The sequence below is a fragment of the Dicentrarchus labrax genome, unplaced genomic scaffold (assembly GCF_905237075.1).
Source record: "Dicentrarchus labrax unplaced genomic scaffold, dlabrax2021, whole genome shotgun sequence".
Lineage (NCBI taxonomy): Eukaryota > Metazoa > Chordata > Actinopteri > Moronidae > Dicentrarchus > Dicentrarchus labrax.
In genome coordinates, this window is record NW_026136701.1 from 18,165,121 (window position 1) to 18,217,956 (window position 52,836).

General features: G+C 38.8%; 3 protein-coding genes across 6 annotated transcripts; 2 read left to right on the forward strand and 1 right to left on the reverse strand.

Annotated features, from left to right (window-relative positions):
- The first annotated feature begins 682 nt into the window (after positions 1-682).
- On the forward strand, positions 683-6,566 carry tcea1 (transcription elongation factor A (SII), 1). 2 transcript variants are annotated; one of them, XM_051401550.1, is made up of 10 exons: positions 683-901; positions 2,054-2,116; positions 2,205-2,310; positions 3,867-3,969; positions 4,092-4,237; positions 4,362-4,418; positions 4,626-4,780; positions 4,945-5,091; positions 5,467-5,538; positions 6,146-6,566. In XM_051401550.1, the coding sequence occupies exons 1-10, from the start codon at positions 827-829 to the stop codon at positions 6,152-6,154; spliced, it is 933 nt and encodes a 310-aa protein (XP_051257510.1). In that variant the 5' UTR covers positions 683-826; the 3' UTR covers positions 6,155-6,566. The 2 variants fall into 2 exon arrangements, with proteins under 2 accessions (XP_051257510.1, XP_051257500.1); XM_051401540.1 differs by having other exon boundaries at positions 684-901; positions 4,089-4,237.
- Positions 6,567-8,484: 1,918 nt separating this feature from the next.
- Positions 8,485-20,983, reverse strand: rgs20 (regulator of G protein signaling 20). 2 transcript variants are annotated; one of them, XM_051399095.1, is made up of 6 exons: positions 20,607-20,983; positions 13,469-13,635; positions 12,380-12,454; positions 12,051-12,285; positions 11,322-11,511; positions 8,485-11,231 (listed from the first exon to the last, which is right to left on the reverse strand). In XM_051399095.1, the coding sequence occupies exons 1-5, from the start codon at positions 20,793-20,795 to the stop codon at positions 11,323-11,325; spliced, it is 855 nt and encodes a 284-aa protein (XP_051255055.1). In that variant the 5' UTR covers positions 20,796-20,983; the 3' UTR covers positions 8,485-11,231; position 11,322. The 2 variants fall into 2 exon arrangements, with proteins under 2 accessions (XP_051255055.1, XP_051255059.1); XM_051399099.1 differs by lacking the exon at positions 20,607-20,983 and adding an exon at positions 15,292-15,465 and having other exon boundaries at positions 8,485-11,511.
- Positions 20,984-22,617: 1,634 nt separating this feature from the next.
- On the forward strand, positions 22,618-48,986 carry atp6v1h (ATPase H+ transporting V1 subunit H). 2 transcript variants are annotated; one of them, XM_051399078.1, is made up of 14 exons: positions 22,618-22,728; positions 23,460-23,613; positions 24,329-24,428; positions 25,085-25,174; positions 25,548-25,661; positions 27,257-27,361; positions 28,570-28,629; positions 29,589-29,686; positions 30,888-31,080; positions 35,128-35,306; positions 35,638-35,763; positions 37,159-37,260; positions 42,776-42,889; positions 48,598-48,986. In XM_051399078.1, exons 2-14 carry the CDS (start codon positions 23,510-23,512, stop codon positions 48,665-48,667), a joined length of 1,455 nt encoding a protein of 484 aa, XP_051255038.1. In that variant the 5' UTR covers positions 22,618-22,728; positions 23,460-23,509; the 3' UTR covers positions 48,668-48,986. The 2 variants fall into 2 exon arrangements, with proteins under 2 accessions (XP_051255038.1, XP_051255045.1); XM_051399085.1 differs by lacking the exon at positions 28,570-28,629.
- The last annotated feature ends 3,850 nt before the right edge of the window (positions 48,987-52,836 follow it).

The window sequence follows — 52,836 nt, forward strand, 5'->3', positions numbered from 1 at the left end:
ATGTCTTATTATTATATTATTTTTGATTGATCTGGCCATAATTTTTGTGATTAAGTGGTTGGTATGCAATCAGAAAGTACTTAAAAATATCTCATCACAATTTCCAAGGGCCCAAGTTAACATCTTCAAATTGCTTGTTTTGTCCAATCAATAGGCCCACTTGGTATCCTATAGGACTTTTTGACTTGACTCAGACAAAACTACTAGACTAAACCCAAAGAAATCCTATTTAATACCATAAAAGCCTTTTAAAAAGAGCACATATTAACACTTTATTAATTAGAATACGTGAAAATACACTGAATGGTGAATCTATTACTAAAATCCATTAATAAACTATTTAAAGCTCTCCATCAGATTTAGGATTAATGTGAAACCCAAACATATTTAGTGAACTTGAATGGTTTCCAGCAAGAGATGCAACTGGCACTTTGGCGCTATCTAACGACGGGTAGCAACATTGCCAAAATACAGGCTTTGTTTTTGGGTAACAGCAAGACATATATTCGTGCAGAACTCTAGAAAAACTACAGGCATATCTAAGAATTCATAAAAATAGGTTGTCAGATTAATGCACTGAGTGATGATGAACACCCACTGCTCTGACAGCTCCCAGAGCAATCCTGGGTTCCGTCTCGATTAACTCCCCCTGAACTCATCACGCGTCGACTAGTCATGTCTGCTACACAGCGTCGGGTCAGTGTGCGGTCCCGTCAAGTAGACGCCGCCGCCGCTTTCACTCCAGTGGCGTGGTCTTTTGTCTTCTTCCCCATTTACTCCTAATTTGTTTTTTTTAGGGGGGGGGGATTTCATCAGATCAGTCAACATGGGTAAAAAGGAGGAAGATGAGATTATCAGAATTGCCAAGAAGATGGATAAAATGGCGCAGAAGAAGAACGGGGTGAGTTGTGTGAGAAGAATGAGCGCTTACCTGCGCGCTGCTTAGCCGACCGGGCTGATGTTGATGTTGAGCTAGCGTTGGCGCTAATGGACTTTAAGGGGGTTAGCCGCCGACTGGTTTGCTAATTGAGTCTCTAGCCGGTTCAGTTTTTGTCTGGGTATTTTATTTATGTATTTATTTATTTGTCCAACCGGTAACTACACCCCTTTTACCTTCAACGATTAGCTCCACGGCTAATACTCGCTACCTGTTGTTGTGACTAACGTTAGCTTTAAATAGCTAGCCTGCCAGTCTGTTTATGTTAGCGGCTGTTCTGTTGGGGGCTAGCAGTTAGCCACATAGCAGCCTACTAGTTCTTACTCGCGGTAACGTGTTGGATGTGGTCACTTTGAGATTACAGAAATGAAAGAGGCAGCTATCAAAGTGTGAAGTATAATGACAGTGTTGTTGTGCGTTGTTTTTCAGCGATGTTTTTGCGGCTAAGTAGCTAGTGCCTGTACCGACCCCACTGTGCCGCCGAGCTATTGCTCTACGAGTAATGTAACGTAATAACGTTACTGAGGGTTACTACTAACGATTAGCTTCAGTATCTAATAACGTGCCAGTTATTATCGAGTTATAATTTCTTATTTTAAAAAGTTAGAAATTAGTGACACATGCTTATCACGTTTCCATAGAGCTCAAAGTTATTTATTACAATATTTTATAATGACCGACCAGCAGTCCTAAACCTAGATTCAATTGAGTATATAAACGTATATATGTGTAATTTTTGCTTGATATTTTACTTAAACGATTAATCAGTGATCAAAAAAGTTGTAGATTAATAATCAATCAATGAATCAGTCATTAATTAATGAATAATAACTAGTTAACAAAAGGTTAAGTAATTGATTTTGTCCGACCTACTTGTCCAACCTCTGTCCAACATTAATGATAATAATAATAATAAATAATAATAAACAGAAGTTAACCCAGCAGAATTCAAGATTCATAATAAACCGAGACTTGTGTGAAGTGTAACCATGCTGATGCAGTAGTTAATGTCCACCTGTGACAGAGCACACAAATCCATATACAGCCATGAAGGTTCAGTATGAGATGTGTTCAGATGTATGTAAACACACCAACATCCTCTTCCCCTCTCTGCAGGCTGGGGCTTTGGACCTATTGAAGGAGCTGCGCTGTGTCCCCATGACTCTCGAGCTGCTTCAGGTACCTTTGCTTATATCTTATTGAAGCTCATCGGCAACACAGGTGGTGCTGAAATCCGGCAGCACACTCACACAATGTCTCTCCACAGTCTACCAGAATTGGGATGTCCGTTAATGCCATCCGCAAGCAGAGCACAGACGATGAGGTGACATCCCTAGCCAAGTCCTTGATCAAGTCATGGAAGAAGCTTTTGGGTAACTATTGCTTTTTTAATTGTACTTATACTTTATCATGTGTGAGTTTGTTTTGTTACATTTGATTGTTCTATTGTGCACGGCTATATTAAAGCCAATCATAGCATTATGATTTTGTAGCTGATTGTGAACAGCTTTCCAAAGCTTATAGTAAGACATCATGCTCTGGGTACACCAGCTGTCAAATGTCCTGTTCTTGGAGTTTATTAAATTGACGCCTTGGGTACGTCATAGACTACGTATTGTGGCGGCGCAGGTGATTGTTTCTACTGAAGGCTCATTCATAGTTGTACGTTGTTGCTCTGCAAACAACACTGCCAAAACGCTGGTTGGTGGTGGGGTTTCTATGCCACTGTGTTGTGTTTCGACTGAAGCTGGAACTCTCCCTCGTCTTCCCTCAGCCTGTCTTGTGTGCATGTTAGGTAGGGTTACACAATATGGTAATATAACATCATATTGCAATTTTTTTGACAGATATTGTTATCTTTTAGGGGTCTGTAGCAAATAAACATGTTTTCTTAAATCTGGAGAACAAGATTTGTACACCAGGGCACCTGTGCAGCACTACAGTACTTCATTAAAATGCTGTTTTGTCACACATGTTACTTCACCTACTTCTGTAATTTGCATATTACACTTGGCCATATTGAAATTTCAGTAATATTTCGATTAATTGTGCAGCCTATAATGTTCAATGTGAATGGGAAGGGACTCGTGAAAACCTCAGAAGAGTTAGATAGTTGATGAATTCTTCTTCAAACATACACTCACACATTCTCAGACAAGTGTGTCCTTACACACTGAGACAAACAGGCACACATGGGATGCTGCCTCACTGCATGACATGCTCTTGTATGACCCGTCGTTTTTTCTCCTCCTTTGGTTTCATGGGCGACAAGACAGATTGAGGAGAAACAAGGGAGAGTTTCAGTTTCAGTTGAAACTCAACACAGTGGTTATAGTAACCCCACCACAAACTAGCGTTTTGGCAGCAATATTTGCAGAGCCACGCAGACACATCATGACAAGTGTACATTTTTATATCGGCTTATGTCACTTGCTTGGAAGACTTTTTTTATAGGTATATATTGTGTAATATGTATATGTGTAATTACTAAAACAGATGAATATTAGTGGAGATGATATTTTAATCAGTATCGCAAAATGACTACCGCACATGGCAGTATATTCTCTAGCCAATAATGTCACTTTGGTTGAGGGCAGAACTATTGCTGGCCAAAAAGATAAGAAGCATGCCATATTATCACAATGTACCTGGTTCGATTCCTACCGCGGGTTATTGTTGCATGTCTTCCCCCTCTCTCTTCCAATGTTTCCAAAATGCAAAAAGAATCTGACAGCTTCTCCACGCAGATATTATAAATAAACACTATTCAACACTACGAAAAAATGATTAGAAACCATTAAAGGAAAGCTGTGTGGCTGACTGCTATTCATGTTGTCAAGCATACAAAAGTATTGACCTTTTTAATGTTGGCCATCTCTTGTGTTATATTATTTTCTTACTTGTTTATTTTGTGTTACTTGTACTCTAGATGAGCCTGGTAATGGAGATAAATCTTCAGATGAAAAGAGGAAAGAACAAACTACACCAGTTGTGTCTCCATCGCAGGGAAGCCCAGAGGCAAAAGAAGAGAGGTAACAAGAAATATAATAATATTCTTTTGATACTTGTTTTTCTGATGGTCAAGACAAATCTTCAGAATCGGCTTTGCTCAGTAGCTGATTCAAGATCTCCTGTGTTATTGCTCCCGCAGCAGCTCCAGCAGTAACTCCAGCAGCAAGAGCGAGCCCTCTGAAGTTTCTACCAGCACATTAATCAACACCTTTCCTCGTGCCCCTAGCACCTCTGACTCTATAAGACTCAAGTGCAGAGAGCTGATATCCAACGCTCTGCAGACTGGAGGTAATCCTGTTATTCTAATGTTATTAACACATTTTCACCATGGTATTGTGACTGATTTCTGTTGGTTTCATTTACAAAATTTTACAAAACATTTAGTCCACTCTGACTTTCCCCCCCTCCTCAGATGATCATATTGCTATTGGTGCTGATTGTGATGAACTTGGAGCACAGGTCGAGGAATATATCCTTTACACTGAATGGAAAATGTGTCTCTGGATTTTACTATGTTTTAACCCAATTAGGTCTTTACCCAAATGAATTTGTTGAGGCTTTATGTTTAGCCCAATCAACTGACAGGTTAATCACTAACACGCCTAAAAGGCTCTAGTATTTATAATGAAGCATAAAAAATACATATCCAAAGTTGAATTCCTTGACTTGCTATCACGTATCTTCCAAGAGTTTAAGAACACAGACATGAAATACAAGAACCGCGTGCGGAGCCGAATCTCGAATTTGAAAGATGTGAAGAACCCTAACTTAAGGAAGACTGTGCTATGCGGGAGTGTAACCCCTGAGCGGATGGCGAAGATGACTGCAGAGGTGTGTTGGCAGTCTGTAGTTATTCCAACAGTGCAGTGACAAATCTTAAACTTTTAATTCCATGTTGGTGTAACTAGATTATGTAATGTATATCTGTTGTTACAGCAGTGGCAGAGTTAGATTAGTTTATTTGAAGGCATCATGACATTGTTCTTTTTCTGTAGGAAATGGCCAGTGACGAGCTGAAGGAAATGAGAAAGAATTTGACCAAAGAGGCTGTCAGGGACCACCAGATGGCCACCACTGGAGGCACTCAGACTGATCTATTTACCTGTGGCAAATGCAAGGGGAAGTGCTGCACATACACACAGGTACAGATTGTCATTAATGCTTCATTTTAACTGTGGCAGTAGCAGACAGATGGTATGGTCTGAAAAGTTACAGGTGTGGTTCTAATCAATTTCACTACTGTTGAAACTCCGGGATTTCTTTCAGTCATTCCAACATTGACATCACATTGTTGGTCCTTTGCTGGAAAGGTTGATTTAAATCCATATTCTCCGTTTACATGGTTTGGCTAAAATAACATGGTGCATTGTAGTTTTGTTATGACTGTATGCTTATCAAGTAACTAATGTGAGAAATTGGTTACTTGAGTTTTTCATGATTTAAGTCAACCTGTAAGCTGCTGCTTTTTCCGTACGATATTGTATTAAATGGTTGGTGCGTGTTTGTGTTATTCCCAGGTTCAAACTCGCAGTGCTGATGAGCCAATGACCACGTTTGTCTTCTGCAATGAATGCGGGAATAGATGGAAGGTACGTTGGTCCCCGTGGGCTTTGTTGACTGTTTTATTGTTCGCTCTCCATGCAGAGTTCCACCTGTGCTGAACTCATCAATGCTATTCGGCCTTTAAACAGAAACCTGCGTTCTGTTGTTGCCTGAATGTTGTCGCGTAGATATTAGAGCTGAAATAATTAGTCAATTCATTTATTAATGAATCAACAGAAAAGGAATCTGCAACATAACTGCTATTTAGTTTACCTTTCTTATGTCATTTATCAAGCAAAATTCTAAATATTCTGATTCCACTGTTCAAATATGGGAAATTATAGAGGTTGACAGAATGCATATGTAAAGGAGTAATACGTTTTGTGTTGCATTTATCTGTGAAAATAAGTGTCTTTCAAACTATTTGAGAGTGGAATGATTAGAAAAACAAATAAATTCAATTACACATAGGATGACACTACGCTGACTGGGTATGGATAAAAATATTACAATTGTCAGTCTTAATTAATTGATTGAAAAAAGGGGGGGGTTGGGCTATTTATGACTACTTGATCATCAGTGTTACATATATATATTACAGCGTCCAGGTATTAATTTGTGTTCTTTGTGTTCTTTGTGTTCTTTGTGTCCTAGTTCTGCTGAGTCTGCAGGCATTTCCACGGCACTCGGACAAGTAGCAAAATTCCTGGACCAGGTTCTGTCTCTCTGCAACAGATCGGAGCTTTGAATTCTGTGGTACATGGTACACAACATGCCATACAAAGATGCCACTGCGGTTACCGTTTGAATTAATATCCCGTCATAGATTGAGCTCGTTGTCAGTTCCCCAACAACTCCCCTCCCCCCCAAGATCTTTTACTATTGTTATTAGTTGTTTCTCACTGTCAGATATATGCGATCAGTCTTGTGTCATTCTCTTTTATCTGCATTTTTTATATGTAGTTTTAACACTTTGGACAATGTTGTTTTGCTTTCCCCTCACAACATTGCATTGTTTTATTTAATTTCCCAATAAAGTGTAATCCATTTGATTAAAAAGAAGTGCTTTTCATTAGTCTTGAATCTCTTCTGGCTATGTGAAAATTGAAATTTACACTAATGCAATCAAGGATCTGAGAGGACAAACTGTGTGTGTGTGTGTGTGTGTGTGTGTGTGTGTGTGTGTGTGTGTGTGTGTGTGTGTGTGTGTGTGTGTGTGTGTGTGTGTGTGTGTGTGTGTGTGTGTGTGTGTATACATTTGTTATTGGTGGAATATTCATCACATCAAAGTGAATGCTGATGGATGCATATTAATCTGCCGAGGGACGGGATAATTTCATTGGCTGAACCAGAGAGGGAACACCATTGTTTCCCTTTCCTCTGGGTTTTTTTAATTGCCAGGTGCAACCACTCTATGTTGACAAGCAGTCGTGCTGCTTCACTCACACAAACTGAACCCAGACCAGTCAGACAGTTGGTTTAATCATTGAAACTTGAAGAAGGCTGCATGGCTAAAATGTCATCTAATAACTGCTATGAGCACATATATGTGTTTTTCTCTAATTCTACTATCTGATAAGTGCCTTACTACACTTTTTAGTATGTATTATCTTATGAAGGTCAGCGTCTCATTCATTATTAAGCTGTACCTTAGAAGAAAACATAATCCCATTAACCATCTCATGAGCAATACAAACTCTAGATTCGCCTGATATGTTTGTTTGATGGAGAAAGTAACTTATATTTTGGACCAACATCATTGTTTACTGTACACACTTCAATGGTAGAGAATCATGTTTCTCATATTTACCTTCATACCAGTATTTATCTGCCAAAACATTAAAACCCTTTGATGCCTAGAGGTAAAGTCACAGAACAGTATTTAGATTTGGGTTTATACTTGATGGTTGTGTCATGTGGTGTCAAAAACAAGTCATTATTTTCTTTGAGAGTAGCAGAAAAAGATACTAAACCATTAGAGATGGTATTTGGTCTGTTACAGGAAAGGCTAATATTTTGTGTAAACGTCATCCTGTAATGCAGTGCTTCTCAACCTGGGGGTCGGGAATAAGAGAGAAAACAAACACCCACATCCACACATATTTTATTACATACAGTATTTGTTTTTCCTCACTTTTCCCTAATCTTACATACACAACTGTGCTTAGGTTGACTGCGAGTAATTAGACTAAATATCTTGAACCATGTGTTTTGTTGACACTGGCTCTCCTTCCTCAAAAATAATTGTAAATTCAAACCAATTGTTCCTTTTAATACAGTATTTTGTTTCTTTTTGACATATTATTGAAGTGGTCACACATTTTAAAACAAATTGTTCTTGCACATTTTATGATCAAATGACCAAAAAAATAGGTATGTCATACTTTATATTTGTTATTGGCTATCATTAAGAAATGTATTCACCAAGACAGAAAAAGTCTACAGTGGGGACGTGACTACTGTTTGTGGTTAATTAGACCTCAGAGAGGTGTGACTTCCTCTTAAACGTCTTGTGAGTTGTTATAAAATGCCAAAAGCAAACAGACATATTTGTTGGGAGGGGTGGTGCTGCAGTACTGTCACAGATATGGAAAATATGAAAATTCATTGTATTTAATTATGATTAAGCTTTGAGACCCCAAATAGAAGAAATGCATAATTTTCTGAAACACGTCATCAGTTCTAAATCATGGTTATGAATGATCAAAGTGATAAAACAATGTTCTGTATGTTTCTGATAAACTAAATCTGGTCTCCAGGACATTGGAGTGACAAGCCAAAAGAGTTGGGAACATTTCAGATGCCATATATACACATTGAATTGGAGATTTTCTTTATCTAATTTTACCTGATCAGTTTGTGTGATGGAGGAGTATTTAATGCTTAATATCAGGTAAATTGACTTAGACTTAGATTTATTTATTTTTTCCAGTTAAGTTTTAGTACTTGATGCTTATGTCGTGCTTTTTGTGACCAAATCATTCCAGAGTCGGTAAAATTATTGTGCTTTATTTTATCTCAATCAAAATGCCCACAAGTCATTATTTTCTTGGAGAGTAGCAGAAAAAAAAAACTAAACCATATACTGTAAACATTCACATTATTTGTTTTTTAAAAATGTATTCTTCAGTAAACTCAGCGCAAAATAACACATTTCATATAGTAAACAGAAGAAGAAACAACATGTATAGGCATCACTCCAAACCATTGGCTTAGATTGTGTTTTGAGGTTGATCTGCGCGGTGTATCCATCTGCTCAAATTGCACATAGTAAGTTAAAGTTAACTCTAAGACAAGTAAAAGTGCCACTGTGAAGCACACAGGTTGGCAAGAAGTTCAGATCAACCAGCCCTATCCATTGATCTTTTTGTCCTCAGCAAATAAAGACATGTGTTGTCATCACCCTCCGCCATATTGTTTGGTAGCGCTACCAAAATGGACTGATGTAGTCACGACTAAGGAATCAAGACAAAACACATGCGATAGTTTGGCCAAAGAAAGGGACAATTTCCAGTAAACTGGTCTCGTGCTCCAGTAACCACCCTTATGGCAAGAGTCTGAAAACAACTGTTGCCCATGAGAAAGATGTCATAAAATTTAATGTCAAGGCACTTCCCCATGTGAGGATCTTGTCTTTGAGTGACATGTTTGTGAGGCAACAAAGTAATTCAACTAAAACTATCAGAATACATAAACGTATTTAACACTTGGCAACTCCAATTTTAGTCAATGGAAACGCTTTTCGACAAGCGTATGAACACAGTTTACGTGGTAGCTTTGGTGTTGCTGCTAACCTGGCCTGACCCCCAGAGTCAGTTTTAATCAGAAGTCAATTTTATATTGCAGGTGGGATTTTAAAACCGATTTTTAAGTCAAAATCTTGCAGGATGATACACAAACGACTCCACGAGCTATCAAACATTTTCTCACAAATCTCAGTGATGCTGTCTGTAATTTCCTACTAATTTCCAATAAGTTTCCTGAGAAGAACTACAATTTAAGAATTAATTATTAGTAAAGGTAGAGGCAGTAACGTCCAGTTAATTAATTTTAAATAATTGTCAGCTAAACATGAAAAAAACTCAAATTTGTCTCCAGGCAAAATTACTTAAATGGAGAATTAAATCAATTTATTTGCTTTTATTAGATGAGAAAAATCAATATCACTCTCATATCTGACCAATAGACTAGCTTAGCTTAGCATAATGAATGGAAATAGGTATAAACAGCTAGCTTGGCTCTGTCCAACAGTTACAAAACCCTCCTACCAGCACCTCTAAAGCTTTTTAACACACAATATCTTGTTTGTTTAATCCATTCAAAGTATAAAATCTGAAAATAGCTGTTTTAATGGGTGGTTTTGTGGCAGACTATTTGTTGGCTGGGAGCAGGAACTTCCTTTAGTTCGCCACTGGTTGTCTGTTTTAGACGTTTTGTATGGATTAAACATACAAGATATCTTCGATATATCTTTAAAACTGCTGATAGGCAGATTTTTCTTTTAACCTTTGAACAGTGTCAGGATAGCTGTTTTCCTGTTTCCAGGCTTTGTGCTAAGCTAAGCTAACTGGCCTCTCACTGTAGCTTTACATTTAGCAGCAAGTCCAATAGCAAGTGAATAACCAAATTTTCCAAACTGTCTTCTATTCCTGTAAGTTTCCAATCATATATGAATAATACATTTATATTTACATGGGTTTAAATGGCACAATTCTTATTTTCTCCAAAACTACTACCAAATTTCTTAGTTCTTCTTTAGGAAACAGCCAAGAAGTTAATAGGGAATTACAGGAAATTACTCATAAAATAAAGTGTTCCGGGGATTTACCTACCTAACCTAATGGTATAGTTTACTCCACCATAGAACTTAAATATAATTTGTACTTGTTGGTATTTCTGTATTGGCAATAGATATCAATAAATAAAAAATACTTTATCTGGTAAATAGATTTACATAGGTTCTTATGTCACACTGGTAAAACTATATTAAACCTATGAGGTGTGCATTGAGTAACACTTGAATAAAAAAAAAAAACAACATTAAATCTTAAATAGGCAATCTTCTGTGGTTAAGAGACTGAGTAAAGAAAGTTAAAATACCCTTCCATCATTGATTTGAGTTTCTTATGGAAACAAATTGCAATAGCTAGTGTCACTTTCTGTTATTTCTCTGATAACCACACTTACAGTTGTTTCAATCACGCACAGTTTCTACATGGACTGGAGTTGCCAAGTCGCTGTCACAGGTACCAAAGTGTGAGGTTAGGAAACAAAACAGGGTGAAACCAAGTTAAAATCATACAGTACCCCACAAAGCTGCCTGCAAGTAGAGCTAACATGTAGCCTTTGACTTGAGCTTTGATTTTCATACGCAGTAAATAGAACCAGGCGTTTCTACATAAAATACCCACAATTCCATTTTTACTATTTACAAACTCATAAATATATAGTCTACAGTAGGAATCATTTTCCCCCCAAACAATTATACAAAAAAACAACAGACCATAAAAAACTCTGAACACAAATAAAATAGATTATTTCTATCAAAAGAAAGAAAACAGAAACAAAATGTATTCATATTCCTTTGGAGTGTTTTGCTATGTTGATCCGTAGCAGTACTTGTGATGTCGAGCCCTCGGGAGATTTTGAGACCTGAGTGTCTTCGGTCAGGTGCAGATCACATTAGCGCTGAGATCCCTGGGAGGGGCCAGGCCCGAGGCCCGGTTCATGTAATCCTACACTGAACATACAAAGAAAATTTTAAAAAAGGTGGTAAGGATTTTGGGGGGAGGGGGTTAAAGACAGTTAAAAGATCACAGGTCATCACCACCCTAAGATTCGGGGGACTGCTCTGACAGAGTGTTGAGCAGGTTTTTGTAGGCTGCGGAGTTCATGTAGCGGGGATACGAGTCTCTTTGCATTAGTGTGTAGATCTGCAGCTTGGCATCGTCGAATGTGTGCAAGTTGGGTTCCTGCATGTTCCTGTTGATCGCCTCACGCACACGGGAGTCAAGGCTCACCTGGGAGTCGAGAACAGGGAAAATGAGGAAAACAGCAAGGGCACGTTCTCAATGAAACTGTTTCTTAAAGGAATAGTTTGACATTTTTTATAAATAAGCTTATTTCTTTGTTACAGAACAGTCAATGACATAATTGATCTGAAAAATAAATATGAAGCTACAACCAACTTAGCTTAGCACAAAGGCCGGAAACAGGAAAACTGCTAGCCTGGTCGGGATATCTCAACAATTTGGAGTTCTATGGGAGTTATGGGCTGGACCATTTCATGGCTGGGACTTGAAACTTCCAGTAGTTGCCTGGCTAGCTGTTTCCACCCGTTTCTAGTCTTTATGCTAAGCTAAGCTAATCAGCTGCCGGCTGAAGCGCCATATTCATAGTGGTATCAATCTGCTTATCTGATTCTGTGTACGAAAGCTAAAAATTTCCCCAAATGTCGAACCGTTCCTTTAATGTCAGGGAGAATGAGAAGAATATCATAAAGTTTCACCCTTGAAATTTAACACATTTCTAATAACCGTGAAAAAAAGAGCTGTCTGACCTCTTTAGGTGAGAGAATGGAGATGTAGTCCTCGTAGATGACCCGAGCCTTCTCCTCTATCGTGCTCTTATTGGTCTCTTGGCTGAACTCATCACAGGCTAACCAGAAGAGCATGTTCTCCTCGCTGAACTCAGTGCGAAGAAACTGTCGAAAGGAGTTCCTCCCCGCTGGGCAACACATCAGCTTGTCAAACGACTGCCCCCATAAGCGTACCTCCTCCAGCGTGGGCTTAGGACTGCAGAGAGCATGGGCAACGCAGGAGTGAGAAATTCATTTTCCACAAATATGATTAGAAGATTTACTATTTTTGTGCATTGAAATCAACTGACCAGTCTTCACAGTCTGCGGTCCCTTCCTTGACGTCATAAGAAGCCTTTCGGTTCCTTTCATCCCGGTCTTCATTCCTAATGGTGACATGGAAACATAGCATGCAACAGAAAGGTGGATTATGAACCGCACATCATCACTTATCTACAGAAGTTATTTATTAATGGCTCTGTGTTATTTATTAATCATCTCACTGTACATATCTATCATTTATCTTTTATTTTTAACATGTGCTAAATGTCTTTCTATTGTGATACACAAGTCTAAGCAGACTGTATTTGCTGTGCATATGGGCCACCTCTGTGAACAGAGTAACCATTAATACTATATTCATTTATTATATTATATACTATATAATATTTATCCCAGCATTCTTTGCCATTCTTTGGCACGCAATCTCATTTGTAGAGCTGGAATTATCAGTCAATTTATCAATTAGCTGATGGAAAACTATTTTGATAATCAATTTATGTTCATTTTTTTAACCAAAAATACCAAACTTTCAGACTCTTAAATGTAAATATTTTCTAGCTTTCTTATTCTTCTATGATAGTAAAGTGAATATCTTTCGGTTTAAGACTATTGGTCGAGCAATTTGAGGCCATCAACTTGAGTCTGGGTTATTGTGATGGATATTTTTCACAATTTTCTAACATTTTATAGACCAAACGATTAGTTAGTCGATTATTTTATAATGAAAATGTTCACTATATGTACAGATATTGTCCAGATATTATAGATACTGTTTTCTAACTCTTGCCTGTCTATAATAGCTATGTGATTAAGATGACTTATATCTGTTTAGCTGTATGCCTGTTTCTGTATCGTCTTGTAAATGTGTTCTCTCTACTGTGTCGAAGTATAATGAGAGCTAAAATTCAAATTCTGCAGTAAAGAGCTCACATCTCTCACATTCGCAGCAGATAAGGCATGTCCGCAGATCACATGCGCATGCAAAAATATCAAGAACATAAGACACAAGCTGAAGCCTGCTGCTGAGACACAGTAGCTCAGGCTGTGCTGTCCTGTGTGCAATAATGTCGGACATGCTGGGCAACAATGAGTGAGTTCTCGGGTGGGGGAAGACCTACCAGGAACAGCTACAGCAGCAGCACCAGCAGAAGCAACATGCGTTTGAGCCCCGTGGGTTGGCCTGGCCCGGCTGGCCCTGCTGGGCCGGTGCAGTTCCCCCTGCTGCCGACTCCTGCTGCACCGACATCTGCCTCTTTCGCATCTCCATCCGCTCTGATCCCATGGGCTACAGACAGAGGAGAGGCACTGAGTTTAGTGTTTAGATGTCAGGAATTGTATTTAACTGAGATTTTATTTTGTTGTAAAAAAATATCCTATCCTGCAATGCATGTGTGTCATACAAATTAGTGCCAGTGGCATACAGATAGTAAGGACGGCACTGGGTGTACTGTAATGAGACCAGTGTGAAATCCTGGCAGTGCATCCATTTTTTACCAGCACTCTGATCACTTTCACCATGGTAACGATAAATTAGATTTATTCAATTTACCACTCACCAGTTGACACCTATGTTTTTGCTATGTGTGCTGATGCTCTCTGGCTTCAGCGTGTGTTGGCATGCCCAGAGGTCACACTGTAAAGGAATGCTGTTTTCTCTATTCAGGGCAAAAGTATGGAAGAATAATTTGCTGATTTTGTTTTTCCTGCTGCCAAATATGCACCCGCCAAGCACATTTCAGTCCCTATAATCTCACACTGGCTGCGTGTTTTACACTCTTAACTGCATGTGTAAAAGCGATGGATTCTTGAACATAGGCTCAATGTCCATAATCCAAAATTTTAAATATCCCATTTGTGGAAGCCTGAGTGTAAAAGCAGTGCATTGAGGGATTTGTAATGCTCACTGGGCCCAAGTGGAGCAATAAATTAAATACACATAGAAATTAATGTAAATATCTTTTTGGGATTTTTTTTACTCATCCAATGTCACTTTGTCACGCACCTTTAGGCTGCATCCCATGTTCATGAGATATTACTGTGTTATAATTGTGACCATAGCTCTCTAGCGTATTCAACAGAATCCCCATTAAGGTCTGCAGGCCTATAGAGTACAGGCAGGCTATGCTCACAGAATGACTTCTTGTCTGTCTTTTAACAAACGTGTCATCACCAGGTCAGACACTGCCAAATCCTGTCAGATCATTTATGTAACAAAGCTGTCGCTTCCAAACACACGGCATCATCCGGCTACTACCTGACACAAGAAACGATGCTTTAAAAAAAATGTCAGGAGATTTGGTACATGGGAGGGGGGCCCCGAAGGCGCAGCTTGCAAATCTATAACCGCAGCATCGCTCTATCACAGCCTTTCAGTGAATACAATACCATTTGGTCATTTTCTAAAATGGATCCGAGCGCGGTTTCCCTGAGATTCGGAGCTTGCTTCGGATGCAGGTTTCGTGCGTCTTGCCAAATGGCATATTTTACGCGTTAGGTGTCGGGCACTTCAAAGCTGACACAATTTGCAGTGCGCTATGGCTTGACTCAACAGCTATAGACGATGAAATGGGGGGGTGGGGGTGGTCGTATCCATTCAAAGGATAAATCATGATAACACCAAACAAAGCACAATTCTTCTTCAATCTTACTGTAGCAGAAATGTGAACGACAGTTTGGATTGAATGGTTCCTGCGCGATTTAACAGCAGAAACCATTGCATTAGCAACTCGCAACACATCACATCAATGGAAAGTGCCACCATGAAGAACCGTAGAGCTTCATCGCCCTGGACAACCACCGAAAAGACACTGCCTAGATCTGTTAAAAGCCCCACTGTACAGCAAGATAGTGACATGCCATTTAAAACGCCGGGAAACGGTCTCAAACGCTACGCTCACGAAATGTCCGTGCAATGATACATCGGTTTGCTGCCAGTACTTACAATTTCACCATGTATGCACAGCGAGAAGAGGTAATTCTTTGCCTTGATTACATCCGATGGCACATAAGGCTTTTTCCCCCCCGACCGGCTGCTTCAAGTCAGTACGCATGCGTCTTCTCTCCAACTCGTAGTAGCCCAGTGAGGAGAGTAAACCCTGACAGTATGGCACAGGTTTACAGTGCAGTGCAGGTCCTTCACCTTGCGTGCGAGAAACGGACTATTAAAGCAACTGCGTGATGACAGTTTATAATAAAGAAGACTAAGATGAATTGAAGATTAAGCCTAAACACGCACAAAACAAACAAAACAAAACAAAAAACATCCATAAAATATAACTTGAGCTCTCGTCGCATTACAGCTATGTACAAATTAAAATCCTATTCAAAAATATCAGCGCAAATGTCTCAATTTGTTTGGCACATGCGCCACTAAGCCTCTTCCTGAAGTCGCTGTCTATAGTGCTGAAACAGCCAGCAGCTGATAAGAGTGCAGCAGTTGTTTCAATATGATTTTGACAGCCATTGTTATATCATTTGTGGAGTTAAGTCTTACATTTCTCCTGTGAGTTAAGCGTTTTCAAATTCTTGATTAATCCATCCATCACCGTTTTCCATTTCGTTAACGGTGAATGAGTTTTAATCCCCTTGTCACATACATACGCTCAGACACATAAATGTACAACTGAATCTGCTGCATCCATTTGTTTGTTTAGTTGTTTAACCTGAATTTAAAAGATTAATCAGTGATGGCAGCTACTATTTAGTTAGTAGTTAAAAGACATTACGTCTGATGCATTGCTTCCCCCTATGCAACAATTTGTATGATCCCTGTTAGATAAACTTCAAATTAACTCATAGATTGACATTTCTCCTTGATACATTATATACAGTATGCCCAGGCCTGTTGCATTTAAGCATTTAGTTTTTTTTTATCTCTTTTACGGATTACGTGTGCCTTGTAATCTCCAGTACAGGCCTGCAACCAGTAATGATGTACGACGACACTGCCATCTGAAGGTTGCTCAAACTACAGCACTAACATGTTCTCCATGCACATCATGGTAAAGCACTAACTGACTTATAGGGCTACACTGTTCATGTGAATGTGTGAAATGTTTGGCAGATATGACTTTTTTAATATGATGAATAATATTTCACGTGCTTGTATGAGTATCACACTGTGCCAGTGTAAATGCTATCTGACACACAATCCACCCAGAGATAGTGGGATGTACATTTTCACACATATCTTTCAATGCATATGCCTTTATTAATACTGTGCTTTTAGGTGCATGCCATGTCTTGCTATGTACAAACACCAGATGGCACTCTGCCTATTCTTCAAAAGTCTAGTACAACATACTGTATTTTATGTAATTATCTTCTTAATTTACACCAACACATTTGTGCTGATGCCTGCCTGTGTCACGTTGTCAGTAAAGATGTTTTTTGACAACATGGTAATGAATGTCACCGGTCCCACATTGTAATAATAAGTGCTGCAACATGTAATACAAAACTGATTGGAGAACTGTTCTTACAGTGTCTGCAAAGACCCGGTGCGGTTCTATGATACTGCCTGTTGAACCACTTTGGGATCAGGCATTCATCTGTTCTGTTATCTCACCAACATAGAGAAAAGACATAGATTTCTTTCCTGTCCAGATTAATTATTTTTACTGACTGTGGTGAACTGGGGCGTGCCCTAAGCATCCACACATCTTTATTCCTCTCCAGAGTCATGAACATGTGACTTTCTCCACAACACTTCATTTAACACCTTCCCCTGTGTTCACGTTATGCAACACAGACCCACAAATAGCAATGTGAGATTGATACATACACACGCAAGAAACGAATAATACTTTATGCTGCTGTGATTCGATGAACACACAGACTTCTCCCTCTGAGGGCACAATGCCAAGTGGAGGAGGGAGTCTAAAAACACAAGGTCACACGGAGGAGTAGGACGTCAGAGCTGGGTGACAGGATGAATGTAGTCTTTTCAATATGTGATTAAGGGGATTCAAAGAATTGTGAAGCTTTGAGGAAGATAGAATTAACTGTAGATTAAATCACTGGAGCTCAACCAGAGAGGAAGTGTGCTACCAACACCTCAAGAGATCATGTGTGGCATCTGTGAGCATCTCGAAAGTGAAGATGAATTGTCCAATCACAGCCACAAAGCTGGCAACAGAATAGGAAACATAATTTATTTTACCTGCATTTGATTATTATTGGCATCTCTTTGTACTGTAAATGTCAGGCTCAATTTAATAAAATGAAATCAGTGGGTTACTTCTTGTAACCAAGTTACACAGTCATCTTTTCATTTGTTTTTCTTACTTTAACATCACATTATCATCATAAATCCAGGCAATAGGTCTCCACACAAACTGATTGTCCAAATTACCCCCATCAGTTAGAGTAAACACAATTCTATTGGGCTCATTTAAAAAGCCCAATCTTGCTGTGCTTTCTATCTGACCTTTTTCTTGATTGTCACTTGATTCTGATATACAGAGGTCAGATGTCAGGAGTTCCTCCTGATGACTGGAGGGAAGAAGCTTTTTCTAAGTGTCTCTGTGAGTGCTGTGTTTGCTGCAGAGGTACTGAACCTGGACTCAGGGTCAGAAATATGATCATTTATAATATCTCCATGCATAATTTCAAATTACCCATACACACTGACAATACAGGTCAATTCTTAAAATGTGCAGGAGCTCTTGAGACCATTAATAGTTAAGTTACTAAGTGGAAGGAGACCTTTGCTCTCTTTGCTCTACTGACAAGAACCCTGGGGAGCGCTGGTAGCTCACCTGGTAGAGCTGGCGCACCATGTACCAAGGCTGAGTCCTTGCTGGAGCAGCCATGGGTTTGAGTCTAATTTCTGGCCTTTTGCTATATTCATCCCCCCTCTATCTCCCCCTTTCCTGTCTATCTTGAGCTATCCTGTCCAATAAATGCAAAAAATATAAATAGAGAGAGAGACAAGGACCCTGAAATAACGGTTAGAGGGCATTGTCTTTCTCAGGATTTGCCAGTTATTATTGCTGTAATTCGGGACTCTATAACAAATCGGATTCAAACCAAGTCATGAAGGTCAAATTACAATTGGAAAATAATCCAAAGAAATGACTTGTGAATTGATACCATTTACTGTCCAGTTGCCTATCATTACTGCTGATCTAAATATCATAAACTGGTACACAGATAAAGCATGGATACATGTATATCTGTGGTATAACACAATACATGCTAGGTATCAGTCACAGGGCTCACATTTGTGAACATATGAACTGACTGCATGGCCAATCACATTAATAACTAACTCTAATAATAACTGGGTGTGAATGATCATCGGTGTGAAAGTATATGTATGTATGTATGTATGTATGTACATATGTATGTATGTATGGTAAATTATGTAATTTAGTGTAAACTCAGTCACAGCTGTTCGTTAAATAAAGGTAGGTTAGGACATCCTGTACTGACCATGTAATAGAGCTTTTTCACATCAGACATTTTGACTGTTCATAGCAGGAAAAGCACAGGTGTCAATAATAACATTAACGGTGGACACTGAAATCAGCTGAGATAAATGTAATGTAGCTAAAAAAGTCTCTAGTTAAAGTCAAGTTTGAGTTTGTTGCATGACGTCCCCCTTTCTCTGTCTCTCCTTCTGTCAGCTCTTCATTGTGTGCTATCTAATGAGAGTTAAAATACTCAAGACACTTAATCATACTGACCCTGGTTAGTGTTGTTAATTACAACTGTGCTTTTTCCTACTATGTCAAAATGTCTGTTGTGGAAAATGTCTATATGAGTGCGAACCTCAAATTGATTAATAAACTTATTCAGAAAAGATACAAGAGTCTTAATGTGTGTTTTCTCCAGTTGATGGGAGACTCCACGTCAAAGTTTACAGGTTTGGTTGAGTAATTCTACTGTACTGCGTATGTTGAAATAGTTGTATAAATCATGTTGTGGCTGATACATCACTTAAACTGCCTCAAGTGTGTCAGTTTGGGCTGAAGACTACAAGTTTGAGAATTACCTCACCTCTGTAGCTCGCTCCTCATCTCTGCTTCAGGCTACACTAGCATAACACATCTGAATCTGAGACTGAAGATTTTGTGTGCATTGTGGGTAATGTAGGCACTAGGTTAGCAAGAAGAATGCATGGAATTATTTTTATATTGAAATACAGTGAGTACTATTTCAATGTCTTAATGTCTATTTCTCACTCAATAATGGCTGTGTTCCATATACTTTTATTTCTATTTAGTTATAAATATTTTGACTGGATTTCATCAGGCTCCAGTTCTGCTTGCAGACACTTGGCCATTTCACAAATGTGTTTGTGATATATGTTAATGACCTGAACTGACTCCTCTGTCCTTCCTCTCAGGGACTTTTGGGAGCAGCGCCTATGTCCTCATGGCTCCTTTACAATCCCTTCCCCTCTGTGAATAGTAACATAGTTCTCCTTACTACAGCAGGCATTTGGAAATCTTTAATTATCCATTTACGCATAATGATGCTGCTGCCAAACTCTGAGCAAAGTCACATTTTCAGACTATTTTTAGAAATGACTGAACATACTCACAACTCATTTAGTTGTTTCTCATTAAATATTGCACTAGGATGTTCTGTCATGTATTTTGACTGTCTGGGTGACTGACTGCATAACTTTGTTTGGATTGTTACTGACTAATATCACACTATTTCAGGACACACCATTTTCTTCTTTTAATCTGCTTAAGCCTTGTTTAGACAGGAAGTGCTTCCTTAAATAGAAGTTTGGCAAGAAGCAAAAAGAGCTTCAGACGCTAAGACAGGAGCAGTCCATTTACAATAAACAACAACAACAACAACAACAACAACAAAGGATGAGTATGAAGTTTCATTAACTAAAGGTGATTAATAATATGAAAACATAATTTGTAATACGTTTGAAGATAAACTGCTACTGCAAACTTCCAATGTTAAATTCTCTTTTTAAGGACTCTTTTTTGACACTTTCAACAACAGACTTATGTTATTTCATTATTTGTGTCTGCTTATTAGTGCAACAACAAACAAGCAAAACAGTGATTAGTGTCCTGTGCTTCAAGGGTTTCTGAAATATGTACTCTAAGGAAAATAAAGCAATGTACAGTTGTAGTTTTACTTCATGGTTGGTGACTCTTGACTGTATTTGCTCCATTAAAATGAGCTCTACAGTATTAATCAGAGCTACGTTTATAATAATGAAAGTATTATCAAAAACAGTAGCGCTTATTGGAGGCAAAAAAAACTATAACATGGCCATACCTCAAGGCACACCATCTCCTGTTCCTCTTGGATCGGGTCATTGTAGTTCATTGGGTATCCCACACCATGCCGGCAGGCCCGGACGAGTCCCCGTATCCACTGCCACATCAGGGCCCTGGTGCGTCTGATCACCCACAGAGCAGACGTGGGCCTGATCTCCCACTGCCTCACCGCTCTAGCACATGGCATGCTCCGTCCATGAGGCCTCACTCGCCACGTGAGGCTCAGGTTTCTTCGAGATCATAAGAAATTCACACTCGTTGCTCCTTTCCTCTATGTTTTCCCGGCATCTCTTCTGAAGCACATTGTGACAGAAAGACAAGAGGAGGGGGAAAAAAAGCATCAGTGACCCTGACGAAGAGAAGAGTGTTTACAAAGGAGAGGGCAGAAGGGGATTAGGACAATGTTCCCACTGGATGCAATCCTGATTCCTCTGTGCTTTACTGCGTCTCACCAGCTTAGGCCAGATTAAACTAGGAGGTCTTAGTGTCAGAGTAAGATGGACGGAGAGGAAGACTAGTGACAGACGTGGATTCATTTGTGATTGTATATGCTCCTTGATGAATTCCCATGTAATACAATAGATTAAAACACAGTCTGTTTTACTGAGGAGCTTCTAACATGGTCGTGTTGCTCATTGCAGACTCAAACGGATAAACACTGATCAAAGCTCTTCAGTGTGAGCAATCAACTCACTTCATCTCTCTGTCATCCTCACAAAGCCACAAAGTTAAAGTACACTGGCAAATGATAACACAGCTGATTGTAATTGATTGGCTGCGCTGTAGCCGCTCAGGATGTTGCAAATATCTCTGACAGACAGAAATTCACAGTATTATTATTTTGTCTGCTACCCTGCGTCTCTTTCCAAGGTTTGTTTTCATTCTAGGGGATATTTGCAGTCCTGCCGTGCTTTGGCAGCAGAGACACAGACATTCCCCTTTGACTGACCCCTTCACATCATATTTTACAGCAGCAGCACTCACTTTTTGGGGTTTTTGGGCAAGGCTAGTAAATTATTAAGGGAGTAGAATTTCTGAGTCATTCACACAGACAGATTTACAACTTCCATATGGTGATTTAAACCTAACACATTAATAATTGTATTAAATCACAGAGGTTTTTGAAATTCTAGGAACATATTGATATTATTGATATATCCTAATTATACTCATGCTCAGTTACATGTACATTAACTAGAGTCACAGACAACTGTAGAGTGACAGGGTTTTCAGTCCCTGCTTAAGCTTCTCAAATCAAGGCAAATCAAATCAATAAAAACCTTTAACTAACTTCTTTACACACATTTTTACCAGAAGGCTCTTTTCCAGTCCCTTTTTTTATCCTGTCCAGCACTGTTGTACACTGTGTTTGTATGTATTTATTAATCATTTCATATTATTTATTTATTTCTCATAATTTCAGTGTTCTTGTTTCTCTCTGAAAGGCGCCACATAAATAAAGTTTATTACTATTAAGTGTTACCTGGACGATGTTATTGCTGTAAAAGGTTCAGTAGCTGTTATTATCTTGCAGGAATCAGCTGCATTTTAAGCTTAGGAAATTAATCGGACTGACTTTGTAACCTCAAACACTAGGATTGTATTTCCACCATGTTTACATAAATGGCTTCTAGGAGAGAAAAAAAGGAATAACATAACATTCCTAAATGTAATTCCTTCTTATAGCCAATGCATGTGATAAATAAATAATATGTTATATATGTTAGATGTTATAATCATCTTTAAACACAAAATATTTCTATAATTTTCATACACTCATATACTTACAGGTGACATGCACTTTACGACTGATATCTGCTACTTGTTCATAGACATATGACATTTACAGCCATTTCCGGTTTTGTTTAACATTTTTTTTAATATCAGCTTATATAAATTGTCTAAATATAAAAAGGATCTAAAGCGCCACAATGACGATGCTGAAGATTTAGGTTTCAGTTTCATTCATTGGAACCTATTTCTCATCTTAAAGGTAAACTCGTATCCGTGTTTTCTAACCTGTGCTGGGGCCAGACCGCGGCTCATGTGACCGACTGTCACATGATAGAGCGTGACGCCGTGTTGTAGTCAGTCAGCTGTTCGCACAAGACGCTAGCTGGGTGAGTTTTTACTCCGTTTTTTCAATATCAGATACATTAAAAATTCCCAGTTGTATGATTTGGCTACTTCTGCCATTGAACATGTTATTCCCGTTGGGTTGTGTTATTCGTGTTGTCATTGTGAACGGATGCTTGGCACGGCTAGCTTAGGTTAGCATCCTCAGCTTACATTGCTACGTTAGGTGCTGCGAGCTAACGCGGAGCTAACGGTGCCGTGTCACACATTGGACGTTATAATTGTTGTTTTACATGTATGCGTCATATTTGGCGACAGTCTGAACACAGTTTAATGTCACAGAATATGCAGGGCGTTGCTTTATCTCTAAAACGCATCATGACACGTCGTGACATTGGGTTGAAGCTAGTTCTCTGGTATGACCTGATGCTAGCGGTGTCAGCTTCAGATGCTGTGCTGTTTGTCACACTCAAACTCCTGAGGTGAAATTTTAAGGTTGATAATTCTGCCACACGTTGTAGCATTAATGGCATGAATGGTAAATTATTATATATACTATATAACTAATCTTCCTGGTTAACAGCTAACCAACCTAGTTAACTGCCATTTGTAACTATTTGTCAGCATCATTGGGGGTTGAATTGTTTGCTGTAACTGGTTAAAGTGCTCTACCTACAATTTGCAGCTTGTAGTAAACACAATAAAATTGTGCAAAAACACCTGCAACATTGGCTGAGTCACTGTGTTGATGTTAACTGTTGGTGTTTCCATCCAGGTGGAGTTGGATCTTGGTGTATACATATACTGTAGCAGATATATTACAGGATGGATATCCGCGGGGCTGTGGACGCTGCAGTCCCCACCAACATCATTGCTGCCAAGGCAGCTGAGGTGCGGGCCAATCTGGTCAACTGGCAGTCCTACCTGCAGTAAGTACACGTTGAAACAGCACGTCGTATTAACATACAATCGCTGTACACCTGTACAGTGTAATGCAACTCATTACAACATCTCTGCCATGAATTCTACTTTTACAAAGCTTACATATGTTTAGTTTTTTGTTGACAGTGACTGGAGAGGGAGTTCTGCTTAATGTTATCTATCAGAGCCAGAGTGTCAAGCAGTTAAGCTCTCATTACATCCATCTTTTGGAATATTTAGTGTAATAATTGCAGATCAAGTGCAGTTTTGTCATTCTTAAATCAGCTCTGCTCTAGTTCCTGTATTGTGATTCACTGTCTTGAGTGATACTTCCTCTTTGAGCCTATGAGTCAAATTATAAATCCTAAAAAAATCATTTAAAGACTTTATTCCTTGTTTCAGTTAGTATGGATATACTATTTTTTTTACTATAACTGCCTTCCTCCATGTATCATCCATGGTTTCTTTTGCCCTAACTAGAACATGTGGTATTTCCAGGTTAATTGGTATTATTGTGCAAGCTGCAGTTAGAAGCAGCATGCTAGTGAAAAGGCAAAGGTCGTTCCTCCAGTAACAGGGTCAGTGGCATATGTTGTATGTCTTGCTCCAGTGGTAAAAGGAATGTTTTGAATGCCTCATTATTAACCAGTCATGTCATCACTGTTATACAAATTCAAAAATGTATACAATTAAATGGCAATATCTCGATGAATTCTCTTTTAGGAGTCAGATGATATCTGCAGAGGACTGTGAATTTATCAAGAAATTTGAGGTGGCCAACTCTGAGGAGAAGCAGGTCATTCTGACCAATGAAGGACATCAGGTATCAAGTCCGTTATGTTATCAGTGCTTTTTTGTGTTTGGCTAATATTCTCATCTAACACATGCTTTAGTCGTTCTCCTTTAGATTTCTTTACAGTTGTTTTCAACTTGATCTTTGGTTCACAGCCTTTCAAGCTAAGCAGCCAGCTGGTTGCATAAAGAAGTCTTAAGGCCCTTTCAGATAAATAATATCAACACAGCATGAACAAATACACATACTAAGTGGAATACCTGGGAGACTGTACCTTGGGGCATTGTGGTAATGTAGAATTTACCATGTAAATGTTGAAACAGGAGACGGGGAGAGAGAGAGAGAGAGAGAGAGGAAGGAGTAATCTGTTGCTCTCGTCAAAGTTTAAGAGTTGTACAATTGAACTTTACTTTAAATCACCTGCAGTATCTTGGCTTTTGAAACATCTTTAAACTGGACTATTCTGGTTCATATTTTGCTGAATACTGTCATCCCCACCCCAGTGCAGCTGCTTCCATTGTTCTGCTGTGCTATTGCTGTTCCTGTAAACCTCACTTCAGATGCACCATCTTGCATTTTGCTGAGTTAGTCGTTGGACTGTTTTTAGAGGTGCCAGGCAGAATAAAATAGTCAATAGGAACATGAGAACCGTGTCTGAGTTTTTATCTGTCTTGTTTTTTGCTCAGTGTGCGAAGACCTTTCTGAACCTGATGGCCCACATCTCCAAGGAGCAGACAGTCCAGTACATCCTGACTTTGATTGATGACACTCTTCAGGTACACAGAGAGACCCACTGACTGTGGACAAATAGGACATGCATGACATAAATATATAAATATATATATATATATATGACCAAGAGATTTGATTGAAGTTTTGTGTGCACACAAAGTCTTGGACAGTGTCATGATTTAAAAAGAAAAGTTAAATGACAAAATAGATATTGAAGTTCTTACTTGTATTAGGCACAGCTGAGGGTGGGTTTAGTAATGATTGGTATTACAAAGAGGACATTTTAATTTTCCATGCATGAATAAAAATTGGTATTAAGTTGGATCGTGTGCCATGCAGTCTATTAAATTCTCCAGCTGTGAATAAATAGTAGGTCTGAGTCTGCTCATCTGAAATCTTAATTCAACTGTGATTCAGGAGAACCATCAGCGGGTAAACATCTTCTTTGACTACGCCAAAAAGACGAAGAACACCGCCTGGTCCTACTTCCTTCCAATGCTGAATCGTCAGGACCTTTTTACTGTCCACATGGTGAGTTAAGAGATATTGATACTCAGTGGGGTTGTACAATATGGTAAAAATTTAATGTTTTGAGAGATATTATGATTGTGATATGATTCATGATGAGTGGGAATGATCATTTTTGGATCACATTTTTCATTTTCACTGAAAAAACTATTAAAACTATCACTATATGATACACTACAGTACTTAGTTATAATGCTGTTACATTTTACCTTTATTACTTGGCCATATTTTTGAATTAATTGTGCAGCACCAAGTGTTTTTCAGAGTATGGAAAAATTCAAATGAGGAAATATCACAGTTCAAGCTGTCCCTGCAACACAAGACTAGTTGGTGCATGTCAGATCCAGTGCAATCCTACATTTCAGGAAACCTTTAACTGTTGATAAATGTTATTGAACCTCATGAGGAACATTGCCAGTCTGTAGACTAAACGAGGTATGTGCACAGTGGGCTGTGACGCTGGTAGGGAAACATATTGTCCATGCTCAAAACTGAAGCACAGTGTGATATTTTCAGCAGCTGACATGAGCTAATTAAGTATAATCTGTCAAACACCATAGATTACTGAATGTGGTATCAGAGATATTATTTTCACACATGGTATTCCATTACATTTTTCCCAGCCATGAATTTTTCACAGATGTGACGCTGCGTCTAATCATAGCAAGGCATCAATAATTCCTCTCAAAGCAACCTTCCTCTTTTCCCACCAAAACAGGCAATTAAAGTAATGATTCCTCCCTGCCACCCTTTTCAAATAAAAGATGACCATCTAACCTCAAACGGAATACTATGATAGGGCACAAACAGCTTGATTAAAAATACCAGCCAGATGGCTTCAAGCAGGTGGGCATGATGTGACCCCAAGACGGTGACACAGCACTAAAACTGAATCCAACTGTCACAGTGGTTCTTGCTTTTAAATTAGAGCCTCTATATCTCTACACATCTTCTCCTGGCGAGGAGGAAATTGAAGAACACTATTTTGTTCCTGTCTCATCAGTGGGCCGCAGGAAGCGTTTTACAAGCAGAAATTGTCTGAGATAGTTGATTTTCCCTTAGTAATTTTAGTACTGAGTTGGGGTTGTAGTTCTTGTTTTGTTCAGTACTTTGCTGGGGTTTCAGGACAAGGTATTTTATTGTAAGACTTGTTATCTCCATGTCCCCAGCCTTCAGCCTTGTTCTCTTTTATTTGCTATTTCCTCTCCCTGGAATTTAAGTTCAAGATGCTAAAATGCATCATAGAAGACATTATCATAAAGCCAGTATTAGAAATGGGGAAAAAGTTGTACCTATGTTTTTCAGGTTTCATCCTGACCTTAGTTGTTCTTATAAAACAGAGACATTTCATTATTGTTCCTCAAATTATCCATTTACTGTATGTATATTTTTCACATTTCACATTGAAAACAAAGATTTTTCAAAGATAATCCATGATTGCCATTTCTGCCACAACAATAATAATAATAATAATAATAATAATAGCAAAATCTAAACTGTGATCTTCCCTCACTGCAGTTTATTATGGCCTTGCTGTAAATGTCTACCAGTCATGCACAACAATAGGAATTTTTAAAATGTCCTCCTATCTTTATCAGGCAGCAAGAATCATTGCTAAGCTGGCTGCGTGGGGCCGTGATCTGATGGAGGGAAGTGATTTGAACTACTACTTCAACTGGATCAAAAGCCAACTCAGCTCACAGGTATGTAAATTAAATTTTGGTTACTAAAATATTCTGTGATATTTAATACATCTATTTATGTAAATGTCTAGAATACGGAGGTGATTTCAGTGACTTCTTTCATTGCTTTAATACAAAAACTGCGTATGAAACAGAGGCATCATTGTTATCATGTGACATGTTTAGTATTTTGTCATATATTTTTTAACTACAACTTTTTGTGGCTGTTTTATGTGACTAGCAACAGACTACATTACAGTGCAGTTAGTAGTAGTCGTATAAAGTGAGGGGAAACCTATTTCCAGATGAAGGCAGTTGAAGAAAAGCGATATGGGGTCAAAATAATGAATTTATTCATTAGCTGTCAAAATAGATATTGCATGGCCATTAAGAAGTCTGGAGTTTAAGCTCATTGGAAAACTTAAAGTTTATTATTATGGTTGAACTGTGGGAAAGTCAGCATGAATGTGCGAATCAAATTTGTGTATGTGTATAAACAATACACTCAATGTATAATTGAGTTTTGAAATAAATACATTTTTCTTTTTCTTTTATATTTGTCACGTCATGAGTTATTTATTTCTTAGATATTGGAACATCAGTTTCCAGAGACTTTGACTTCCTCTTTCTCATATGGAGTTTAATTTGTTCTAATCCTTTAAAATACTGAAAGTCATTTCTACTTTCTATCTCTACTAATTTTCCCTTGATTAAATTCTATTGTTTGCGCTCAAGGTGAAAACCTAATGTATATAATAATGTATTTATTCTTATTGAGGATTGTCAGGCCTTGAGACGGTCTGATGAAAGCTGCTCCGTAGGTGCTGGCTTTGCCTTGGAAGATGTTTGCACTAAAGAGTGGGCTGATAAAACAGCTGAATATTGATTTCCAGTTTTGTTTGTGCTTCTGCATTGCACACCAGTATTTCAAATATCCGGAGGTGCAAGTATAGCCAACTCTACGAACAAAGCATGATTTTGTCTGTCTCACTTAATTTTAAAACATTCTGTGTCGTTGCAAAATATGTTCTTAAACTATAACTGCTTCTTGAAATTGTGTTTTCATATAATTTCTCTCCTCAACAGCCAAGCAAGGAATCAGTGGGCATCCACTGTCACTGAATTGTGGTCAAGCACAGGCTGTGTAGTCCAGTATCACTCAGAACTCACCTTGATTTAGTCGTTTGTGAACAATTGTGCACCTGTTTCTTTTGTTTATCTCTCATTAGAACCTACATGGTACAGGTCCAGAAACAGGCACAGGAGCAGGAACTATTTCCCCCAGTGAAGTGAGTATGAGTGAAGTGCATCTTCGGTCACCCTGGCGCAGAACCTGGCAGGGTTTGTGCAAGCTGGCATCTGTCAGCTGTCTGTAAACTTTCACATCTTTTCTTTCCCCTCTTTATCTCTCCCATCGTGTTCTTGCACTCCAGTTTTACATTAATATTTGCAGATTGTTGGAGACCTCAGTCCGTTTGAGCAAGTTTAGAGTAATTCTCCATTTAGACAGCATGGTGTTTGCTGCCACTGGTTGATTTTAACTGTACATGTGGAAATTGCATGCAGTGAACCTTAATGCTAAAAGCGCATGACAAACACAGCTTTTTCTGTACATTAGGATAACAGATAACAAGGGGAAATTGGAATAGCATTTGCACAGCAGCATCCTACCATTTTATATCCCATAATTTATCAAGCATAGCGTGATTATTCTGAGAAGTGTGCTCAGAATTCTGTTGAGCGCTATTTATCTAATAACTGAACATCATCTTTTCCTCTGCATTTTCAACCAGGTAACCTCCACTCCTCCACTCTTCTGTCATCACTGCTGCCTGCTCTTTTTGCTGGACTTCTTTGCTTTTCTTTAACCTCCCTTTTAATTAACAGATTAATGTGATCTATTCTCTCCTCTCAGCTTCCTTCACTTTCTAATCTCAATTTACATTATTCTGCTCAGGTGTGATGGGACACTTTCCCCTGCTCTTGCTCTTACTATTGGGTCTGTGATCTAGCATGTTTTGATGTATAATACTATAGACTGCATGTGCAATGCTGCAGGTTTGATCCGTGACAGTAATGCAAGTTTTGGACTGGCCTTCTTCCACGTGCTGTACCTGCTTGTCAACTACTCCATGTTTCAGAATCGCACTAATTGTATTTGACCTTCTAACAATTTGTTTGTTTTCCTGATAGCACAGCCAAAGCTCATGCTTCAGTTTGAGTAAATGTTTGCCTCTGTCCTTTGCAGAGCTCTCAGTATGTCCAGTGTGTGGCTGGATGCCTTCAGTTGATGCTGAGGGTCAATGAGTATAGGTTTGCCTGGGTGGAGGCTGATGGAGTCAACTGGTGAGTAATAACTCCTAAAAAATGTAAGTTAATAATAAGGTCATACAGCTTTTCACAGACTAGAAAACCCAGAGAATTTGATAGTTTCTAGGTTCTGAAAAATTCTGTAAAAACTGCAATTAAACATGTAAGCTGCTCAAACAGGCCAGTGATTTAATATGACTGCAATTAATTTTCTTCAATCAGCAAGGCGCCAGTATCTTAGTATCAGGAGTACACAAGGTGTAACTTTGCTTACAGACAGCCGTCAATTTAGAGTCAAGTACAGCAATGAGTAAAAACAATTATAAATACAATAGAGTACATCATCATCCCTCATCACGAAAACCATTGAGAGAGAGGGGAGAGAGGGGAGAGAGAGAGGGAGAGAGAGAGAAACTAAGAGATGAGTTAAATTGTACTTTATTGATCCCAGGCTCGGGAAATTAGCTTGTTACAGCAGCTAAAGAGACGACACAATAGATGAGGAAAGTAAAATATATAATAGAACGGCAGGAGTTCTATGTGCACTTATACACCTTTATAAATACATATAGGACTTTATCTAGATGACCACCCTCTTGGATCCATAGCTAGTGTCAAGCCAAATTATGTTTTCTTTAAAAAGCCAATTACTGATGGAATAGAAGCCCTCTTGTACCTGTTAATGCCATCTCTAGAAAGGTGAAAATCTGTCCTGATGGAAGCAAAACCTCACTTTGTAAAGGCTGCTGGGAGTCCAGTAAAGATGACCTGACTTTTTATTTTTCTCTTTTTCACATTCTGTATGAAATTCACCATCTAGTAAAAACAGTGCAAAATAAAAGGAATAGAAAACTTGATTGTCAAATCTTCTTTTACTTGGTCCCATACTTTTTTCTTAATACAGCATTGTAAACTAGCCTTCCTGCTTAATTTGAATCTGAAAATGATTGCACGTCTTTGAGCTCCACATCTCTGCACTTACCTGCTATTTCTGTAAATGTACGACATGCTGTCTAGCGGTAGTCATTAGTACTATTCAAAATACAACTTTTCTGAACATTTCAATCTCAGCCATCATTAGAGATAATGGATGAACAGCATGTAGGCACACAGTGTGAAAGCTACTCTATTAGTAAACAGATGATAGATATAGATGCAGGTCTTTTTCCTAGAACTTTGCAGGGTCCCCCCCCCCAATTTTAGTTTTTATATATTTATATTGTGTTTTCTTTTAAAGCATCACAGCAGTGCTGAGCAACAAGTGTGGCTTCCAGCTCCAGTACCAGATGATCTTCTGTGTTTGGCTCCTGGCCTTCAGTCCTCAGCTCTGTGAGCAGTTGAGACGCTACAACGTAGTGCCAGCGCTGTCCGACATCCTCCAGGAGTCTGTCAAGGAGAAGGTCACTCGAATCATTCTGGCTGCCTTCAGGGTATGTGGAGAATTTCTCACATGTTCAGTTCTGTCTAAAATTCCACTTTTCACTGAAGATGTTTTTACCACACTGGCTGAACTGAAGTCCCTCCCAACCTTAGAAACTAGCCAAGGGGGCCACAAAATATATTTCCGTTTTCATTTTTTTTTTTTGTAGCAACATTTTACCACATAGAAAAATAGGTAACATTTACATAATCTACATTTTATATATCAAATGGAAGAAATAACCTGTAATCACCATTGAAATCACCATAAAACCCTGTTAAATATGCAGAAGCTATGATAATAACACAACATGCTCTCCAGCACACAGGTTTTCCAGGTACACATCGGTCAAAACCGATTGATAGATCTTCACTTTTATTAAAGGCGCATGGAGGTGTGCCATGAAAAAGTAGTTGCCATTGTTTTATAAAGTTTTGAAACCACTGGTCGAATAGTCCTTTTTGTTTTTGACTTGCAGCTATAAAATACTTTAAAATAGTTTTGTAAAGGTTTGCAGATTATATTTCCTGCCAGCTGTAATACTGATATAGGACTGTACGTGTATTTCTTGTATATTTGCATTTAATTAGCCCGTATACTTTATCACAACAAGAGCAAACTGCAATGACAACTCTTAAACAACAGATGAGGCAGCTTATAAAACAACCAAAACCATAAAAGATACATAAATATGATTTATGATCATGCTGCCCTTTCAGCTCCCTGCAGTGATTGCTCAGAACATCTATTGAATATTTAATAGTCCTAAGAGCTGCGTTCGGGACTTGCTCTGTTGTTTTGTGTTCATGCCTAGAATTCCCCATACTATGCCCTGACAAATTTAAATGAATGGTGGAGACTCTATTTATCTTTCCTTGCTGTAGTGGTCTTTTACTATAGGAACTTAGTTAGTCTGACATGGCACCAACCAAGGTCTGGAACATCTGGGAAATACAATGAAAATCAATTTGATACCTTACAGGTCTTCAGAGGGCTGAGTTTCGTGTGTCAGAAGAATATAGAAATGATTTTCTTGGTTCCCAGTTAAGTTTTTTTATATGCAGATGAACACTCCTCTCTTAGTTAACTTATGATATACAGATATTTTTTACTAACGGTAATAATCCTCTGCTAGAACACTGTGTATTTGTCTAGTCAACAGCCTCTAGTACCTGGCCTCCCTCAGCACACATCATGTTGAATACATATTGAGTCAACGAATTATGGTCCAGAGGAAATATGGATAGAGGAAATATGGATTTTTAATTGAAAAGCATCAGTGATATTCTGGCTTTGTCCACCCCAGCAACACCAGACAGCCAGACACCGACCTTGCTCAGAGCACAATGGTGTGGTAAATGGCATTGATTACATGATTGAAACATGAGCTCATACACCATTGGAGGAAAGTTGGCTGATTTTCAAACCCAGCTTAAAAGTAGGTATTTAAGGTTGCTTGTACTTCTCTGTCAGCCATTTTCCATCAGTATTTCCCTGCCATTGTAACCTCTGTAAATAGGCATCTGTGTTCCTAAAGGACAACCTTTCTTGTGTCTTGTTAACTGAAGTTTGAGACCACATTTTAGAGAATACATCGTACTGAGTTATGTTTGTTCAATGGACAGCATGTGTTCCTGCTTTGAATTTCCCCCAAAGCTCATTCATCACACCTCTCATGCCAGCAGAGCTGTCACATCAATCATTTGTGAATGCACCCATAAAAGAAAGGGGCTCCATTTTTAATTGGTCAGAGAACTTTGTAGTTCTTTGTAATGGACTCCTATATCACAGCTGATTAAAAGGAATTGTGGGCAGTGAAGGGAGACCCTGAAATGTCTTGACGTTGAGTGGGTTTTCCCTAGAGTCGTGCAACTTACCTTATAGTTAGTGTGTGAGTGTATGGAGAGCTACAGAAATACCTCACCAACAAATAGAGAATTGTTTTGTTGAGACCTAAGGGCTCCCTATAGTGTCATGCAGATTTTGAGGAAGGAGTCACATGCAATAGGAATTCCCTTTTTCTAAATCCCTTTACAAAAATATTCCTCATTGTTCTGCATGTAATGTTCCCAAATGTCCTAATTATGCAAATGATTCCACTCCCCACATGGGACTAGCAATGTGACTTAAATTATCCAGACCATCTGGAAGTCCTTGAACACATCGTCAAAGGCAGTGCTTCTGTGTTTGTGATGTGTTTGCCCTAACCTAACTCTGGTACTAAAAGTTGTTTCTTTTTTTTTTTTTTTTTGACAAACACATTCAATAAGGAAAACTTGAAATTAATTTTAGCCATATACCTTGAAAGCCAAGCAACATTTGCTCTGACTTGGGCTTTTTGCTTTTTTTGAGAGATGTTGTGCCCACATCACAGGTTCTTGCAAGAAAACATTTGTCAGATATATATGCAGTTCGGTGGTGGCTTAAAGGGTTCAATCAGAGTATGTAGTGGGTTTCCTCTATCTCAGTCCCACTGCTGAAGCCACTTGTCTTTTGTGTCACTCCAAAATGTCACCACCAATTTGTTTTTGTTTTCTTTACAATACTCGATCATTGCGTTCTTGTTGCAGCACAGCTCTGCAGACATTTCCTTCACACTTTAATCATGTTATTTGATATTAGGAGTGGGTGATTTGGTTAAAAGCATCTATCACAGTATGTTTAATTTGATATTATGATAAATAACTTTTGTAACTGTTTTGGATTAGACAATTACAGTTTGGCTAATGCCCTAAAATCGATGTCCCTCTGTATGTAAAAAGCACAATGTAAATCCAGTCAACTAAATTAATGACATCCTCATTGCTGTATATTTCCAACAGCTTATTGTGCTCTCTGAAAACTCTTTACCTTACCTGTTAACAAACCACAGAATTGGGAGACATGTTTTCCTCTTCTTGTCATTTGGTGCCTCTGGTGTCACTGATCGTTACCATGGAAACGTATATATATCAGTGTTTAGGGTTAGTCTGTCTTATTGCGAGATTAACGCCTAGGCCTAGCACACTTTGTAGTTTTTTTCACATGCTGTTGCAACAACTAGTAACGTTAGAAAAACTACAACACCACACCGGATCTAGCTAGACCAGAAACAAAACAACAGGCACGCCGCACACACTTGTTTAAGAGTATTAGACGTTACGTTTTGAGTGGATGGCGAGCGCGAGACGCCGAAATGGATGGATTCCTTGTTGTCTGAAAATGTCAACAGGCTTGTCTGTTTGAGTAACTGGCTCAAAGCAAAGAAGTAGTAGGCTTACCTTTTATTGGTAACCGTTACTGTTCATTCTTTCTGAAATAAGAGGCTGGGTTGAGCCTCTGGTGAATAAAGAGCAGTAGTCTGACTGCTATGTTCAAAAGCAAACTTGAGAAAAGTATTAAGCCATGGTTTAACTTCACTATAGGCTGAGTCCTAGTTTACCTTACATGTGCACTTTATAATTTTATTTTGTATCGCCCTGTTTTGATCCCTTAGAAAGGGCTGTTGAAGGGGCTGTGACAAAGTATTTTTTTCACCCTTTTATTGATGGACAGTGTTACATTGTGTGAGAGATTATTTGCTCCAAGTGAGAATGTTAGTGTGAAATTGAACACTACAGTATATGCCAATATTGTTTTCAATAAAAACAACATTTGCACAAAGCAAGCTGATCCACTTTTCCATGTTGATAAGAGCATTAAAATGAGAAAAAATAATGGGACAAAAAGAAATCAAGGGACGTTTAGAATGGATAAAAATGTGCGATTAATTGCGAGTTAAATATTTTAATCGTTTGACAGCACTATTCAAAATATATAAAGATATTTAATTCACAATGATGTAAAAGAAACGGCTCACTGGAACAGCTATTTTAGACATTGTTTCCTCATAAGCAATAATTTTCTGTCGATCAACCAGTCAGATCAGCAGTACTTATTTACTCATTCATTCATTAATTCATTAATTTGGTATGTGTAGGCATCTTCTTATATCTCAAGTCTCAAATGAATTGCTTACATACGAGTGGGGTAATTAATCTACAACATCTGTTCCTTACACTGTTGTTCTCTGTGACAGAATCTTCTGGAGAAATCAGCAGAGAGGGAGACTCGACAGGAGTATGCTTTGGCCATGATTCAGTGCAAGGTGCTGAAGCAACTCGAGAACCTCGAGCAGCAGAAGTATGATGATGAGGACATCACAGAGGACATTAAGTTCCTGCTGGAGAGGCTGGGAGAGAGTGTGCAGGATCTCAGGTACCCATTTGACTCCATCTCAGGAGTTGTCGCATATAGTAAACCAAATCATTCATTTCCAGTCATAAGAAGTTCTGTACAGAAAGCTCATTGTGAATAACTGAATGTAATATTCTGTAAAAAAAACAAATCAAGAACAAGTCTTTCAAAGAACGAAAGTATATTTTAGTGCTGTAAATAAATGACATTAGTCTATTCACATGTGTGGGTGAAAGCTAATCCTTTTGCTCAGGGACAAATGAGAGTGGGGATCCTCAGTCCTCTTTAGATTCTCTTTACTTATTGGGAAAACATTTTTTTTTAATGTTCTGTGTATATTTTATATCAACAGCTCTTTTGATGAGTACAGCTCTGAACTCAAGTCCGGCCGCCTGGAATGGAGTCCTGTGCACAAGTCTGAGAAGTTCTGGCGTGAGAACGCTGTCCGCCTGAACGAGAAGAACTATGAGCTCCTCAAGTAAGAAGAAGCATTTTGACATTTAGGCTAAAGAGCAATGCTGAAACACTTTGTTTTCACAAAGGCACAAAAATTATAATATAATATAATTATAATACAAATATTCTGACTTTGAATTGAGAGAGATTTGACTCAGAAAGATTTAATTGAATTTCTATGCTGCTCTAAGATGCATATGGAAATGAGGCTTTAGCAGCTTTAATGCAGCTTACAAAACTGAAAGGAAAATGTGTAATATTGGTTTTAAAACTTAATTAATTAATTAAAATTAAAAAAGAAATTTTAATGACATGAACATGATAAAATCTACTGACTTTTCCATCAGTGCTATTTGGTGAACATTTAAATTTGTGTAGTACCTAACACTAACCCTTTATAACCAAATACCTGCAAGATTAATGCCATTTTCATCACCTTCATATGTACTTTGTTTATTGCTAATTAGCAAATGTTAACATGCTAAGCTAAGATGGTAAACATTATATCTGCAAAGCATCAGCATGTTAGCGTTCTCACTGTGTTCACATTTCGTACAAGTCTTGTTTCTATGAGCTTTACTTGATATGCACATGAACATTTTTATTAAGTTGAACAAATATAATATTTATAAATATTCATTCTTAAATTTAGATTCAAATCAGTATTGAATGTCGGTGGTCACATATATGCAAAACACTTGCCCTCAGTTCTCCGTTAACTCTATCTCAGGTTGTGCTTATCAGCTGCTGAAAAGGTACACCCTCACCGCATCACGTCTGATGATTGCACCGCCTCTTAACATTGTTTCTCATTTTTGTTGTCTCTCTGTGTGTGTGTGTGGCTGATCTAAGGACTCAGATCACAGGAGATACAACATCAATTTGTGTCTGTGTTCTTTGTTATTCCAGTCACACACTCTGTTAGGCCTGTTGACATTCAGTAAAAATCCTGATCTGCACATCTCATTGTCTCATCACTGTCCTCTCTCTGTAATCAGCTCAGGCATAATCTCGTCTTGAATTCCCCCCCTTTTTTTATTAGTCTCTTTCTCCGATTCTCACCCATGCTTTGTCTCAATTTGTACCCTGAGGTGTCACTTTCTCACAAGATGTCTCATGTCCTCGGATTTAGATTTTAGAGTTTACCTCAGTTTTAGTATAACATTAACGAAGGATCCAGGGAGATCAGTGTATTTCTACATTCAATACTGATTCGCTGAGAAAAATAATCTCAGCTGATCTTTTCAGGTTAATCAGTTTTCTCTGTAAAGTCTTTTCCTAGAGGCATCTGTCTGAGAAATAATAATAATAAGAAGAAGAAGAGATTTTCAGAGTGAACAAGGTGTGATGGAATCTGGCTTTTGACGCAGACCTCTTCAATTCAGTGCCTCTCCTTTTGTCTGCCTTTCTTCAATAGGATCTTGACGAGGCTGTTGGAGGTGTCTGATGATCCTCAAGTCATAGCAGTGGCAGCTCATGACATTGGAGAGTATGTGCGACATTACCCACGTGGCAAACGGTAAGGCATTTTTCTGTAAAAGAAAAAAGAAACCCCCAAACAGTTCTTATCAAGGCTTAAAGCCACTATGCTGGACTTTCTGACTTTGACATTACAATAAACAATAATGCAAAAAGCCACTTCTAACCACTTAATGGAAATCCATATCAAAAGAGAAATGGAGGTGGTGCATAGCGCCACTCAGGGCACTGAACAACTCTGACCTCCATCACTGTCCTCAGAAGCAGCTGTCCTGTCAGCAGCTCCCCATGAGCTGAAAGGGCAGCAGGAGGACATAATGTCTTCACCCATTTGAGAAACGTATTAGACAGAAATTGTTATCAAGTAGGCTCCACCAGGAGTATACAGGGAGGAAACTGCATTGTTTTAATTTACTGATTCCTTTATTGTTATTTCCCTTGCCTGCTGTAGTGAAGGATGTGTATGGGGGAAACTGGAAAACTCATAGACAAACTGGGAACTTGAAAAGTAATTACAAAAATACTAGGGATTTACCGATCCACATTTTTTCACTTCCATTCCGATCCCGATACCTTAATTTGGATATCGGCCGATACCGATACTATTCCGATACCAGATATCTGTTTTCTTTAATATTATTATTATCATTATTGTTGATTTTATATGAGATAATAGGAATAAACTCCTCAACAGGCAAGTATGATATGTACGTATGTATGCATGTATGTCCCAAAAGGCAACTTGAGGCAAGTATAAGGTCAGAAAAGGAAGTCAGAAAAACAGGAATCCTTTTAGCAGGAAAAATCCCATTCTGAAAACAAATATGCAACTGTAAGGGTTTCAAATTGATTGTCATGTCTATATTTATTAAATTCCCAAAATATAAGAAAAGTGCAATAAGTGTAAACATCTTACACACACACTATCAATAAAACAGTGTGCATCTGAACAGCACAAATCAAGTACACTGGCTCTTGTAGTATCAATAAATCAAGGTTTTAAAATGTCAATTATCTGAAATATAAGAAAAGTGCAATAACTGTAAACATCTAACACACACACACACACACACACACACACACACACTCGGTAATCCCTTTAGCTTTCACGTTGTCTGCCTGGAGTTGACCTGCGGTGTTTCCAGTGTAAAGTATTTCCACACAGCGGACATGTTGGCTAGCTACAATGCTGCTCAATGCTATCCTGCTAGCTGGCTGCAAACTGCGGAATGGATTTCCTGAGCGGAGGTGTGTCTCATAACTCTGTCTCATTGAGCTGCGCCTCCGTTCAGGGAATCCATTCCACAGTTTGCAGCCAGCTAGCAGACTGGCCAGCAGGAATCACCTGTGGAGTCATTTCAGCAGACAACGTTAAAGTGCACACATGGCTCATGGATATCGGAAATCTGCGCAGGTTGGATCGGGAAATTACGATACGTGAATTACGTTGGTATCGGTCCCGATACCGATACTGGATCGGATCGTCCCCATCCCTAAAAAATACAATTGGTGGCCACTTAAGTAGGTACACCTGCTTGTTAATGCGAATATCTAATCAGCCGATCCTGTGGCAAGAACTTGACGCATAAAGCCGTGGCCACACTGCCTATATCCACAGCTGCATCATGGCACATCTTGCTTTTTATTTCGGCACCCATGTTTATAGGTTAGAGCAGCCGTGAGACGCACGGCTCCAGCGTCTTCAGTGTGGCTGCAGCAACGAAGGTCGAGGACTTTCTTTATTTTTCAGTGAGCCACGTGCGTTTCACAACAATAGACGATAAAAATTAACTGTTTATAGTCATGTCGACATTATGCCAGCAACAAATACACCTTTGACTACAGTTTCAACAGTTTCACTACAGTGTCTGTATCTGTAGAATATGTCACAGACTTGACCAAGACATTTAACTCAACACCTCTTGTTTCTGTTTCAGATTAAAAGCTCTGTAGTGTTTCTGTAGACAGAAGCCATCCATTTGCTAAGAACTCTTGTATTGTATTGTATCTATCAAAGGTAGAAAGATAGGTTTAGCAAGAGTCACATTGCAGCAGAAACGTTCTCTTTGTGAACATCACATACATGCGAGCAGCAGCAGATCAGCAAGGCAGCCATCACACACTGCTCATGCATGCCGTGTGTCCCAAGGGTGACAGCATGCAGACGTGACAAGGTTTTGTTGTTCCGACACCAGAACAGGCAAGAAATGTGATCTACATGACTTTGGAATGATTTTTGGTGTCAGAGGGAGAGACAGAAACTGCTGATTTCCTGGTGTTTTGATGCACAACACAAGATATCCAGTAAGCAGCAGTTCTGAGGGCAAAAACACCTTGTTGAAGCAAGAATAGGCAGTTACACAGTGCAAAACCTTTTTACCTCTTTCTCTTAGCCCCTCCCACCAAACCCACATTGAACATCAGCAGGAGTGTGAAGCCAAGACATGTTCAGACTAGGGCTTGGGGTAAACAAATATTTATTAAACGATTATTCGACTAATTGGACGATTAATGTGAGTTAGCTAACGTTAGACAGATAACGTTAAAAGCTACTGCAATCTTCTTGCTACAGTTAGTTAGATCTAGCAGCTGGGCACTTTGGTGGTGCTAGGCTAACCAACGCATCTTAACTCTCTCTGAAACGGAGGCACCCCTTTGCCACTCGCGAAGGAGACAACAACAAGCAAGCACCAAGGCTGGCCAAATCAATCTCATGCCCGTGCAGCGCACCACGCAGCCCGAGCTCCGTGCACCCCGGTGGCGCCAGCCAACCACCCCAGCCCCCCGCGCAGCCCGCCCCCGGCAGGCCAGCAGCCAAAGCCCACGCCAGCCAACGTTAGCTACTATAGATAGCTGTGTTCTGCAGCCGTAAGCCAGCTACCATTCAAGCCAACATTAGATGAAAACTAAAGGCGCCAGTAGTTAGCCAATGTTAACGTTAGCCACCAACCCAGCACGGACAAACTGCACGGAGAGCCAAGACAGCCAGTCAGCACCACCGAAGTGCGCAGAGTCCAAGCCACACAACACACCACACAAACATGAAACCAACCCAGCCAACGCCAGCACCCACCTGCCACCGTCTCCTCCACGAGCGATAACGGGGTGCCACCGCCCCAGATACTCCCACATTGCCAAATGGAGTTGTCATACCACACCAGCACAACAGCAAAGAGCGCAAATAACGACACCTTTACGTTTGGGACTAAATTTGAAGTATTCCCATAATGTATCACAAATACTTTCTTCACTTTCTGCCATTGAATCAGGCTTTTTCTTTCACTTTCTCCAGCACTGGCACAGTGCTAACAAAGTGTGGAGATATGTCTGGCTATGGAATACTAGGCTTTATCTGAAGGGACTTGCATGTATCTCTGAAATGACCTGTGATTGGCCAAAGTCTACCGTCAAGGGCTACATTTTCTAAAGATGGCAAACCGAGCCAAGAGGAGGTACAGAATTCTAGTTTTCTCTCAGATCACTAGATGCTGAAAGGTTATTAAAGAATTTTTTCCCAATGACGCCAAAAGGAAGCTGCGTTCCCCAGCTTTAATCAGAGAGGTTGGAGAGGAATGGCCAGACTGGTTGAACAGACAGAACACGCCAATAACCCAAATAACCAAATAATGAAGTGGATGAGCTACAGCAGCAGACTGGGTTCCACTTCTGTCAGCTAAGAGCAGGAAACTGAGGCTAAAGTGGGCACATACTGGACAATATAAGATTGGAAGACATTGCTTCATCTTTTGTGCTAATTGTATGGTCAAAATTTGGAGAAAACAACATGAATCCATGGATTAATCCTGCCTTGTGTCAACGGTCCAGGCTGCAGGTGATGGTGTAATGGTGTAATGGTGTGGGGATTATTTTTTGGAACATTAGGGCCCTTAATACCAGTTGAGCATTGTTTAAATGCCATCCTTTTAGTATTGTAATAGTATTGTTACTGGAAGTGCATCCCTTTGTGGCCACAGTCCACATATCTTCTAAAGCCTACTTCCATCAGTATAACACATCTTCTTCGCTCCAATGGCCTCCACAGTTACCAGATCTCAATCCGATAGATACATACATAACATTAAAGTGCAGCCAGCATGCTATCATGTCAACATGGACCAGAATACCCAAGGAATGTTTTCAGCACCTTGTTGAATCCATCCCACAGAGATTTTAGTCTGTTCTGGGGGCGAAAGGGGGTCCAACGCAGTATTAGAAAGGTGACTATTATAGAGCAGCCACTCAGTGAAGTTAATAAGTTTATAACACATAAACAGTGGAAGATTTGTGTGATTTGAAAGGGTGTCTGTAGAGATTACGCTTCACTTAGCACGCCAGATAAGAAAAAATAGACAAGCACTTACAGGCGATCCCATAGAGATATATAACACATGCACGTATCTCAGAGTCTTTGTTGATTGATAGCTTTGATAGAACGCAATGTATTTCTTCTGTGACAAGGTTGAGTGACAGAGGCCGAAAGCACTTTCCGTGCGTCCTTTAGATGAATGAGCTTAAAGCAACAATTGGCTTCACCAAATATCATCATGATTAGGTAATTTTTCTACAAACAAAACAAGTTGTCAAATTACATAAAAATGTATAATGTAGTAGCTTTAAGCTACTTTATTTTTTAATATATATATATATATATATATATATAATTAAGCTTTAAGCTTCTACATCGTGTATTCCATTTAGTTAAGTAGTGTGTAGCAGCCTTATTTGTTTTTTTTATTTTCAAATTTCTGCATCAGCAACATTAACATGTTTTATCAACCATATGAGCCACAAACAAATGAGCTTACTTTGTCCTTTTTGAATGTGAACCTAATTTAATGACACTTCTCAAAAGAACAACTGACCCATGTCTACTCTAGACTCCTACTCACATTTAAACGGGAAAATACTTGAACTTTAAAGAAGCCAGTGTTCCCAGTATTGTTGGCCAAGTTAGCACACTTGAAGCTCACCCCAGCTCTTTCCTATTTCCCAGAAAACAAGAGAGATTGTTGTCTGTTTCTGCCCGATAGAGCTGAAGTACAGAGCGTTGTCTATCTTTCTAAATCCTTTGAGGCTGCTAGTTCTCATCTCGACACATCCTTATCCTCTACATTTATTGTTTAGGTTTCCCTTAACATTTGTTATCCTAGAGACACTGCATGATTGATAGAGCAATCATGGTTTTTCTTGTCTCCCATATTAATCTTATTACCCTGTAGTCAGGTCTCAGGGTTGATGTACTCCATTTCTAGCCTTACGTTGGTAATCAGACCCCACTAGGACCAGTTTCCCCAAAGTGGATATGTAACAGTACTAAATTTCCTGTACTTTCACCTACTTTTCTTTTCTCTGGTCACACCATTTTACTGTGCATTATGCAGGTCTGTTTTCCCTTTCAAAGCATTATATCCTTTTACAAGGGCAGTGACACTTCATAGGATACATAGAACATTTTAGTCAGGCTGGATCCAATGACCTAAAACATGAAAATAGTACCTCTTTTCTGTGTGGATAAAGGCTTTCTCCCATTATTTGATTTATTTCTCCCATTTCAGGGTGATTGAGCAGCTCGGTGGAAAACAGCTGGTGATGAATCATATGCACCACGAGGACCAGCTAGTCCGTTACAACGCCCTGTTGGCTGTGCAGAAGCTCATGGTCCACAACTGGTATGAACACATTTGTTGTTCGATTGATGTTATGCATTCTGTTTCATATGAACCATGAATCACCCAGATATTGTCATGAAGAAAACCAGCCCTTAAAGTTTAAGTTGAACCAGGTTTTGTGACATTCAATAACAATCTCTTCCATTTGCATACAAATGATTAAAGGCCCTACACACCCTCACAGGTATTTTTATTTATTTAGTCTGATTAGACGTCTGCTTAGGTTGAAGTTGGGCGGAGATCAGTGTGGCTGCAGTTGTCAGTCAACTAGGCAGATGGATACTGGCATCAACGTCCATGTTAATTGCTTCTGGCCGACATATGGTCGGTGTATTGGTGTAAATGTCAGCAGGACAGTAACAAGAAATGAATGAAGGAATTCCAAAGATGTGTGTGCGGTAATTTAGAAACTGTTTGTCCACCAGAGAGCACTGAGAAGTTTATTTTTCAACTGTAAAAGTTCAAGATACATGTGTATCAGTCATAATTCTTTAATAAAAAACAATTAAGGGATGCTAATCCAAAATCCTTACTAATGTTATGTGTATTTGTAAAAAAAACATATATAATATGTATATTAGTCCATTGGCTGATATATTGTTCAATATCAGATTTCTTTTAACTCTCAAATATCTATCAATATCTTCCTCAAAAATCCTTTGTTCAGACATCTCACCAGCACCATTATAAACTCTATGCTGTATTTTACTGAATCACCAGTCAATAATGCAGCTTTAATGTTAAGGTAGGACTCCTTAGATTTTGTCTGAGTGCAAACACTCAACTTGCCCATCGTGTATTTTTCTGTCTACTGGATTGCTTGGAAACACAAAAAATAAACAAGCAACAAGTGAAAATGTGTTTGTTTTGCTGCCACTATCTAAAACACGCTCTGCTCTCCGAGCAACTGTGGATTGGGGTATTGTGTTTAATATCATAGTGTAGTGCTGTTTTCCCATCTAAGTGACCATAATGTTCTGTGTAAACTGTATGTTCACTGAAGTGTGGGCAGAAGTTTATTTATTCGCTAAGCACAAAAGGTTTTCATTCTTGTTTCAGTAACTGAGAAGAAAGGGAAGCAGATTCTCATTATCTGACTGACAATAGAAAGCAAGATGCATTTTCCCCACTTCAGCTTGAATGCTGTAACTTCCAATGCAAGATGGATGTTTCTTTTTATCTGTAATAACATCTTGCAGACTGAAAAATAAGATAACTATTGCAGAAAGAGAGGGGGCGGATGCAGGGTTAATTACATGATTCGGAAGTTTTGAGAAGTTTGCTTAAAGCCCAGAAATTGGATCTCATGTTGTTTATTTTCTGTATGAATGTGATAAATGAAAATAAGCAAAGAGGAGTAAAGTTATATAGAAAGGTGGTAATAAACTGAAAGGGGGAAATGGATGGAAGAAAGATGAAGCACTAAAAGGAAATATGCAAGCAAGACAAGAGAAACCTGAGCGCTGCATACAAATATCTTACATGGAAAAGCAAGGAATTAAACTTGCATATGAGCTATAGTCTGAGTTGAAAGCTGATGCAGAATTCCTCACACGTCTTTTATATTCAAAACAAGGTTGATTTGATTTGATATGGAAATGGACATTTCATCACTCACTGCTTGTTTTCTTTTTAGAAAGCAGCAGCGTCTGATTTCAAAGCCCGGCATACAAATCACATCTGAAGACATTCATCCATTCTTGCATTTTCTCTACTCCTTTATAAGTCTTAATTCGCCCACACCTTCTCTCTTTGATGAACTCAGCTTTGGAGAATGGCATGCTTTACTTCAGCATGTCATCACTCCTGCTGATACAGCAGCAAATGACTGATTTAGTTTTTTGTGTTAATATAATAGGTTAGAAAGAGACAATGATGAAACTATGAGAGCATTGTTGTTCGTGTCAGTTTTCTCTTTTGTGCTGGCTGCTTTTCCACTAGTTTGTTTACTTCGACAGGACCTATTATGTGAGGGGGGGTTTATGTCTCAAGGTTGTTTGGTCACATTGAATTATGTGTGCTGCCCACACTCATTGGCTTCACAAAAACAGAAATGGTGCTATTATTATTTTTTTATTTTTTGAAGAGGCGATGTCTCATTCACTCACAAATGGAATATATTTTCAAAGCAGCTCACCACACCCACTGTCACCTTGAGTGGGTTGCCTTGCCGTTGTTGTTTCCATGAGAAGATCTTCTTGTCCCACCTTACTAAAGGTCCTGCTGTCATGACAACTGAACAGATGAATGTGTGAGCTGAGAAATGACTGTTATTTATCCTTGTGGTCTTTACTCTGCTTTTTTTTTTGTCATTTTCTATAACACGTTTACAGAACTTTAATTGCGAAAGAAAGCGATTTATGTTCAGCTCCATATTGATGATGGTTCAGCTATTGACAGTCCTTGTGCTGTACCGGCCTCAGTCTAGATTGAAGGACAGCCCTTTCTACAGAAGTCTGTAGTTGATATTACATTGTATATCATTAGATTGCATTTCATACCCTAGCCTGGCTATTAGGCCCACCAAAAAATAACTGAATGTCTGTCCAAGATCTCTGTGTGCTCATTTTTAAAAGCCAGAAGGAGGGAGTGGAAAAAATTACAAGAGTGGGAACCTTCTTGAGAATTTCAAGGCACCAAAAATCATATTCCTCTCTAGTCCTTCTTCTACTGGAATTGTCAGTGGATAGAAAGTGCTCTTGGTTTCCAGTGATTAAATGCTCGATACCTTTGTCTTTATATGTATTCTTACATTATAGTAGAATGATTTAATTATAGTCATTTTTATGGCAATAATAATTAGATTAATCCAATCACTATCCCACTGCTTTTTTTCCTTTTCCCATTTTAAATTAGACTCTTTGTTAAGGCCTTTTTTTTTTTACATTGAGTGCGTCATGAATAAACAGCAAAACATTTGTTGGTGAAAGTGTTATCTAATGTACTCCTGGTAGATGGGGGCCTAGGAAAATGAAATTGTGACAGAGAAGGTTGAATATTCGCACACTGAGTTTATTAGAGATACCCAATTCTGGTTATAGTTTATAATCTGAAGCAACACATCTAAAGCCACCACTGTAGCAACCAATTCCAAAAGAGATCCACAACTTACAATGATTGATAAAAACACCTGCAGAATACAAATTAAAATAGGAAGAAAGTCGATGATGCTCACTGTCGGAACCCAAAGCTCTTTTTGAGATTTGAATGATAATCACAGCCGAACACACAAAAAATGTACCTTGAATGCAGCATTTCAGCAGATTGAAATTGCTCCTTGTGTGTGTTTCATTACATTCAATGATATCTCTTTAAATAACGTGCGAGTTAATGGGCGAAACAAATCACGCTCAGTGTAAAAAAAAAAAGCCTTTAGATGAGTTTTCCTTTCGTAGAGAGGAGGCCAAATATTGGATGAATTCTTAATGCGGTTGTTTGTGGATCGTGATAGTGTGTCCTCCTATTTATAATGTGTTTATCTTATGATTGACTCTCACTGGCTGGTGCCGTCTTCACATACAATACAACCTGATCATTGTCTATCCCACTTGACCCCTATTGGAGATGAATGAATGTGATTTGTATTTCCATTGTATGGCCTTTGATATAAGTGTAACCGATGCCCTGATGCGTTCCACCTCCGTGACTCAGCTTGCTCTATAGGTTTTAATTCACACAGCAGCTGCAGATACTTAATGAGAAACTGCTCCTACTGCAGAACACCGTCTTCATAACCCACCCTTCCAATTATTGCCATCTGCCTTTATTAAGTCCCTGGCAGCACTTTGAATCAACATATAGCTGCTATTTGCAGACCAGCTAAAGGTTATGAACGACAACTTCAGGAAAGCGTGCAGATTACTTAAGTTTTTTTTCTCTCCTCTTAAAAGCTGATATTCTCTGTGACACTGTGAGTAAGTTCTTGCGGGAAATAGGTGATAGTGATCTTAAGATTAAAGGCTTAAAACTTGGTGCGTTTGATAGGTTTGAATTGATCTAGAGCAGGTGTAAGGAATCATGTTCCCTGGAGAGTTTTTCATTTCTACTAGATACATGAATTATGTCATAACTTAACCACGTTTTAATCAGTGAAATCTCCGGATGTAGATGCAGACTTTTAGCCCTCAAAACACTACACACCTGCTTGATTTGTTAGGAAAACACTCATCAAGCTGGGGTCAGTAGTCAACAAATTAGATATAACATTAAAGTGCTGGCAAGGAGGCTTTGAATGAAGATGAGCGATGTTTGGTATTTTAAGAGACAAAAATGGAAACATTCAGAAAAGGTTTATGAATCAGAAAAGGCTGTTTTGCTGCTGTTTTATGACTCCTGCCTGTTGTGTCGTATAACCTCACTGCCATGATTCATACCTAAATGACTGTAGAAATAGAAGTAGGAAATTTGTTTCATAAGGAAACAGATTTGTTGTTCTGTAGAAATCAAATTCGCAAATTATTTTCATGAGCTCTCACTGAGTTTTAGTTTATAAGGATAAAACAATTTCCACAGTCGGGAAGCTTTTTACATCTTTAGATCTGTGAAAGGCATTTGATATTTATGGTAGCAGTAAGGTGAGTGTCATGATATCATATCTGAAAATGTTACTGCCAAGAAGAAACCTCAAAGAGAAGTATGACCTTTCAAAATAATGGCATTTTATTTCAACACTTACATCATGTCTAGGTTAGAAAAGTTTTTATATTCTGAAAATGAAAAATGTTATTAAAGGACCTAATTTTACGGCAGTAGTCTACTTGATGGGATTTGAAGACACTTCATTAAAGAAATGACATTTTTTGGAAATACATTCCACTTTCTTGCTGAGAGTTAGATGTGAAGATTGATATCATTTGCGTGTCTGTTCTTTCAATATGAAGCTGGTATTAGGAGGCAGGAGCTTAGCTTAGCATAAAGACTGGAAAGGGGGAAACAGCTAGTCTGGCTCTGTCCAAATGTAACAGAATCTACCCACCAGCACCTCGAAAGCTCAATGGTTACTCACTAATGTTGTATGTTATTTGTTTAATCCATATAAAGAGTGTAAAGTCTTGTCAGGGTTTCGAGGAAATCACTGCTAGAACAAGAAACAGTCTTTGGGCTTTTGGTCTGACAAAACAAGCAACATGTCGCGTTGGGCTACAGGGAAATTATGACAGGCATGATCAAATTTTATAGACCTTGAGATTAATCAAGAAAATAATCTTAGCTGAGCTGTAGAAGTCCTGCTACGTGGATTGGATTACCTTTTGAACAGAGCCGGATTAGCTGTTTCCCCTTGCTTTTTTTTATGCCCAGTCTTTATGCTAAGCTAATTAGTAAGCTAATCATAGAGAACATATAGACAGGAAAGTGGTATCAGTCTTCTCATTCAACGTTCGACAAGAAACCAAATATGTGTATTTCCCAAAATGTCAAACTAATCCTAAATGATGTTAAAGGCCATTGGTTGGATGGGAATTAAAATACATTAACATTGGGGCACCCTGGTGGTTAGGGTCGAGCGTGTGCCCCGTGTGCTAGGCCTGGGTCCTTTTAAACCTGTGTTCGATTCCAGCCTGCGACCCTTTACTGCAACCACCCTATCTCTCTCTCTCTCTCTCTCTCTCTCTCCCCCCCCCCCACTTTCCTGTCCCCCTTAAGCTGTCCCTGTCCAAATAAAGTGCTGGGAGTGTTAATGTGTAATTTTGTTGCACTTTCTGTCACAGGGAGTACCTGGGAAGACAGCTCCAGTCCTCTGATCAGCAGCAAGCTCCAGCCGTGGCGGCTCGAAGCTGAACTGTTCCTGTGTGTTTGTGTATTACTGTGTGGATGAGTGTGTACGTTGGTCTCTGCCATTTTAACAATCGGCTGTTCATTTTGTGTAATAACTTGAAACTCTTAACGGTGCGGTTTCCTCTTTCCAGCGGCGCCCCCAAATGATCCTCGATGTTACTTGATTTGACTGTTGTGCTTCGTGTTGTGCCCCCCCCAGCTACGTGACGTGTGGTGATTCAAGTTGAACGTTATGTCTGTGATAATGTACAAAACTGCAAGTTATTTAAGTCTTATCTGTAAAACATTGTATGTATCCCAATAAAGATGCTTATGTATGGTGTTCCCGTGTTGCATCTGCATTTCTTGTGCAGGTTATTGGGGTTACAGCTGCTGAAGAACAAAGATTTACTGAGATAAACTTGATAAGATTATTGAGTTTTCTTATCGGACCATTTTCAGTTGGCTCCCAGGAAGCGACAGCAGAACATGTCAAGGCTGGTAACAAGGGTTTCTGTTTTTTCCGAGCGTTGTTGTTGTCGTGTTTACTCTCATCTGCCTTCAGGCTCGAGATGACTGTAACCTTCATTTCTGAAGAAAAAAAAAATCATCCTCAAAACTGTCCCTGTAGTAGGGAGTCAAAAAAAGCTTGGGAAATTATAATGAAGACATTATTTACTTGTAATAATTCCAGTGCTTTATTGTGAAGTAAAGAGTGGAGGTACTGCATGAAATAAATGTTTTTTTTTTTTTTTTTTTATTTTGAAATGTGACATTAGTGCAATACAACAGCTCTGCCTTCAATTCCACCTCTACAAAGTTAAGAGTTACATTTTTGGTGATGTTAAATCACTATTATTGAAGTAAGCTGATGATGTACTTGGATGCATTTTATTCAGTGGTGTTTCCAATGTTGTCCTCCCCATTTACCACCAATACATTTTACTGACAGTATTTCAGAAATCATTCTGATTCTGTTTTCGTAAATACATGTGAATAAGCTGGAAGAAAAATTAAGACAAAATAAAACTTGCATAAAGAAAGATGAGTACAAACAATATAAACTGTACAGAGATGTTGGGAACAGACTGAAATAAAGACACATAAAAAACAGTCCCAATATATATCCTCCCTATTTACATACATGCACTGAGACATTAGCAACAGCTTTGAATATAGTGCAGTCTAGTACAGCATCATCGCTAACTATGACCCCAATGCTACAACATATACATGAATTAACACTGAACGTTACAGGGATCATAAAAGTAGACTTTATGGCAAAACAGCATTAGTTTGTATCTTATGAAGTAGCCTGAAGTAGACTCTACATGCCCCACTTCAGGAAATAAAATTAATCTGCACTTTTAATAATCAATTAATTGCCATGAGGTTCTCAAATGTATAGTATTTGCAGAGCCCTCTATGTTTATATAAAGCTAATATCTTTTGGGTTTTTGGACTGTTAAACACGTCACCTTTAGGAATCATGATGGCCAATTTTCACCATTTTCTAGACAAAACAATTGAGAAAAGAGCAGTTAACAGCTCTTAACATGCAGAAACTTTTCCAAACTTTCACCCACTCATAAAAGACTCCCCAGGCTTCTTCTAATGCATGAGAATAATTTTCCCTCCAATCACTGATGCCATCTTGGTCCAATCCTTTGAAAATTGCAGAAAAGTAGATAATCTCCCAGTCTCCTAAGATAAAACGTTTTTGCCAGAATACAAATTGCACCTCTGTGGTGTTATAAACAGTCAATCTTGTTAAAAGAATGGACAAACATAAAAAATTTTTAATTTTGAGAATAATAATAATATTTTGATTGTTATACAAAATGCAAAAGCCTCCTGTTGACCTTTAAAGATTAGAGACTGAACCAGTTATAAAAAAAAGGTTTACATTTTACACATTTAACAGGAAATTGTCTCACTGCAGAGCTTTGTTATCCAACCATCACACACAAAGGCCAAAACAGTTAGTCCTTGAAACAATATTCATTGCTTCCTAAAAATGACAATAACCCATTTGTTCTGTATGAGCGGCTCTTAAAAAAAAACTATTTTGTCTTTATCATCTTACTCGGTGAGTTAGGTTTCAAATGCTGCTGTGAGTTGCAGTGTTCTTCCATCAGAATTTAAATTGAATCTGAGGTGTTTGACCTCTTTTTGTCTGACCTTGTCTGTACACATGCTTTACAGCGCTATTCCTTCAGTACTTCATCTCATTCAACACACACAGCGGAGGTAACAACCAGCTGTAAAGGCATGGATTTCTCCTTATAGTGGGGAGAGACAGCTATTTGAAGGTATTTTGACTACTATAATAGGCGATAAGGGACTGAAAGAAAAGATGTTCAATCAAACAACACCCAAGGCTTCTTTTTGTTTTTACTGTATTAAGTTCAAGTGATGTATTTTATTTTTCTCCTTAATGAATCCCTGAGGAACAATACATTTCTATCGACATCAACACATTTGTATGGAAAACCATGCTAGACATAACTCGCAGAGCAGTCCCATGATCATTGAATAAACATCGAAATAAAAATAAAAAGATTTCTCATTCTCTTTTATAAAGTGTTGACTAGCACGGACAAGTTCTGTCTTGTCTTCTTTTTATCCAATTGATTCCAGTTATGAAAAGGTTCCCATTTGCACTGAGTGGACATTTAATAACAGCTACCGTCTGCTGAACTCAGAGTCGCCAGCCAGAAGGCCAGGCTGGCAGCAGGGTACCCGTGGGTAATCTGCTTCTGCAGTGCTGAAGTTAAACTCTTTGAGGAGAAAAAAACATGTTTTTCAACTCTGAATCCTCTGTGGAAATCTACTATTACTCATTCAGACTGAAAAAGTCCAAATTGAAATAAAGAGCCGAGTTTCAATGTTAGAACACTAGTGTGTTAAACCTTCCAACAAACATCTCAACCTTCATCTCTTCTTAACCTTGGTAAATAAAGAGCACACATTCACCATTAACAGAACTTCTTCAACGTGTAACCATCCTTAGCAAGCATTCAAATCAGGTTTCAGTCTTTTCAAACTCACGCACTCATCCCTTGTGCTTTGGCGTCTGAAAGGTGTGGAGAGCTGGGATGTACACAGAGTCAATATTTATGTAGAGGCTCACTACCACTGGCTGCAGTTGCTTGGCCTTGCTCTGCTCTCCGATCGCTGTTTACAGTGGCTGGCACTCTGTGGTCCCTGTGCATGCTCACCTGCAACAACCGAGTGAACTCTGGACTCTGAAACAGATGGTTTTTCTTCCCTCACTGCTTTTTTTTTATTATGCTACCCACATTTGTTGTTCAGGGTCAAGGCAGAGGGTGGAACTGGCTGTTTTTGGGCACAGTCAGTCTCTGAGGTTGAGCTTATAGATGACCCCCCCCGCGTCTTATATCGTGTCTCAACTGTTCAATTCATTTTTGTCCCCCCTCAAAGGTGTTTTCATCGCTTTTCTGAATATTCTTTGTGAAGTGCAATGTTTCTGGTTACAAATTATTTGTGACATCTTCATCCGTCCTAGACTGTTTTAGCTCTCTGAGAGAAGAGTATTGTTGCCTTGCTTCATCGATCAAATCCCTCTGCTCTTGTAACCATGGGTCAGAGACTGTCCGTTCCCATAGTGACAATCAAAACAAGACTCTGCCAATAGCCATGCGGCGTGAAGCTCGATTTAAGGCTGCATCCAAGGAGAATCACAGATACTAGAGTATTTACGGCTCACTTCTTAAGCCAGAAAAAATGCTCCAGTTTGCAACAGTACGCTGTGGATACCTGTTATCTGTGCTGTGAAATTAACTGCTGTATGGACACTGGAATTATACAATTCCCAAGGCTTTCAGAAATGGACTTCATATCATTCATGGCCGAGTGCAGGTGCATAGTGATCATTTTCCTGCTGGCCTGTGGGTAGTCACACTAAGCTGGAGTTTCAGGTTGTACTGAACAGTCCTTGTATACAAACAGTTTGTTCTTGTGAACTGCCTGTTTAAGCAACTAAGATCTGGTTTTAACTATATGTTGTTCCTCAATGATTTTGGACACACTCAAACCCATGGAGTTGTATATGCCTATTATCTATTCACTTAATGTAACTGCTGAGTGGTGGCACTGTTTATGAGTTGGCTTCCCAAAATTCATTATTTACCAAAACCAAATAACATTTTTATTGATAAATTAATACATTA

Excerpts from the sequence above, each read along its gene's own strand:
- tcea1 (XM_051401540.1), top strand. The coding sequence starts at position 827 with ATGGGTAAAAAGGAGGAAGATGAGATTATCAGAATTGCCAAGAAGATG. Across the intron at positions 4,419-4,625 it reads TGGAGCACAGGTCGAGGAAT|GTATCTTCCAAGAGTTTAAG; the intron begins ATATCCTTTACA and ends ACTTGCTATCAC. Across the intron at positions 5,092-5,466 it reads AGTGCTGCACATACACACAG|GTTCAAACTCGCAGTGCTGA; the intron begins GTACAGATTGTC and ends TGTTATTCCCAG.
- rgs20 (XM_051399095.1), bottom strand. The coding sequence starts at position 20,795 with ATGCCATGTGCTAGAGCGGTGAGGCAGTGGGAGATCAGGCCCACGTCT. Across the intron at positions 12,455-13,468 it reads TGCTGCTGTAGCTGTTCCTG|GAATGAAGACCGGGATGAAA; the intron begins GTAGGTCTTCCC and ends TGTCACCATTAG. Across the intron at positions 11,512-12,050 it reads CCATTCTCTCACCTAAAGAG|GTGAGCCTTGACTCCCGTGT; the intron begins GTCAGACAGCTC and ends CTCGACTCCCAG.
- atp6v1h (XM_051399078.1), top strand. The coding sequence starts at position 23,510 with ATGGATATCCGCGGGGCTGTGGACGCTGCAGTCCCCACCAACATCATT. Across the intron at positions 31,081-35,127 it reads TCATTCTGGCTGCCTTCAGG|AATCTTCTGGAGAAATCAGC; the intron begins GTATGTGGAGAA and ends TCTCTGTGACAG. Across the intron at positions 42,890-48,597 it reads AAGCTCATGGTCCACAACTG|GGAGTACCTGGGAAGACAGC; the intron begins GTATGAACACAT and ends TTTCTGTCACAG.